The sequence below is a fragment of the Caretta caretta genome, chromosome 3, assembly GCF_965140235.1.
Source record: "Caretta caretta isolate rCarCar2 chromosome 3, rCarCar1.hap1, whole genome shotgun sequence".
Taxonomy (NCBI): domain Eukaryota; kingdom Metazoa; phylum Chordata; order Testudines; family Cheloniidae; genus Caretta; species Caretta caretta.
In genome coordinates, this window is record NC_134208.1 from 131731649 (window position 1) to 131800145 (window position 68497).

Sequence of the window (68497 nt, forward strand, 5' to 3'; positions counted from 1 at the left end):
TCCTTTTTGCTACCTAAATCTCCTTGGGAATCAAACCTGAAAAATCAAAATCTTTTGTTGCACGAATGATAAAATGAACCATTTTGACATTTCCAAAAAGTTTTCTTTTTGACAGAACTTTGCCAAAATCTACACAAATTCACCCAATGTTTCAGTCGATCCAAGTCCGCATTTTTCAGTGGAAAAAAGTTTAGTCTGAAAAATTTCACTCAGCTTTAGTTGTAACCCAGACCTTACCCTCCACATGCAAGTCAGACCCACTATCCTGCTGGGGGCCAAGGAGCTCACTGTACCTGGTTCAGCCCCACACCCCCTAAGTCAGAAACCTCACCCTTCTTCCCAGGGCCTCTGCCGCTGCTCACAGTCCTCCTAGCCACCCTCTAGTTCATACTGGATTACTGACTCCCAGGGAGCCCCTCTCTGTTTGCTACCCCACTTTACTGGGCCACAGGCTGTTCTTGTTTTCCCTCCAGCAGGCCTGCTTGTCCTTTGTCACTCATCTGCTCCAGCTGGGGAGGCAAGATAAGTCTGGCACAGATGCAGCTGAGCCCTAACACTCCCCACCCCTTAAAGGCCCAGCTCATACTGGGAAAGCCCCAAGCACTTGGCGCACGGCCCTAACAGTCCTTCACATTTCTGGAGTCTCAGGGAGAAGTGGTAGCCAGTACTATCTTTTCAACTATGGCTGTCCAAGATGCCATGTGACTTTTCTACTTCATTTAAAATATCATGGTAAGCCAAATTCTAGCCATTCCCCCCACCTCCTTAAGGATTAAAGATGTAGTATTTTTCTTCTTCCATTAGCAAATAAAAATAAATTGGAACACACTGGTATTTTAGGCAAAGGTGTCCTAGAACTGTTCAGATCAGAAGGTTTTAGCAATGGTCAGATTTTTTAAAAAATCATTAGCAACTAAAACTTGTGAATATCATTATTTTCAGCTTCGCTTAAAGGGATAACATCAGTGGTTCTCAAACTTCTGTAATAATGGCCCTTTTCACAGAGCAAGTCCCTGAGTGTAACCCCCCCCCCATCCCTGTATAAATTAAAAACACTTTTAAAATATTTAACACTATTATAAATACTGGAAGCAAAGTGGGGTGGGAGTGGAGGGGTGGCAGCTTGCAACCCCCCCATGTAATAACCTTGCAACCCCCTGAGTGGTCACAACCCCCAGTTTGAGAACCCCTGGTCTATATAATCAGGCAGAAGATACGAGTTAAAGGTTGTTTCAGGGACACTAGACTCTGAATTCCCCTGCCAATTTTGGGGGTTTTGTAAATTCAAGTTTCCTGTATGTCTACACTACGGAATAAGGTCGAATTTATAGAAGTCGGTTTTTTAGAAATCGGTTTTATAAATTCGAGTGTGTGTGTCCCCACAGAAAATGCTCTAAGTGCATTAAGTGCATTAACTCGGCGGAGCGCTTCCACAGTACCGAGGCAAGCGTCGACTTCCGGAGCGTTGCACTGTGGGTAGCTATCCCACAGTTCCCGCAGTCTCCGCTGCCCATTGGAATTCTGGGTTGAGATCCCAATGCCTGATGGGGCTAAAACATTGTCGCGGGTGGTTCTGGGTACATATCGTCAGCCCCCCGTTCCCTCCCTCCCCCCGTGAAAGCAAGGGCAGACAATCATTTCGCGCCTTTTTTCCTGAGTTACCTGTGCAGACGCCATACCATGGCAAGCATGGAGCCCGCTCAGGTAACCGTCACCCTATGTCTCCTGGGTGCTGGCAGACGCGGTACGGCATTGCTACACAGTAGCAGCAACCCCTTGCCTTGTGGCAGCAGACGGTACAGTACGACTGGTAGCCGTCATCGTCATGTCTGAGGTGCTCCTGGTCGCCTCTGTAAGGTCGATCAGGAGCGCCTGGGCAGACATGGGCACAGGGACTAAATTTGGAGTGACTTGACCAGGTCATTCTCTTTAGTCCTGCAGTCAGTCCTATTGAACCGTCTTATGGTGAGCGGGCAGGCGATACGGACTGCTAGCAGTCGTACTGTACCATCTTCTGCCGAGCAGCCATGAGATGTGGATGGCATGCAGTCCTTCTGCACCGTCTGCTGCCAGCCAAAGATGTAAAAGATAGATGGAGTGGGTCAAAACAAGAAATAGACCAGATTTGTTTTGTACTCATTTGCTTCCCCCCCTCCCCTGTCTAGGGGACTCATTCTTCTAGATCACACTGCAGTCACTTACAGAGAAGGTGCAGCGAGGTAAATCTAGCCATGTATCAATCAGAGGCCAGGCTAACCTTCTTGCTCCAATAAGGACAATAACTTAGGTGCACCATTTCTTATTGGAACCCTCCGTGAAGTCCTGCCTGAAATACTCCTTGATGTAAAGCCACCCCCTTTGTTGATTTTAGCTCCCTGAAGCCAACCCTGTAAGCGCCCCTCCCAGCGTCAGAGCAATGGCAAACAATCGGGCATCTGAGAGTGCTGTCCAGAGCAGTCACAATGGAGCACTCTGATGGGGCTAAAACATTGTCGCGGGTGGTTCTGGGTACGTGTCGTCAGGCCCCCGTTCCCTCCCTCCCTCCGTGAAAGCAAGGGCAGACAATCATTTCGTGCCTTTTTTCCTGAGTTACCTGTGCAGACGCCATACCACAGCAAGCATGGAGCCCGCTCAGGTAACCGTCACCCTATGTCTCCTGGGTGCTGGCAGACGCGGTACGGCTTTGCTGCACAGTAGCAGCAACCCCTTGCCTTCTGGCAGCAGACGGTGCAATACGATTGGTAGTCGTCCTCATCGTGTCCGAGGTGCTCCTGGCCGCGTCGGCTGGGAGCGCCTGGGCAGACATGGGCGCAGGGACTAAATTTGGAGTGACTTGACCAGGTCATTCTCTTTAGTCCTGCAGTCAGTCCTATTGAACCGTCTTATGGTGAGCGGGCAGGCGATACGGACTGCTAGCAGTCGTACTGTACCATCTTCTGCCAGGCAGGCAAGAGATGAGGATTGCTAGCAGTCATATTGCACCATCTTCTGCCAGGCAGGCAAGAGATGGGGATGGCTAGCAGTCGTACTGTACCATCTTCTGCCGAGCAGCCATGAGATGTGGATGGCATGCAGTCCTTCTGCACCATCTGCTGCCAGCCAAAGATGTAAAAGATAGATGGAGTGGGTCAAAACAAGAAATAGACCAGATTTGTTTTGTACTCATTTGCCTCCTCCCCTGTCTAGGGGACTCATTCCTCTAGGTCACACTGCAGTCACTCACAGAGAAGGTGCAGCGAGGTAAATCTAGCCATGTATCAATCAGAGGCCAGGCTAACCTCCTTGTTCCAATAACAACGATAACTTAGGTGCACCATTTCTTATTGGAACCCTCCGTGCAGTCCTGCCTGAAATACTCCTTGATGTACAGGCACCCCCTTTGTTGATTTTAGCTCCCTGAAGCCAACCCTGTAAGCCGTGTCGTCAGTCGCCCCTCCCTCCGTCAGAGCAACGGCAGACAATCGTTCCGCGCCTTTTTTCTGTGCGGACGCCATACCACGGCAAGCATGGAGCCCGCTCAGCTCACTTTGGCAATTAGGAGCACATTAACCACCACACGCATTATTCAGCAGTATATGCAGCACCAGAACATGGCAACGCGATACCGGGCGAGGAGGCGACGTCAGCGCGGTCCCGTGAGTGATCAGGACATGGACACAGATTTCTCTGAAAGCATGGGCCCTGACAATGCATGCATCATGGTGCTAATGGGGCAGGTTCATGCTGTGGAACGCCGATTCTGGGCTCGGGAAACAAGCACAGACTGGTGGGACCGCATAGTGTTGCAGGTCTGGGACGATTCCCAGTGGCTACGAAACTTTCGCATGCGTAAGGGCACTTTCATGGAACTTTGTGACTTGCTTTCCCCTGCCCTGAAGCGCATGAATACCAAGATGAGAGCAGCCCTCACAGTTGAGAAGCGAGTGGCGATAGCCCTGTGGAAGCTTGCAACGCCAGACAGCTACCGGTCAGTTGGGAATCAATTTGGAGTGGGCAAATCTACTGTGGGGGCTGCTGTGATGGAAGTAGCCCACGCAATCAAAGATCTGCTGATATCAAGGGTAGTGACCCTGGGAAATGTGCAGGTCATAGTGGATGGCTTTGCTGCAATGGGATTCCCTAACTGTGGTGGGGCTATAGATGGAACCCATATCCCTATCTTGGCACCGGAGCACCAAGCCGCCGAGTACATAAACCGCAAGGGGTACTTTTCGATAGTGCTGCAAGCTCTGGTGGATCACAAGGGACGTTTCACCAACATCAACGTGGGATGGCCGGGAAAGGTGCATGATGCTCGCATCTTCAGGAACTCTGGTCTGTTTCAAAAGCTGAAGGAAGGGACTTTATTCCCAGACCAGAAAATAACTGTTGGGGATGTTGAAATGCCTATATGTATCCTTGGGGACCCAGCCTACCCCTTAATGCCATGGCTCATGAAGCCGTACACAGGCAGCCTGGACAGTGGTCAGGAGCTGTTCAACTACAGGCTGAGCAAGTGCAGAATGGTGGTAGAATGTGCATTTGGACGTTTAAAGGCGCGCTGGCGCAGTTTACTGACTCGCTTAGACCTCAGCGAAACCAATATTCCCACTGTTATTACTGCTTGCTGTGTGCTCCACAATATCTGTGAGAGTAAGGGGGAGACGTTTATGGCGGGGTGGGAGGTTGAGGCAAATCGCCTGGCTGCTGGTTACGCGCAGCCAGACACCAGGGCGGTTAGAAGAGCACAGGAGGGCGCGGTACGCATCAGAGAAGCTTTGAAAAACAGTTTCATGACTGGCCAGGCTACGGTGTGAAAGTTCTGTTTGTTTCTCCTTGATGAACCCCCCTGCCCCTTGGTTCACTCTACTTCCCTGTAAGCTAACCACCCTCCCCTCCTCCCTTTAATCATTGCTTGCAGAGCCAATAAAGTCATTGTTGCTTCACATTCATGCATTCGTTATTCATTCATCACACAAATAGGGGGATGACTACCAAGGTATCCCAGGAGGGGTGGTGGAGGAGGGAAGGAAAATGCCACACAGCACTTTAAGCACAGCACTTTAAAAGTTTACAACTTTAAAATTTATTGAATGACAGCCTTCTTTTTTTTGGGCAATCCTCTGTGGTGGAGTGGCTGGTTGGCCGGAGGCCCCCCCACCGCGTTCTTGGGCGTCTGGGTGTGGAGGCTATGGAACTTGGGGAGGAGGGCGGTTGGTTACAGAGGGGCTGCAGTGGCAGTCTGTGCTCCAGCTGCCTTTGCTGCAGCTCAACCATACACTGGAGCATACTGGTTTGGTCCTCCAGCAGCCTCAGCATTGAATCCTGCCTCCTCTCATCACGCTGCCGCCACCTTTGAGCTTCAGCCCTGTCTTCAGCCCGCCACTTACTCTCTTCAGCCCGCCACCTCTCCTCCCGGTCATTTTGTGCTTTCCTGCACTCTGACATTATTTGCCTCCACGCATTCGTCTGTGCTCTGCCAGTGTGGGAGGACAGCATGAGCTCGGAGAACATTTCATCACGAGTGCGTTTTTTTTTCTTTCTAAGCTTCACTAGCCTCTGGGAAGGAGAAGATCCTGTGATCATTGAAACACATGCAGCTGGTGGAGAAAAAAAAAGGGACAGCGGTATTTAAAAAGACACATTTTATAAAACAGTCGCTACACTCTTTCAGGGTAAACCTTGCTGTTAACATTACATACATAGCACATGTGCTTTCGTTACAAGGTCGCATTTTGCCTCCTCCCACTGCGTGAACGGATTTTGGTTGAATGCCAGCAAACATACACTGCAATGCTTTGTTCTACAGTGATTCCCCAGTACGTGTTGCTGGCCTGGAGTGGTAAAGTGTCCTACCATGAAGGACGAAATAAGGCTGCCCTCCCCAGAAACCTTTTGCAAAGGCAGAACCGCAAATGCCAGGGCAAAGTAATCCTTTCACATGCTTGCTTTTAAACCATGTATAGCATTTTAAAAGGTACACTCACCAGAGGTCCCTTCTCCGCCTGCTGAGTCCAGGAGGCAGCCTTGGGTGGGTTCGGGGGGTACTGGCTCCGGGTCTAGGGTGAGAAACAGTTCCTGGCTGTCGGGAAAACCGGTTTCTCCGCTTGCTTGCTGTGAGCTATCTACAACCTCCTCATCATCATCTTCTTCGTCCCCAAAACCTACTTCTGTATTGCCTCCATCTCCATTGAAGGAGTCAAACAACACGGCTGGGGTAGTGGTGGCTGAACCCCCTAAAATGGCATGCAGCTCATCATAGAAGCGGCATGTTTGGGGCTCTGACCCAGAGCGGCTGTTCGCCTCTCTGGTTTTCTGGTAGGCTTGCCTCAGCTCCTTCAGTTTCACGCGGCACTGCTTCGGGTCCCTGTTATGGCCTCTGTCCTTCATGCCCTGGGAGATTTTCAGAAAGGTTTTGGCATTTCGAAAACTGGAACGGAGTTCTGATAGCACGGATTCCTCTCCCCAAACAGCGATCAGATCCCGTACCTCCCGTTCGGTCCATGCTGGAGCTCTTTTGCGATTCTGGGACTCCATCATGGTCACCTGTGCTGATGAGCTCTGCATGGTCACCTGCAGCTTGCCATGCTGGCCAACCAGGAAATGAGATTCAAAAGTTCGCGGTTCTTTTCCTGTCTACCTGGCCAGTGCATCTGAGTTGAGAGCGCTGTCCAGAGCGGTCAGAATGGAGCACTCTGGGATAGCTCCCGGAGGCCAATACCATCGAATTGTGTCCACAGTACCCCAAATTCGAGCCGGCAACGTCGATTTAAGCGCTAATCCACTTGTCAGGGGTGGAGTAAGGAAATCGATTTTAAGAGCCCTTTAAGTCGAAATAAAGGGCTTCATTGTGTGGACGGGTGCAGGTTTAAATCGATTTAACGCTGCTAAATTCGACCTAAAGTCCTAGTGTAGACCAGGGCTTAGATATCCTTTTCTCTTCCCTGTTGCTGGGTGAAAGCTCCACACAAACAAAAGGGAGGGGAATTACTATGCCTCCACTTTTGCAAACTGCTTCATGCAGGCACTAGAGTCAATGGGGTTCCATTGTCTTCCTGCCTGGAGCAGTTTCCAGGAGCCTAAGCTGGGGGGCAGCATTGCCCACTGGAGAGGGCACTGAACTCAAAGACAGGTGACTTGAATTCTGGCTCATCTCAGCACTGACTTGCTGTGTGACCTTTGGAAGGTCACTTCATCTGTCTGGGCCTGTTTCCCTTCCCCACCCTTAGGTAGGTAGGTAAGTATTTGGCAGCAGGGACAGACATATCTCACTGTGTTTGTACAGTGCCTAGCACAAGGGACCTCTGGTCATTACTGTAATACAAATAATAATTGGTTAATGATGTGGGGAAGACTGAAATTGACTATACATAAAGTCAACAAAATAAAAGCAAGAGCTTTTTCCCCCACTCTAATCTCTTTCACTTATGGAAAGCTTAGGTATTACTTGTAAAGATACCAAAAAGCACTCAGGCAGAATGATTCACTTTGGTTATATATTTGCGCAAATTAAGTGAGTATGTGTGATTTTATGAAACAGTCACAGGAGGGCAGCATCAGCTGTGTTTTGGGTTTGACAGAAAGGAGATATTTGATAAAGCTTTCTAGCAGGTCAGTGTTTATGATGATACTTCATAAGACACAGTAGAAAAACTTACTGGCTAGACAGATACAAACACCACTCCAGGTTTTCTAAAAATCTGTATTTACACAATTTTGTAACAGAAGCGGACTGAATATTTTACAGTTGCACACAAATAAATTTATTTAGCATGAATGTAAAACAAAGTATGGCGTGGGGCACTTTACCATTATTTAGCGCTGCTCCCCATTGTAAACAGGGCAGGGCAGTTGTATAATAACTGAAGGTTTTCACTCAGTACATTCTTTGCTTGCACAGGAAAATTACATAAGGCCCCAGATCCTGCAATAAGTAGCACATATACAGGCTGCAGAGAAAGATTTCAGTGGGGCTCTGCACAGCTGCAGCAGGGCCGAGGCCTAAGCATGTGTCCTTTTCCTACCATAGATGTCAAGGCCAGTTATACAGGGACATATAATTCAGTATTTTACTTTTAGCAAAACAACTGATGGCATGATCCTGCAACGTGCTGATCATCCTGAACTCAATCAGAGCTGAGGTTTCTCAGCTCCACACAAGATCAAGTTCTTATTGATTATGCAAATGTTAGGAATGATACGTCACGCAGTGTACTTTTTCTCCCCATGTTTTTTAGTTTTGTGGTAGTGGGTATAATCATTGTACAATTCCTTAAAGACTTCTCTTACGCCCATCTGTAGCGATGCGTTTAAGAACTTGATGTCGCGTTCAATGCAAAGGTCTAGGATGTGATACATTCCCTCAGTTAGATGTTTCTTTACAGCTGGAAGTAAGGTCACCTAGGAGATGAACAAAATCTCATGAAACTTTTTACTTTCCATAGTTAGTATACGTCAAGTGACTGGAAATAAAAGTACTGACAAGATACAATCCAAGGTATCAGCCCATCTAGAATGGTCTGTTAAAACACCGTGTAAAATATTAGATAATAAATTATCTCCCCGATTTTGCAAACCTGATTTAAAACACAGCAGTAATATATAATCCTGTATATTAAAATTTGCAGCGGTGCTGAGTGTTCAGGTAAACGCTCTGTTATATTTGGGAGAATTTGAAATCATCCCAACAAAAAAAACCCTACAGTAAAATATTCTAAGACACCCATCCTGGAATAGATTTTTCCAGCAGCTTTTTGTACACCTCCTTCATATTCAGGAGACGGAACAATAGCCAACATATCAGCTGCATGCTGCACACTGAAATCTCAGTTAGGAACAAGTCCTTCTGTGAGCCTACATCTAAAATGGTTAGTTTGTTTTGCCTCTTCCAGTTTAATAACTGCATTTATCTAGCAACTTTTACCCAAGAATTTCAATTTGCTTTATAAACATTAATTACAGAAGCCTTAAAGAACACCCTCTCAGGTGTGTGTCTACTTGACCCATTTTAACCCCGTGGAACCCCAGGCACACAGAAATTAAAAGACTTGCCTTAAGTCATACAGCAAGCTAATGGCAGAGCTGGGAATACAACCTAAAACTCCTAACTCAGTCCCTTGCTGATCACTAGACACGCTGTCTTCCCACAACTGCCATAATCCCCATAACAAAGCTCATCAAGGCTGACTCTGGAGTGTTTTGGGGCTCTAGGCAAACTGGAACACATCCTCGGATCATAACCCGCTCACTGAACATTTTACTGCTTTAGATTCAGGTGGCCTCTGGAGCGGATCATGCTGTTCTTGCCACAGAAATAGGTCTTATCTCTGCTGAATACTAAAATTAACTTGGTGCCTCCAGACCTGTGCTTCTGCACTCCGAGCATAATGAAAACTGCATGAAAGGCTCTCATTAAAACTCAGAATTTTCCTCTCTTCCTGAGGCAAGTAATACACTCTTCACTATGGAAGTGAACTCCTAATGACTGTGTCGGGTCCAGGCTCTCTTTCTGCTCTGAGGCCACAGAGCAGTGAAGGGGCAGGGGCTGCCTTCTAAGAGGATGAAGAGCCAGCTGATCGCTGCACAGAAGGAACAGCATGAAATGCCACTATAATTGAGAATTTGGATCAAGTTCATACCTGGTGTAAGCAGATGCATCTGCAGTGGAGTTACACCTGCTTACACCACATCTGAATTTGGCCAACTCCTCTTGACTGTCTTTATTCTACAATGCAATTCCCACAAACCACTGTCTAAAAACCTTATGAGATTTACACAACTGCCACTGTGAGCTGGCAGTTAATTCTACCTACACACGTGTTATGGTCTACATAGTTAGCAAGACCAATTTGCGTTACAGAACTCTTGATGGGGGATGGCTAAGTGTGTGAAGAATTATTTCATCATTACTGAATTATGCTGCAGCTCTGAGATAATGCATGAAAGGTGAGATCAAGCATGTGGAAGAGGCTGCAGGTGTACCCAGGGCCAATGATGGACTTTTCGAGGTTTATTTCAGAATAATTAATAAGGGTCTACATTTGTTGTGATAAATATTGATAAACTAGATTTTTCATCAGGGGAAAGTGCCCTTTATGATTGAGAGAGTACAAGTGTGTGTGCAGCCTTTGTAAAAATCTACTTTGAAAAGGGGTTTCTCCTCTGTTCTTTCAGAGCAACATGAGAGGTCACAAGTGCTTTCTAGCATGTACAGGTCCAGCCCCTTTCCCCTTTGAGATCGATCCTCTTTTTTTTTTTTTTAAAAAAGAAAACTCCACGTCACCAATTCAGTAAGTGTCCCACCAATTCATTAACTCTCCTCCTCATGCTCAATTATTCCATTAACATATGAATCCCCAAACAAAGATTCATTTGTGCAGTTATTTATCATCAACTAGTTAGGCATATGGTTACACCGCACCCTTTAGCTAAAGTCTCAAGAGGCCTTACGCTCTAACACAGAATCAAATAACTTGAAAATGTCCGTATGTGAAAATTAAAACAGACACCACTTGCGGAACAGTCAGCGGTTCTATAATTAGTGAGCATAGCTACTGAGCAGGTTTTAAAGAGTGAGGCTTAAAACCAGTGAAACAGCATGTTTAAACCAAAGAGATTCAAACATTAACTTTCATTGTTATTTGCAGAACAAACTTATGCTCTATATATGAAAGACTCTGTTCTGAAACACTGATGGCATGTCTAAATGAAGAGTTAGTTCCTCGCAATAGCCTGCCGTGCATTGAGTGTGGACCCTGCTGCCACACACAAACAGCTTCATAGTGTGCTTTGATTTACCCTGCTTTTGACATGGGCGTAGATCAAAGCTCACTCGGGACTCTTACTGCACAGCAGCAGGGTCCATGTGGACAGTTAGTGCATGGCAAGCTAGTGTGGGGTAGATTTACACCCCAGCAAACTTTAAGATCAAGTGATGCACCCACTTTTTAAAACTTTGGCCATACGTACTCTCGTATAGGGAGTAGCTGCTCTTATTCAGAAACCAGTGAATAGTGGTATCTCAGTTTGCTTTATGGATTGCCCATCCAAATGCTCTAGTAATATCTTTTGAGCAATGGCTGTTTATAGTTTTAATTCCTCTAATTTGGGGGGGGGGATAGGAGGACTTGGTAGAAGAGCACCCTGCATTTACACTGAATGAATATTTTCCCCCACTCCCTTTCTTCACTCCTTCCTCACCTGGAGCCCCCACAGCTGCAATTGATACCAAAGCGGGATTTGCCTGGTCTTGGTGTGGGAGGGTGCAGTTTGTGGAAAAGAAAAGGAAAGGTAAAAACATAAAAATGATTACAAAGAGCAAGGAAGTAGAAGCTGGCAGCTTCCGCTGAGGATGTGGAAACAGGTAAAGCAGATACCAGAGAGCATGCTGCTGTGGATCAGTTACTCAACACTGCTAGAAAAAACAGGTAGGGAAGGGAAACCACAAAAAAGTACAGACAGACAAGTCTGAACAGCATGTGAGTGAGTTGCAGAAGGACCTGGCAGCAAGAACTTAATTTACCCCAGTTAGTCCTACTGGGGAAAAGATAGGCAAGACAGGAGCAGCTGGATTTGTTAACACCAAAGTTATCCCTGTTGGGAGTTCCCTATGGCACTACTTCCAGTCACTCCTCTCCATCACCCATATCCAGCTTATTGCTGGGAATGGCTCTGACTGCAGAAGCTTGAGGAAACTGATCGTGCTGAACATTACTTGAAAGGGTGGCCGAATTATGTGGGAAGCTAAGGACAAAATCCTCTGTTCGGCCAACTGAAGGTTCGGGCAGCACAGGTGGCACTCTCAGTAGCGGACACTCAAAGATTATCACAGTGTTAAAATGCAGCAGTACTTTGCAAGTATGATGTCCGTCTAGAGACGGCCTGAAGTTCCGCTCATGTGAAATGCAGCCCAGTGAGGCACCCGGCAAGCTGTACAGAAGTGGATTAAGCCAGACAACAACTGTGGAGATTTTTGATCCTCCAGCAGTTGCTCCAGATGGCTGATGCAAAGATGAGGATTTGGACATTTGAACAGCAGCAGCCAAGGAGAGCAAGACAAACCCGCTTGGCTGGGCGACTGCAGAAAGGTACCTGAATATCAATGGATCAGGCCCAGAGAGGCTCGTACACAATGCAGTCCTTGGAAAGAGTTTGCTGTGAGACAGCCCTTAGCACGAGTACTCTCTAGAGCCTTAGCTGGGGCAAATTCAATAACCAGGACATCAATAATTAGGGTAAGTAGGCAGGATATGGAGCAGCTGTGTGTCCTGCACAGAAACGAAAAAGGCCCAGTTGAAGTTTTAAACCTAGGACAGGGAGACATGTAAAAAACCCTGATCACTAGCACAAATTAATTACAAGAGGATTTTGCAGGCTTTGATGGACACAGGCAGTGTTCAATGAAATCCAAATTGGCTAACCTGGAACAAATTAGTAATTCAGAAATTAAGTCTGGCTGTAAGGAGCTACTCCATTGTAGACTATGCAAGAGCAAGAATATTTGCTTTCAGTAGAAATGGTTGAGAAAGATGTAACCATCTTAACTGCTTACTAGACTCTTTCCTCTGTTTAATTAATGTCAAATTCTTGGCAGTACTTCTAAAATAAGATTAGAGCCTGGTTATAGATTTTAGAGCACTAAATTATTGCTCTCAAACCAGAAATTTTAGTCTGAGGGTAAAATGTCCAAGAGAAACCCCTACAGAATGCAGGCAGAGAGCAAGGCATAAGATGTCCAAGCGGTCTCTGATAACTGCCAAGGGTGGGCTCAAACTCAGTGCATGAGTGTCCTCAGATTTAATGACCACAGCACATCACCTTTCGCCACTCACCTTCCGAAAGAGCGGGCTGCCTACAAACTCTCCGATTTCAACAAAGCCCTAGTCTTGCTGCACATGCCCACGTGGCTATCACTCTCTCTTTGATTCATCAGAAAGCTCAACCTGACCTGGCGTAGTAAACTTTATCCTCTAACTTTTTCAAGACACCACTGCCCCTTTGGGGAAGTGATATCATGTACCAGCCGAGATAATTCCAAGCACCTGAGATCAATTTGGGGAGAATTAGAACCATAGTTCGAGCCCCAGGTGTATGCAAAAACAAAACAAAAAACCAACACACCAGAAGAACCAGGAGATTTTGTAAAAACAATTTTAAGGGGTAGATCATCTCAGGAACCTTTGCTCAAATGACCACAAATTTAGAACACTATCCCTACTCTGCATCCCTAGGAGGTACAGCAAATTTCAAGACATCCAAGTCAGCATGTGGATTTTTAAAAAATTTAAAATAGTTGTCTTTTAAACAATAAGTGACTCTCAACCTGAACCTTATAAATGACTTTAAGGTGGATGAGTGTATATTACCTTCTGCAGTTCAATCACGTATTGGGCCACTATAAAGACAGAAAACACTGTGAACTCCTCTGTTTTTGCAGCAATGTGACTATACATCCTTTCCACCAAGTGTGCACATTTCAATACAACTCCAAACTCATCTGTGCTCCCTAAAACAGAAATCAAATTGTGGTGCAAAATTAGGGGTTAAAAAAAATTGTTATACAAGGAAAAAAAACCCAAAAAACAAAACTTCAGCAACTACCTAGCCATGGTTTCATATTTTGGATTTGCCAAAATGCATTTTTTTAATTACAGGAGAGGTGAGAACAGAAGAGTGGTTTAAAAGCAACTGTGCCCTTATGAAAATGAACAATCCCTTACAACACTTTATAGACTCTCTTTCAAGGGCAATATTGTAAGAATAAAGGCAGAAGGCTGTTTCAACTCCACCATACACTAGGATGCAGCCAACTTTTGTTACATGAATTCAAGCAGAAAGAAGGGCGGGGAAGGTACCTCCCATGTTCCAGCCCTCTGCCCAGTTAACTGGAAAAAGAGCAAAAACATCAGATTTTTTTTTTTTTTTTTTTGAAGTGCCACTTGCAGAATACTAGATCAAGAAGCTGCTTCTTGATAATGAGACCTATTACATGGCACAGTCTCCAAAGAGAATCACCATCACTGGAGACATTAAAAACTAGATGGGACAGAGGACTTGAATTTTCTGTAGGGAACAATCCTTCACTGGCAGGCAATGAGATAACTTAATAGAAATTAGGAGGAAAGTGGGGGGGAAAATTCAGGCATGTGTCTTGTTTTTTATTATTAAAATACAATAATTCTGCAGGGGTAGACAAAGTGTATCTAAATCACAGCATTTCCTGAACCTGTAGCTTTCCGCTGATTTTTCTCTTTAGAAAATGTGGATACTACTGAAATGTATAAGCCCCAGTTTTTATGCCATAGGTGCATCAATATATCATTCCTCTCTCTCCCCTTTGGAATATCTTAGTGTACTTGCCTATTGCATATACATGGTTATAACACACACACACAAAGTGGGGTAAATTTCAAAGCAGTGAACTTGGTTTTAGCCACGTGAATTAATGGAGTCAAATAAGTAAATCCCAAGTAACACTTTGAACATGTACAAGATTCTGGTTTTGTATCTAACACACAATGATGAACATGTAGTCTGTAGCATATCTAACATCTGCAACACAGGGCTCTGTTTAGTAGCACATATATAAAGCCCTTTCCCAAGTGCGATGGTGTAAATCATCAGCATTTGGAGCCACCACACCAGAAAAAACATGCTTTTCCTAAAACCTTCACTGACCTTATACAATGGGGGCTACTGTGGCTGTTTCTGAGTGAGAATGCAAAGGTCGGGGAGAGGAACTGACATAAGGTACAAGGAGCCCTGCCCCTGTCTGCGTTGTGTCATTGTGCTGGGGCCAGCCAGGATTACAGTTCGAAATGGAAGCACTATGCTAGTCTCCCAGGATGAAGCCTGGAAAGAACCTTTCAAAGAGTGTCAGAGTGCAGATTGCTACGTGGCTCATCCTCACTTCTGCCTATGTGGCCAGTGGCCCAAAAGCCATGATCTGGCCCTGGGACTTTGTTTCAACTTCTAATGTTACACACAGCCTGCCCTGTCCTGCACATTCTTCTGTGCATTGCACCCACTCAGAGTCGGGTACGTTAATGAAAATGATGACACAGCACCTCTGTCTCCTTTCTGTCGCCCCTCGTGCATAACAGAAACAACCAGCCTATTGAAGCTGTTCAGGAAAGATGGCGCTGCTTTTAGCATCACCTGCAAGAACATCAAATGAAAGAGGATCAGATAAATACCTAATGCAGTACAGAAAAAAGGCTTTGAGGATGGTTCCTTTATTAAAGCAGCACATGCAGCATGACATTCAACATCCCAAAATAAGAGTGGATTTATGTGCTTTAAAGGAAGGTACATCGCCTGTACGCGCTACAGGGAAGGGACTGTCTTTTTGTTCTGTTTCTACGGCTGCTGGCACAATGGGGTCCTGGTACCTGACTAGGGCTGGTAGGTGCTATGGTTAATACAAATAATTACAATCATCTCAAAGTAATCCCACATCCACAAAGCAGAGGTTGAAAGTTATGCTGTTCTAATGCCTGGGGCATTTACCGCTGTCTGTCCTGAACCAGTGCTTGCCCAAGGGACCAGAGATTTAAGGACCAACACACTTATTCATCTGAAAACAGTTTGGAAAAATCAGCTTTCAGCTGACAGGCACTAGAGGCAAAAATTTTCAAAAGTGACTTACACAGCCAGGTGCTTAAGACCTTTTGATCTACAAAGAGACTTAGCCTAAGTGCCTGTCTCATTTTTTTTTTTTTTTTTTTTTAAATATGGAACTTAGGCCCTTTTGAAAACTTTGGCCAAATCTAACTTTAGAGGTTGTGATAATTTGCTTCCAAATATCTTATTTCAGAACCTCCACGTTTTCAACCTCCTGGTCATAGGTCAGGGATTGGCTTCTTAAAATTTCTGATCCCCCACCCTTCAAGCCCCTTCTCCCTTCACCTTAGGGTGACACTGCAGTATGGAAAACAGCACTTCATGAATTCCCAGGAAGATGCTCCCATACTCCTCCATCTTCAAATGATCCAGAGGGACAGTCAGCAGAATGCTGAATGCCAGGCTCACGTGATGGGGATTGGAGAGAATCTCTTCTCCTTGCCTCAGCAGGGCTGCTACTGTCTCCAGTATAGGAACAACAATGGTGGGAATCAGCGATTGATCCCGACAAGCCTCTTTGGTTTGAATCTACATGTGAAAGACAAGACAACAATAACAAAAAAGAATTCCGCTGTCTCTACCCACCCCCTTCTTCCACACCAGAGAATTGTACTGTTGCAACTTGAACCAGCAGGAGTACACTGGCGCAAACTGCAACAGCATAAAGCCTCATCCGTACTAATCAATCTGTTTTAGGCACATGCCATGCGCCATATCCCCATGCAGCATTCCCTGAAAGCACTGCAGGGTCTGTGCATTGTTGCATCTATCCCACAATCCCATAGAGAAGATGCATACAGAATGTGTTCTACAGGGTCTATTTGCATCTGTTCATGTTTTTACACTGTTCCAGTGGATAGTTCTGTCCTTCACAAACATTGACTCACCCCAAGCCCCTGCCAGACAATCTCTGGTCCCAGAGAGTCAGGCATTGTGATGGCAAGCACCAACACTACTACAGTTGCGTGCAGCCACAACACAGGTAACGAAACGGATTTAATTATTTTAATTCACTTATTCAGTCATTTTTATATGCTCTTTTTTATTAGTTTGGCCTTGTAGCAAAGCAAAAAGCCAACGAACAGTTTTCTCCTCCTTTGGATCGGAAGAAGAGTTGCCCAGGCCTGGGGAGAGGCAACTCTCTAAGCATCTCCATGTAGCCTAGTGAGATGCTCTCAACCTCTACACAATGCAGTGCAGCCCCAAAGATATAATTTTCCTCAAAGTAATGGTGATGTTAATGAATGAGTGTGTGTGCCATGCCAATATACAGGTATATACTTGAGGAAATTTGGGCCAAACAGCGTAAATGGATCCTAGCCAAACTGATGTCAAATGTAGAATTTTTTTTTTTTTAAATATCTTTTTATGTATGTTTCAGACACAATTGTTTCAGGCTCTGTCAAACAAAAGTGATAGGTAACTTATACCGTGGGAGGTACTTACAACTAAAGCTGTGATTATCTGTGGGCTGGTAAACCAGAAAGCTTTCTCTTTCTCTCCAGTTAACGGGCAGTTGACCAGCAATTTGGTTAGCGTAACAGCTGACAATACTTCCTGCAAAAAAATGGATAAACAATCACTGCAAAAAGATAAATACGCTCACTTGAAATATGGCACCTCTCAGTGGAGGCATCACATTATCAGCAGCTCAACAGAATTTGCACTGAGCAATAATCACCTTAGCATACTGTACTATATCTATTTTAAAAGCAAATCGTGACATTAAAACATTTAAAAATAAAGGCAGATCAACTCATGTAGTAGCCATTATAGATAATGGAGGGAAGTAGTGTGAACATACACATATGAAACTCACTTGTGGTTTGAGCCTGCCATATAACCAGCATAATCTCATCACATTTACCAGCTAACATGTCACCACATATTGGCTTATAAGAACTAAGATGAAAACATAGAACATCAGTGTATTTCAGCCTTACAGTCCAAAAAACATGTGGACTTCAATGCCTATATGCTATGGAGATTAGTGTTACACAAACCATGTAGAAAGATTAGGTTAGATTCTCTTTTAAATGGACATTATCTACAGAGATGACACACAGATGCCTTTTCCAAATGGGCAGGTCTGGGAGCCAGATACTCCTGAGCTTCAGCAAGGCTCTGAGTTCCAAGTCACTTAACCTTCCAATGGGGGGGGGGGGGGGAGGGGGGAAGGTTATGCCAGGCTTGTTTGCCAAATTTCTTCCCAATGTTACAACTACCAATTCAGTTCCATTGGCGACAGATGTTACATGTCACTTAATCAACTACTGGAAGATGCTCAGATGCTACAGTAATGAGCACGGTATAAGAACCTATACAGAATAGAATAGTGGGAGCACTAATATAATCAGTGCTTCACATAACTGCTGGTGTTTAAAAGCACCGTGCCACCTGACCCTGTTCAGAGTAGGTTTGGACAATAAAATGGTTAAAATGCCAGTGGCTGCAAGTCTCTTGTCTATGCTACAGCTTTGGTGGTAACAATAGTGGGAAATTTTTAAGTGATAAAACCTTTTGTCTGGTCTTGGTCTCAGTTTCTCCATCTGAAAAATGGGGATAATTGTACTAACTTACCCTCCTCAAAGCAGTCTTGTGACGATCAGTACATTTGTGTTTGTAAAGCACTTTGCCAATGAAAAGTGCTCAGTTAGTGCTAAGTAGTACTGTGATAAGAAAAGAACCACCCACACTACAAGAAATGTATACTAGCATGTGCCAGTTTACACCTACAACTGCAAAGAACAGACCACACTAGGTGTGACTTTTAAATGAACTAGGCAAATCTTTGTTTTGCGTGTCCATGGACTGAACCAGCTTCCTGGTAATCACCTACATAATTATGACAAATTTTTCCTGGATGCTGAGTCTGAGGACTCTACTGAATAACACAATAGGAAACAAAATTAAAGCTTTTATTTGGCTAGTTTGTAATATTAGAATTAACACATAGGCGTCGACTTTCTGCATTCTCTACAGGAAATCACTGATGGGAGACTCCTGTTAATGTTACTGGGAATTAGAGTGCTAAATGCCTGGGGATCCTCCTGAAAGCTTTCTTCATAGGTAAGAAGTTTCTCTCTTTTTCATAGTGGAGTCTATCGATCTCAGGTATTTCTAGGGCACTCTTCATCGCAGTACCTAAGCACCAGGTTTATTGCCATGTAAGTTACCATGAGTGTGCAGCATAACACACACACATTTAAAGCCAAACTCCTATGTGTTCCTCATGTTGTATTCACGGTCTTTCTTCCTGCCCATTTTATCAGATACCATCCATGTTCTATTGCAGTTCTTCAAGCCATGGAGAGAAAACTAAAGAAAATAAATTATAAGAAATAAGCCCAAAGTTCCCTACTTTAGGATTTTGTTTCCAAATATTGCTAACTTCAAGTCCTTGGAGCACCAGCCTCATCATGACACAGAACTCCTCAGTCGTGCAGCTCTCCACCAGCTGAGTCATCAACTCTGTCAGCTGCATTTCTAGATCTTGAATCACCTGGACTGTGGTGCCAGGACCTGCATATTCAAGAGACACAAACACGTCTGAATTGCTTATCCACCTGGGGAACTGCCAAAAAAACCCTTTCAAAATCAAGCCTTGAAAAAGAGCTCTCTCTGTGAGTGATTTTTTAATGTTCACCCGCACAGAACTGCTTTCTCCCACCAACCACAGCAGCAGTGTATCATTCAGAACATTCCCATCCTACTGTGTATCCCGCAGTCAGTATCTTGATTAAATGCTTTCACTCTGTGAAAACCCCATAATGAGGCTTGTTCACAAGCTAGGGGAACAAGTTGATCACAAGCTACAGAATATCAGGGTGTTGGGAGGAGAGCCACACATCACATGAATATTAATGGACAATGCTTAGATCTCGGTTTAGCAGTGACCAGGTCTCCTACATATGAAGTCAAAGATTATATTATCTATGACTAGTTTAAATTTTGGTTTACTTTGCAAGCATATTTATCTGCTCCACAAACACCCCGAATGTAGCAGTAACTCCTGGGATTTGTGGCAAGATTTTCTGTAGGAGAAAATAATTTAAATCTATTTAAAGCCTGGCACTTCTACAGCACATTTCATCAGAGAATCTCAAAGCATTTTATCACCATTAATTATGCCTCTGCACTAAATAAATATACCAGCTTTGTACATGAGTAGAGTGTGGTACAGAGATGTTAAGAGGGAGTCAGCAGAAAAGCCAGGGTCAGAATTTGGTAATCCTGACTCCCAATCCTGTTTTAACACTTATATCATACTGCCTCCTGTGGTGAATTCTGTAACTGGAAAGAATTGAGATACACAGCGTGCAAGAAATATTATACATAGACACAATATAAAAATCTATTTGCAACTCAACTAGCAAGAGCTTCAGCCAGGCTCCCAAACAGATTTACAAAAAGGCTTCTCCATACAGAATTGTACTACAATTAAGGGATTAAGTGCATTTGTGATTCCCTACCAACCAGGGGGTAATATACATTTGTAAGATCACTGTAGTAGTAAACTAGACTAAATCAAATCTTTCAGGCATCAAAGACAAAAATAATATTGCCAGGTTTTTTGGTACTACTACACTGCACATGTGGAATGTCAGTTTAGGTTATATTTTAAATGAGGCAACATAGATTAGTTGTTAGATCACACTGGCAGTCAGAAGACCAGGTTCCCCTAATTCCAATTCTGTCACTGGCTCACTGTGTGCAGGTGATAAAGGGTCTGGCTTTCTGAGAGGTGCCAAGTACCCACAGCTATCATGGACTTTGCCTGGAGTATACTGTGTTCAGCACCTCTGAAAACCAGGCCAGTAGTCTTTCTGTTCCTCAATTTCCTCACCTTTAAATGGAGATGATACTTATCTACCTTTGTAAGGCCCTCTGAGATCTTCAGTGAAAAGTGCTGAGTTATTTAACTAAGCCGATCCATTAACTCCTTCAGAGATAGTTACTATACCAGATACATAAGACCAAAAAAAATGCATTTTCAGAGCAGCCCCAAAAAGTTTGACCACATTTGGTGAAATGGTCCTAAACAGAATATTTCTACGGGGGTGTTTCTCAGTGCCTTGGGCCATCATTTAGAGAACAGCGTAGTATTTTAAAAAGGGCTAAGGGCTACATTTTCAAACCTTGATAGATTTGTGTCACAAAATATACACGTGCACATACAAAACATGTATTAGCATAGGCAAAATACATATTTTTGCACAAAAATGAGCACTGAGGCACATGAGTAACTATTTCTGTGAAAGCAAGGAGATCAAAATAACTACGTGGCTGACATCCTCAAAGACCTTCCAGATGAGACCCCTACCAAGACAGGTCAACACTGCGCCCCAGTCATGACAACAGTATCCCTCTAAAAGCTTCCCAGTTTGTTTCTTAAGAAGATAGGACCAATTTACTGATGGACTAGCATACGTGGATATCTTGTGACTTTCTTAAGAACCTCTTGGATGCTTTTACCCACCCCTGTATTCCAAAATTAAACGGAGGAGTTGAAGAAAAGAAAAAAAGAGCTCTGTACCAGCAAGGAGTTTTTTTACAGCATGGAACACAGTGAGAGCAGTCTCTTCTCCAGGATACAGATCTGTTACTGAGCAGAAAACAGTTAAAAACTGCAAGGCAGAGTGAAAGAACTGGAGATGGCCTTCCACAGAGGTCAGCTCTCTCAGTACTTGAGTGTAAAACTTTTGGTACAGTTCAGTGTGGGAATACTCCCGATATTTTCCTGGGTCTTTAGGATTCTCCTGCTTGCCTTCCATTTTCATAAAGCGACCAGTGCACATGTAGCTCAGATCTGCTTTCAGTAGAGTTGAGACAGCTGGGATGAATGCCAAAGGCAAAGGCTGGTCTTTGGTGAGGTTTCTAAGGCAGAGCTGGATGGCTGTTCCTGTCTGGAGGACTGTTGGCTCCAACAAAGCAGACAGCATTTCTGTCAGTTGTTGTTTCTTCTCTGGCTGCTGCTGGAGGTACAGAGTCAGAACATGGCAGAGTGTGGTTAGCGGCACTAAGAGCAGCTGATTGACTGCAGTGTTCCAGGGTTTGCCTCTGTCTGCATCAACATATGGTTTGCAGCTCGCTAGGAAAAAAGAGAACTTTTCCAAATTGAGTTTCAGGCTCTGCCTCTTTTCGACAATCATCTGAAAAAAGCATTCCAAAAAGGTTTGGATCACCTGGAGAAATTCTGCCCAGGCGGGAGTGGTCAAAACATCAGCAAAGCACTTGCTGGCTGCAAACAGGGCGGTCATGACAGCCTCAAGAGCATCACTGGCATGAAAAACTTTAAAGATAGAGTTGACACTTCTGCCAGTCTGTAGGCATGTTAGGAGGCGGAAGCAGGTAATTAGAAACTTCAATGATAGCAACTTACTGCAAGAGATGTTAGCTCTGGTATTGGCTACCAAGGATAGCAGCAAGAGAAAACAACGGGTATGGTCTGAAGGAAAAAGACTGTCAAGTTTCAATGCAGAAATCATCTCTAGTAAATGCAGAAAGCTTTCTATCTGGTCTTCTTCCAAAGTAATGGGGGAACCGGTCCTTGTTAACAACAATATATGTTGAGCAATTTTTTCCATTGTTGTCCAGCAAATGAAGGGTTCAGCCTTTGATTGATTGTTTTCTGACTGTGCCTCCCCCATGCCAACCATCTTGCAAGATGAGAGGACTTCCTCATGCCATGGTATATTAACTGCAGACAGCTGTTGAATAGGCTGATCCACGATGCCCTGAGTAGCAGAACAAAACACACTAGAGCACTGCTGAATAATGCGGCTTATAAAAGCACAGTGAAGCACCTTAATTTCTGGAAGAAAAGTACTATGCAGCAAGGCTTTAGAAACCTTTTCAGCTGTGATGAAGGAATCCTGATCTGCAGAAACTCCCGGAGCTTTAGTTGATGGTAAAGTCTTCAGAAGCACATCAGCAACATACTCTACATCTTTCAGAGAAAGATGAGGAATCAGGATTGTTAGATTTGAGACTACAAGGTACCAGTGTGCAGCGGGGTAGGTGAGAGCATTTATTGCACTGATGTTGCCATTCCAAGGTTCGGACTCTTCCATGCTCATGCTTGATCTTCCAGAATGAAGGATGAAAGCTGCGGCATGCTGCAAGGTGTGAAGATCAGCCTCAGTCTGAAAACTGGTTTGCATTAAGATCTTTTTTATTTTCTGAAGCATGAGCAGTTCTAAGCAATATTTACTAGGTGAGCAGAAATTACTTGAGAATCTCACTACCCTCTTCCAACACTGGCTATCCACGCCAGGGAGAAGGGCTGAGAAGTCCCAGCTCTCTGCAGCACAGTCAGTACCACCACCAGCTGCTTCAGCCAGTCGAGACACATATTTGCTGCAGTTTATACTAAGCAGAGTGTCAACCTCCACCCATGTGCAGACAAGGAGGAGCGCGGAATCACTGACCTTCTCTAGCCAAAGCCCTGGTTTATCTTCGTCTGCCCACTGATCCTTCAATAGGTCTAGCAATGGCTGGATTACCTCTTTCTGCATCTTGTCCAACAGACTCTGAGTGCGAAGGACAACAGGTAATGGGGTGACATTATCCAAACTCTTCATGTTGAACAGAAAAGTGTGAAGCACAGAGCTCACAGACAACAGCTTCAGTGCCATGTCAGAATCATCTTTAACGTCAGGAATTATTTGAGTCTGACACTTCTCCAGTATGAGGAACAAAATATCCAGAATCTGGTTGGGTGGCAGCTCGAGGAGGCACTCACGAAGCTTTGCCGTCAGCCCAGCAGACAAGACTGGCAGCCTTAACTCATCATCAGCTGGACGGCAGATCACAGACAGAACCTCTTCAAAGAATTTAGGGAACTGTCGCAGCTTCGTGTAAGTCTGAAACATGGCATTTATGAGAGTCTCTTGAGGCTTCTTTGTACGTGGCTCAGAGACCTCTGCATCGATCCAAGCTGAGGCCACAAGGTCATCCAGATCAGGCTCGACAATTAAATGATTTAACGAAATCAAGGTCTTGAGACACCTAAACCAAGCTGGGATGGAAGCCTGGGAGCGATTCACCAACATTTCTGCCAGTTTGCGGTAAAACTGGAACTGGGTCTCTTTGTGCCTGATCCGGTCAGCGGCAACGTTATAGATATCGTTGCTGAGCACCAAGTTCAGGAGCTGTTCCACAGCAAGCAGTTCTGTGCTCCAGTCTACTGGCGAGAGCATCTCCTGCCATAGATCCTCCTGCAGGTGAGAAATCCTTAGACAGCCAAAAAGCCTGGTGAACATGTGGAAACAGACCATGTGGTTTTCTGCCTTACAGTAAGAATCCAAAAAGAGCTTATAAAGCAGAGGTACTGAATTTGCTACTATGATCACCTGGAGCGTTGATTCACAAAAGCTAGCATCCTGGAACTTGGACAGCACTGTTTTGACTGGCATCAGAATAGTTTTAAGAGCCCTTTTCTTTTTCTCTTGCGGTTCCCTTTCTGGCAGGAGCTCCCCTCTGTAAGAGGACAAGAGCTCAGGCTGGAAAATCCCAGCCTGTAGCACAGCCTCTACTTGGTTTCGGATTTCCCTGCTCAGATGCTGACGTACGCGGCCATCATCAGCTGGTGTCCACGCTCTGGCCATAAGCAAATGCCTCAGGAGCAGACATGGTTGAAACAAGTGGCTGGTCACTTGCCCAAACACACGATTTGGGTTGATCTGTTGCCTCTGAATCAGGAGGTACTGAGCAAAGGTCAGCTGGAGGACATCAAACAACTGGGAGGTCACAGCATCTTCTGAGGTCAGCCATTGACAGGCCAGCCAGGAGAGCTTGCTTAGGAGATTTACCATCAGCTCATATTTTGTGGTATAGATGATGGAGAGAGGCGGAGTGGAAAGGATGCCCCTGCAACAACTTAGCACTGTACCAACATTTCCGCGGGATTTTTGAATGCAGGATTCGGATATCCTTTCATTTATGACCTGAAGATAAAACAACAAAAAAAGCATCACTATCAACCTTGCACACAGAAACAAAGGTCATTGGGGAACAGACAACAATCTTCTATTTGCTGGGCAGCTCCGGCTGGACACATCAACAGCACTTAAACAATCATTAGTAACAGAAGATGGGAAGGACATAGACCCACCAGTGGTTATTCCTGACCCCAGGCATAGACAATTGATCGTTTTCAGACTATAAATTTTTCAGGGTAGGAACCGTGTCTTTGCATGTGTCTGCACAGCATCTGACATGAGACCCCATTCCTGACTGACTACTGTAAGAAGAACAACAGCAGCAATAATGATGCATGATAGTCCACCTCATTCTAACCGTGAAGAAACTTACTTAGTGCTGTAGAGAAAAGAAAGGCAAGATGCCCTCCCCATCCCAACAAGGTCCCTACCAACAGGGGGGGAAATTCCCTCCTTATCCCCAGTTGGACAACCTATTTAGCAAGGATCTCAATTAGTAAGCAAATAATTCCAATTATACTCTAAAACAGCCATATGATCTTCCAGAGTTTCCTATACTAATATACATTTGCGAGCCTTTAACTCTTTCTCACATGAGTAGTCTGAAATGAAGTCATCTAGGCTACTTGTGAGAATAGGGGTTGCCTGACTGGGTCTTTACTTACTAACCAAAATATTTAATCTTGTTCCATCCCTGATAGTTTGGGGAGGGGAAAACCTGTGTGAAATCATCCGAGTATGAGGCTATTGGGAAGTGTTGTTGCTTTCAATCTTTGTTCTCCACAAATATCAGCTGTCTTGCAACAGAGGGGATAGAAGGGAAAATAAATACAATGGCCTAAAAATGTAAGCTAAATTATCCCTAACTATTTCATACAACACCTACCTCTAAAAGGAAGTGTCATATATTGTATCACATACTGCACTGACATTCATCACTTAACAAAGAGTTTGGTTTGAGTTACCTGTGCAATCAAAAAACTGAGGTTGATTGTCTTTCCATCCTTTAAGAGATTCTGTAGTTTTCTGCTATGGAGGATGTTATCCAGGTACGTCCAAAGTTTCTCAACAATTTCATCCTCCAGTTCAAGTTTCTTGTTGTAATATGAAACCAATGCATGGCTCACCCAATCAAGTAATACCTATGTAATTTAAACAAACAAAAATATACAGCTGTGGGTGATCATCTTTACCTCCATGGGAAAAGGTTACAGAACTGTAGTAGCCACTTCACACCTGAGAATGAGCTTGACATGGATACACAAGTTTGTCTATGCAGTTCTCCAAGCAGGATCAGGGCCTGAATTTGTAACAGTTTCTAAACTCAATTTTGGCTCCCTTCACGCTCTAACCTTCATAGTAAAGCTAATTTCAAGGGTGAAAATGCATTTCCTTTCAGCTTCTCTTAAACCAGCAGAGAAAATTTCTCACATGAAATTTTTATATCAGTGAGGACATTTTTGAGTGAGGGAACTTACGAAAAGAATTGTGGATTTTCACTTTATAAAAACTGTTCTCATTTCCAAAATGCAAAAACAGCTTGTCCTAAAGATTGCACGTTTATTTAAAATCTCGATCCCCGAATAGAATGATTGCACAGGCCTGATTTAACTTTTTTGGAGTTCCTATTTTTTTCAGTCTCTCTCTCTCTCTCTGTGATATTGATAGATAGATATATAGAGAGAGAGAAACAAAAACAACCCTCTGAAGCTTTGCAATCTGTAGAGCTTACAAAATCCTTGGGCAGTGTCTGCTTTGCTTACAAGGTGTACAGACATAGTCCATGTACTAGAGGGTCTGCAGACCAGATCTGAATATCTTATAAATTCCACTATCACCATTATACAGTTACAAGCTCCAAAGGCCCTGTCTGACCTGTAAAGGATTATAAATGTCATAAGTCAGCACTGAACTTTCAAGGTACATAGATTGCAAGCTCCATGCTAACCATTATGAAGTTTCCAGCTCTTACAAAGCCTTCAGATCTACAACTATGGTTAAGGAAGAAGCACATACTGTAACCCATTGAGCCAAATTCAAGGAAACAATCTCTGCTAGCAAAGACGATAGAGTTTTTAAATTTTGGGAGAGAAATAATAAGATAATTTTAAAATTATTAAAGCCACTGAAGCCAAGTCTCCCAGGGGAGTAAAGAGGAAGCCTTCAATTTCTGCTCCGTTTTTGTATATAGATGTGAAATAAATAAGATTTTTCTTAATTTTTTTCCAAGTTCTTTAAGAAGATGCTTTGAAATAACATTTTAAAAGTTTTACTTTTCTTTAAAAAGCTAAGGAAATGTAGGCAAAAACCATTAATACACAATTAAATTGTATAACGTTGCTCACTTAGCCATTCTATTAAAGGTTAATTTCATGTTTTAAAGCAATTCATAGAACAATTTAAAAAAACAACACTTTTACAGATCCTTCTTGTGCTAAGTTCTCAACTAAAATGCTAGGTGGTTTGATAGCTGGGTCAGCAGGCAAAGCCCACTAAACGATGTAAGGTCTGCCCCTCTCAGGTGAAAGGAGGAGCCACAAGTCCCAGAAATCAACTATTTACAGGGAACAAAAAAATAGGTCACAGGATCAAAACATGGTATCCAGAGAGGAACACCGCACAGAGAATGTGCTGGACAATACCCACTACTCCAAGGAAGAATCCAAGGAGTGAATGGTCATGATGCCCAGATTCATACAGATAATGTGCCAGGAAACAGGTCTCACAGCCACAGAGAACTCTCCCCCACCAGTCCAATTTCCCCGTCCTGGTCTGGTGGATGGTCATTTTAGCCATTATCAGGAGACGGTTGGCCAGACTTTGCGGGGGCCATGTAGGAAATGTGATGAAAGATGCTAGCCTTACAACTCTGGAGACAGAGGTCTTCAATTTATCCACAAAACAAGTATAGCATGGACACTGCATCTCTCTCCCCTCTACCCCATGAGCATGTCCCAATCCTGAATTGGAAAAACCATCTTTAGATGTGAGAAGGTAGTTCATTCTTTAGCCCATTCTATACTTGGACTTTCTACTGAAGCCACTAAACAAAACTTCCATATGACTGCCTCTTAGTGGTCATTGTTGTGATAGAGATGAAAGCCTATTAGGAAACAGACTGGTCTACTTCACAACCATCATCAGCAACAACTTTCAGTTACTCCCTATTGCAGCTGTATTTGCACCAGTGTCTACAGGTGAAAGGCTATGCAATGCATCTTGATTCATCCTCTGAATCAGCTTGGGCTCCACAGCAATTAATTGGTACATTTTTCTGCATTTGACAAAACAATTTAAAAAAAAAACCAACAGAAAACCATACTTGTTCTTTATTTGGAAGAAAGCACTGATGGGAAATCCATGCAAAGTGAGCTAATTTGATTTTGTCTTCCCAAGAGGTTTTTGCACTTTTCAGCTTCAGGTGAATTCCTGAGTAAATTGCAGCCATAGAGACTATTATTGTATCTGAAATGTCAAATATTCACAAAAATATTAGATGCACTTGAAATAAACGTTAACGAGAAGGATTTAAGAATACCAGAATTAATGGTTATTTGTCTCTAGTAAAGCAGACTCTTATTTGGGCTAGCCCTATGTTCATTCGGCTTTACAATGCAAGAGACCTGGGTTTGATAAGCAGGTCTGGTCACTGAGGATCCAATCCACTGAAATCAGTGGAAACAGCATTGGATACCAGGCAAACAAGAGCTGGGAAAACTGAGAAGACACCAACATAAACTGGGCCTTTTTATGAGAGGTGCTGAACTTCCCAACATTCCTCCGAAAAAAATCACAGGAAACTGCGCATGCCCACCACGTCTCAGGATCAGACCCTACATCCAGTGCTCCATTTGTCCCAAGGTTTGCCAGGTGTGAGCCCCCGGCACCTCTAGGCTTGGCAGTTCATAGCCCCGCCACCGCTAGGCTTGTTGTACCAGTTATGAATGGAAAGGAGTTGCTTAAGCCCTGGCACCTAATTGCCTTGGGCCCTGGCACCTCGCCCATTACACAGCAAGCACCGCCAGTGCCAACAGCTGAACCGAACCCACCCCTCCAAAGGCGAGCCACGGGGTCCGGTACAGACCGGAAAATAACGGGCCGGATTCAGTTATGTCCGGCCAACCACACGGAGCAAGTGCCCGCCGCTGCGGCTGCCGTACGCCAGACCCACCCAAGGGTCACCTGAGACCACGGACCCCACCGCACGCCCGCAACAAGCCTCGCTCGGCTCGGGCCAGCGTGATCTCGCCCTGCTCCGAGACACGCTGCCCAGACACCGCGAGGGAGGCAGGCAGCCACCCGCCGGGGCACCCTTCCCGGGCTGGGGCCCGGCCCGCGGCCCGCTCCCCGGCTGCCGGCGCTGCACAAGCCCGGGGGCAGCTCGCTCACACCGGCCGCACCCCGCGCGCAGGCCCCCGCCTCACCCGGCCGCGCCTCCCCGGGTCCCCGCACACACGTGCTGCCGCCCCGTGGCCTTTGCCCTTCGCCCGCTCAAGGCGCCAGGCAGCGCTAGCCGAGCGCCGCGGCGAGGGCCTCCCATTGGTGGGGGGGCGGCGGGTGCATCACGCATGCGCTGTGGCAGCCGCCCCAGCTCTCCTCGCTCGCTCGCTCTCTCTGTCTGTGTCAGTCAGTCATGGAGCGGCTGCCTCGAGCCGCGGCGGAGACTGAGGCAGCCGCAGCGGCAGCCAAGGGAGGCGGCGCTGGCTGCGCGCGCGCTGCGGAGAGCGGCGTCTCGCGCCGGCGGGCGCAGTGACAGCGCGAGCCCAGGATTCCGCCTTGTGCCCGCAGCAGTAGAAGCCGCCGCCGCCGCCTGCGATGCTCAGTGAGTGGCCCCGGGCGGAGCGCGCGAGCAGGCTGCCCCGTGCAACGCGCCCGGCAGCCGTCCCGGGCCCTGGGAGGGAGAAGGAGGCAGGCCTGGGCTGGGGGGGGGGCGGCGCACACCGCGCCGGGGATGCAGCTGCGCCCGCCTGCAAGGGGACGGGAACCAGCTGCCTTCCCTGCAGCGGTGCAGCCTCAGCAACAGAGAGCGGGATGAGGATCCTCCCTGACCCTGCCTCCCCATCCGCTTCTCCTCTGCTCCCTCTTGCTTTTTATCTTCTTCTTCCTCCCCAGCTTCCTGATTCCCCCTGGCGGCTGCTGCCTTCTCTGCCCGTGGCTTTCTTCCCCTCTGTGCTCTGCACTGATTTTATTGGCGGGTTGGGGGGATTATCAAACTGATTCTGCCCTGAAAAGTGACCCTGTAAAAATGGCCCTGCGGGACTCCTTGATTATTGTGTCTCGGTGTTTCTAGGTCACAGGAGCTCAGCTTACATGTAGCAAAACCGTAACTTTGGTAAATGCCAGCCCTACAACCAGAGTCTGGGATCTGAAGATCAAGCTGGGGCTTTCCCGTTTGCATCAGAGCCAGCACTAAAGGCCCTGCAGGCCCAGTTCTGCCCTCAGTGACACCTGTGCAGCCCTACTGACGGCTAATCAGGTTGCCCAAGTGACACTGAAGGAAAAGTTGGTCTGCAGAATCTCATGCTGCTGATGATGCACAAGCAGGAAACAAAAACCTGGCTTCATTCCCAGGTTGTAGGGCTGGGAGTTATGAATGACTTTCTACTGAGCACATTTGATTTGATTTGAGCTCAGTGAGACATAGGGAACCACAAATTCCCATTCTTACAAAGCTGCCTTCTAAAATACAACTGCAGTGTAAAAACCAAACTTTTCTTATGTGTTACAAATAAACTCTGAAAGAGTTAAAAAATCAGGATTTATTGACAATCTTTTATGTCACTATGGATTTTTCTTTTTATGCTTATGCAATGAAAAATTTATTTTCATTTTCTGGTCTTCATGCGCTTGCTCAGTGGTGTTTTGTTTGGGTTACAAACATTGTAAAGGAAAGTTATTATTTAAAAATACTGTTTCAGTTGGGAGGGGGGAAATTCATGGAAATGGGTCTGTTGCTCTAACTTTGTTTTTACAAAACCTAATTTTGGAGTAAGATTTGACCCCCCAGCTTCACTTTAAGGAAGGCAGGGTTGTATTAGAATATGAAAGGAGAGGGTGATCTATTGTGTGTGGAAATAAAATAGATCATGCTTGTGTGGGACACAGGAAATAAGGCAGACAAAGCTTGCCATTTAATCTCATTCTTGAAACTTCCTTCATGGGGTTGGTCAAGCTTATTCTATGGACTGTGCCCAAAATACAGGTCTGGTGTAAATGGACACAACTCCCACTAAAACCACTGTCTCCTCTATTTCTGAACCCAAACTCCACGCAGGTAGTCAAATTATTTTTTGTCAAGGTTCAAATTTCTTAGTCAAGGTCCAGACTACAGAGAAACATTTTTCACACCTCAATAACAATAATGATAACAAGTAAATAAAAAGACTCCATGGTCTGTTCAAAAGCATCTGGTGATCAGGATTTGGCCTAAACTCTGCCTGCTGACTACCCCTGCTTACTGTTTCTACCATCTGGAATGCTTTTCCTATTTTGCTGCACCTCCTTAAATCTCCCTTTCAGCTTACAATGTATCTTGTCTCACTTACCTGGACCTCTATTTCTCTTACTGTATATGGGGGCACTTAAGTAAAATTTGAGCAAACATTTAGAATTCGTAAAAACAAGTTTTTACAGAGCCCTAAGACTAGTAGAAGTAGTGCCATGAAATAATTTTTTTTAAAAAAATTTGACTGGAAGCAGTAGCTTTTAAGCAATTAAACATTTTCCTGTATTATTTCTGACCCAAACACTGAAGTACTGAGAAGTTGAGAGAGAACAAGAGTAAACAAAAGTGAAATTGCTAAGCACCATAAATAGTTAATTAGATTCTTTAAGTTCAGTTCTCAGTTGTCAGTGACACAGGCAAAAATATTGGAAATAATGATTTTTTTTTGGCAGAGTCCATGTACTTCTGTAAAGTGTTCTGGGATTATAGTTTATATGAAAGCCCCCATACAAAAATGGAGTTATGCTGTACTGTACGTGGACTCTAATTTTGGTGCCTCTCAGTAACAGAACATTGACCTGAAAGCGAGGACTCAATTTGGGGATAAAAGGCAGTAATACTCTGCCTGCAAGTCAATGCTTGACGCACCATTCACCATCAAATCTGCAGATGTTCAAAATATGATCACTGGTGCTCTGCTGAGCTGGTCAGGTTTGACTCTTCATATGGAGGCTTGTATACACAGTTCTCAACAAAGGCAGAGGCCCCAGTTCTTGCAGTCATGTGATGAGTTCAAAATCTAAGCTGGCTTCTGAAAAGTTGTTACTAGCTCTTTTGTATGCGAAGAAAAGCTTGAAAACATGGACAGAGCATAACTGCATTAGGGTCTGCCTGAGTCTGCAAGCAGCTTCCAGAAGGAGAAGCAACAACCACTGTAGCCAGGGAGGGTGCCCCTTGGCCTCACACTAACCACCAAATTGGACTAGGTTCTTGTTGCTCTGGGGAAGGGAAGCTTGGCTTGGGTTCTGTGGGATTGGCACCCCCTTTGGGGCGCTCTGTGGGCTTCTGGCTTCACAAAAAAAAAAAAAAAAAGTAGTTTTCCCACCTACCACCCCCTCATGACATCAAAGCAAGATATTTAATTCTGTGTAGACTGCAGCACTTCATAACGTGATCTTCCCCCTCCTTTCTTTCTTAGTTTGATAAGCAGTAGAGGAGTTAACAATATTGACCTATTATCATCCCTGGGCACTTATGTTGATGCCCCATTAAGAAGAATCATGTAGCTCAGACCTGTGAGTGATTTTCAGGTTTTGTGCAGACTCAGGCTGTTGCAGCCGTTAGTCATTTCACATTTTAAATGCTTTCTTCACAATCAGGAGACCAAAAGACTTTAAGTGAAAATTGAGATTTTGGAGAACAAGATGGCAGATTGCGGGGGGGTATCTAGGTCTCTGACCTGGTGTGATCTGGCCTAACTTGAACCTTGCTGACAGCATTCTAGATGGCTGATTTCTTACGTTTATTTAGATATGCTCTCTGCAATGGCCATCAAAATCAAAGTATCTTTAGGAATATTGTTTTGGGGGCTTTTCTTCCTGTATCTCTTACTGCAGATAATTTCCCTGCTTCCATTATAACTCTCACGAGGAGTCAGGTCTGGTAGCCAGTGGTAGAGCTGAGCTATAGACAGCTGGAGCAAAAATAACTTTCCAGGAGAGAGGCTTTAGTGGACCACCATAGCACCTGTAGCAGTAATGTCATGCATTTGCAATGTTTTAGGGGATTTGCTCAGTAGTAAATCATCTAAGCAGTTCCTGTTTGGTGACAAGAGTAAACAAAAGTGGAATTGCTAAGCAGCATAAGTAGTTAATTAGATTCTTTAAGTTCAGTTCTCAGTTGCCTGTGTTACCTATTTGGTAACTTTAAATCATCCCTTATCTACAGGGGAAAAAAAAAATCTTTTTAGGAGATGTCATTCCTAGTGTCAATCCCAGTCCTGTTGCAGGCAAGGGAGAGAGTGAAGGGGCGTAAGTGTTTTCCTGCAAACGTATAGAGCCCTGCAAATTCACAGATATCCACTTTATATTCATGGCTATTCGTGGACCATTTTTGCAGATCGGATGTGGATACAAATTTTGTATCCACACAGAGCTCTACAAATGTAAAAAGCTAGGATTTCCTGTTACCCCCAAAGCTCTGAAAAGTCCAAGCCTGAACGAGCTGCCAGTAACTGATCTGTATCGCAAGTCCTAATCTAATTGGTCTAACATCCCTAAAATGCCCAATCCCTGTATATGAGGATTTGAGAGCCCTATTTAAACTCTTGTCTTTCTCCCTTGCCTCAAACTTACCCTCTTCTCCATTAGTCATCTGTTTGATTCAGCAATTGCTGGTGAAGACTGACCTCTGTTCCCATCCAGCCCTTACGTCATTACTATTTTATAGGATCTGCTAGAGTTCTGCACCTCTGTGCCTCAATGTAATGAGTGATTCCCTTCACTCATTACAGGCTTATTATGAGTCAGCTGTATAAGGGAGCTGTGTTCTAATGTGTGAGCACCTCTCCTTGATGCAGCTTTATGTTAGTTTTGGTAATGAAATATAAGGCTGTGACTAAAGCAAAAAAACAAGACTGGTGGTTATGGGTTCTATTTTATATTGAACCACTGGTGTGGGGCTGGTCTACACACCGTTTATGCAATAATTTAACTAAATCGGTTTAGAAACGTATGTAGTTAAATCAGTGCAAAGCCCTTTTGTAGATGCACATATTTTGAACTAAGAGTGGCACTGTGATTTAGTTTAAGTTGGTTAAAAAAAGATGTAAAATAACTTAGTTTAAGGTACTCCATAATATGAAATAAGAGCCTTTACAAGAGGGGTTTCACAGATTTAATTAAATCTGTTTCTAAACTGATTTAGTTAAATGTGTGCACAGAGTAAGCATCGATAAGGCCTTAGTTTGAGCATGGGTGAGTCACTTATACATCAGTTATACTAGCTGTAGTATTGGGTAAAACACAGGACTTCAACAAAACAGATTCTGAATATGATTTAAGCTTCTCTGGGTGGGAAGGGTTTGGAGTTCTCTACATTCACTTTTTTGTTGACTTGAATAGAATCCTTTTATCTCTCCCTTCTGCAAAGAAATGTTAAAGATATCAGCAGAACTTATATTGATTTATATGATTTTATTAGCTCTTTTGAGTGGAGGAAGCTGTGGTTGAATCATACAATTTCTTCATTTAATAAGGCCGCTTAGAAATGCTTTGAAAAACCCACTTGTTTGTGGCCCCCCACAATTGACTCACTTAGGTGAACAGATGGAAAACTTGTCCCCAGAGCAAATATGGCTTTGTAATAGTACAGGTCTCTTAAAATTCCACTATTGCTAAAATTTCATATCCACACCCACTGGGTACTTTAAGAAGAGCTAATTGTTTTAACTGCTCTGTAAACTGTAAAATGTGTGTGAGTATTAACAAAAGCTAAGCAACTGTCATGCTCTTTAAAAAGCTGTTAAAATACTTTTGTTCTGTTTTGGGAAAGGACAGCCATAAAACTAATGTTGCCTGTCTGAGAACTGTTACACTTCATAAAACATAGCTGCTCAAACCAGAAAACATACGTATTTATGGTAAATAAATGCAGGTCTTTTTGTAGTGGGAATGGGGACAGGGACATAGGGTAGAGAGGTAGGAAGCTGACTTAATGTTGAAGTTCTTTAGCTCGTTTTTCCAGTAGAAGAAAATTGGCACTAATCCATATTTAATAAACCGTTTGTCCTTGTTTGATGTTTATTTCATTTAAAGCTCTTAAACATCCCTAAATTTCTGAATAGAATCTATGGCTTTTTGACTAAGTGTCATTAGTGGGCAAGGGGGATTCGAGTAACATCTGACCAATGTTCCGTTTGTCACAAACTATAGGCTGATGCAAGTAGCATCAGACTCATTCTTTTATGAAGCTATGACACTTTTAGAAAATGTTTGCAAAATTCACTGACATTACTGTAAATAATTTCTAATTAACTTGTATTGCTTCTTTTTGTATAAGGATGACCCAAAAAGATGTGTGGAAAAAGGGTGGCTGGATGGGGGGAAGATAAGGGAGAGAAGGGTGCAGAGAGTTCTGCTTCTTACCTTTGAAGTAATAGAAATGTTAATTGTGGTCTTCCCAAGTTTTGCTGGAGGACCTCCTGGAAGTCCCAGAAGTTGTATAATGTTAGCTCTTGCCTCTTAAACTTCCTTTAAAAAAAGTTTTAAGTTGTATGATTAAAAATGTATTGCCTTCTTTGCTGATCAGCTTTCATTCGTGTGATGTAATTTCACTGGTTTTCCAGTCATCAGAGTCTTAAGGCTAAACAGGACCTGAATTTGTAATGTGAAAAAGCAAGTAGGAAAAACATACCTTTCAAACCGTCCTTATACATCACAATGAAAAAGAGGGTGAGGGAAAGGCACAACCGAATTTAAAAAGCAAACTTTGCAAGTTACTTTTGCTACCTTATAATGGATGTTCTTTTAGCTAAATAAAATCTTTTGGCTAACCACTGCAGTTCTCTCTTACTCTTTCAGTGTCTAGTTATGCTGAGATATTGGGAGATGAGCACTTAAGGGTATCTCTCATACTTCAGTATCTAAAGATTTTGCCTTTGTGGTTGCTAGTATAATGGAAGTGTTGAGCCATTTGTTTTCAAGTTTAATGCAGATACTATGTTTGTGGAAAAAGCTACATAACCTACCTGTGAACCATGTTTTTATGCCCTATCATCTTTTTTAATTTTTTGGAGGTCATGAAACGCGTACGCACAGAACAGATTCAGATGGCAGTGTCCTGCTACCTCAAGCGCCGTCAGTACGTGGACTCGGAAGGTCCCCTAAAACAAGGGCTGAGGCTGTGTCAGACTGCTGAAGAGATGGCAGCTAATCTCACAGGTAAATTTTCCATGGATACTTATGGGAGGAGAAATGGAAAATACCAAGTTTCTACATAGTAACTTTTATTTTCAGAGGGAAATTTTCAAATACTAAACTGGGAGGAGTTACAAACAGTAGTGGGGAAAATAAAATGTAAAGGGGCGTAATCCAGAAACATGGTCAGAAGAAGAAAAAGATTAACGATAGAGAAGAAGTAAGCTAATTAATGTGGGCAAATATTCTGAAATACTCATTTACGCTCTGTGGGAAGGAGAAACCTGGTGAGTACTGATGGCGAAAAAAAAACAACCTAAGGGTAAAATTGGGTATGAATAGGAAAAGCCCGTACAACTTTGTGTTGCAGAAGTGTTATACCAATAAAATAAAAACCAGCAGGATCTTATTAAAGGGAAAAAGGCAAAATACCACATTTATTGTGAATACAGAAAGAATCATAGTAAGCAGTTAGTTATAGCTATAACATTCCATTCAATCTCATATTTATTCACACATTCATTCATACAAACACACACACACACACACATACACACCCACACACACAGGTTCTGCAAGGTTGTTATCATAGTTACCAGCCTTAGAGTTGCTCATGCCAAGCCACTGGCCAGGTGGCCTGGACATGAGGAGGGAGCAGGGCCTTGTCAGATGCTCATCTGATGCTCCTGGAAGTTGGTTTGCAGAATCAGACCCCAAAGTTCTCACTTTTTAGAGTCTATTTTTATAGGAATTTCTTCCTATGCCAGTCTATGGGAATTGCTTCATCATGCTGTTGCTGAATCAATCAGCAGATAGCACATTCCTGACGGCTCCAAGATGTTATCTTGTTCTTTGGTTCTCCCATTCTTGAGGCTGTTGGGTGGATTCCAGTCTGCCCTCCGGGGGGTCCTCTGGTTATTTCCACTTGACGCCTTCTTCAGCCGATGGACACTGGATTCTTAGGCTGGCACCTCCCTGATCGTTCAGTTATTATCCACACCAAGCATCCATCCACATACATCCTCTATCTCTATTTTAATCACAATTGTTAATACAACAAAAGGGTGGGGAGTCTCTGGGTGCTGTTTCTGTTGTTAGAGTATTGCTTTGAGTCTCTCTCTCTGTGAATTGCTTTGAGAATAGACTCTGTCTTAGAATGTACTAACACAATTAGCAGCTTGCAAGTTTCACACATAGGGGGAGAGAAACAGTACCAAAAACCAAGAGACCTCTTAATTAGTAATACCCTGGAATTTAAACTCTGGGGAATCAAACTCATTTGTGATTTTAATACAGAACTTCTTTAATATGATCCAACATAATCCCCCTTTTGACACTAAGATTTATAATCGTCAGTGTCACTTTCTATGTAGCCTATTCAAGAGAAAGTACTGTGAGGCAATTTGAGTTTGTGATTCCAATTCATGCCACATACATGATCCTAGTGATGTATCTTTACTACAAGGTTCTGGGGCAACAGGCAAGGTGAGGCACACCCACTTTTGAGGAGTCCATTCGGTACAACCTCTAGTGTCCAATAGCTTCCCTCCCTCCCCAGCCCACTGGCTCAAGGTCCAGGGTAGCCAAAAGGATCCCATGTGTAATATGGGGAGTGGGTTAACCTTCAATACCTTTGCCTCCAGGGACTGTTGGTGTGCAATTTTGACAACAATTTCTCCCATTAACAAGTCTGGTTTACAGTACTGGAAACATATTGCATCCATTCATATTGATAAGTGTCAAACAATGATCTCTTTCTTTTTTTAACAAATGAATCAAACCCTTAATATTTCCCAATATGACCCAGAACATTTTGTGTTCCAAAGTAGCTAGTGCAAGTATCTGCATTTCAGTGCATCCCATAGCTATGGCTGTGTAGTTTCCTATTTCTAATATTTTTTTTTTCTTATGGATAAGCCATGTGGTAGTATTAAGCCATTACTAAAGATTCCATCGGCCTTTTAGGTTACCCAGACCAATTTGGACCAAGTCTACATTGGCATGTACTTGTTTTTGTATCAGGCTGTCCTGTAGCTGGGACAGAAAGCTTAATTTATTTTTAAGTTCCTGCAGGTCTTCAGTATTTTTTTTTAAACACACAACAGTGCTAGCAACAAGACAAAACACAAGACAAAACATAGAACACAGAACACAATTTCTGTTGTGACAGTAGATTCATGGTATTGGGTTGCTTTTCAGCTGGCATCAGCTTTTCCTGATTTTCTGAAAGACAAAAAGAACATGTTTCTACCCCTTTTGGGGTGGCAGATTATTGCTTAAAATATTTCTTTTACAAATACCCTGGCTGATTGCAGGCAAAACAGAGAAATTGCCCCCATATTTTCCTGTTTTTGTTCTATAGGCAGGCCAGGTTTCAATGGCTTTTATCTTTTAAGGGTTATGGGGAAATTATCCCACTGTTTAGTCATTAAATCCCTGAGTTTTCCTTCTTATACAGCAGACCAAGTTTATAATGTTTTTCCTGCTGTGTTAAGCTTTAAGTTCTATTTACAGATAGTAACTGAGAAGCATCATTACCGTACGACCTTAAAGGATTTTTCCAAAAATCATACACACTATACGTTGTTACAGGGATACTTATTATCATTAAATTTATTAAAATTATCTTGTTATCCCATGCCTTTTATTTAGACAATTTGTTTGCTGACCAGGTATGTCCTTTATCTGCAGCTCCTTTGTGCTGCTAGTTCTTTCCTTCATCATTTAGGTAATTTGCATTTTCACAGAAACTTCCTGCTTTTGGATTTAAAGCCATCAGCAGCTCAGAGAGTCTATCTTAAAAGGGACACAATCAACTTTCACCAGAGTTTTGATTACTTTTAACTTCTGCTTCCAAAACACACAGCAATCTGAAAAAGAAAACCCAACCTATTGTGGCTCCCTTTGGAGCCCTAATAGCATTTTAATTAAGTAGCATGGTATGTTTGCATTTCTTTTGCCCCTTCTACAATATACCCTGCACATGTTCTGGGGCAAATGCACATTCCTTCCATAGTTTAACGTCTATAACATTATCCAGATCCATTTTTACATAAGGTGTCACTATTTCTTTTTTTGCTTACAGAGTTTTCATGTACCTTTATCAAAGTGACAGTCTGATTACGCAGAGCCATTTTAAGACTCAGTGTTTCTAACATTGCTCCTTTTTGTTTTGTGCACCTCACCCCTGCTGTTGCTTCAGAGAGGCACTGTCTTTTTTAATTTTTTTTTTTTTACTACAACTCTCATTTGCTATTTTGTTACAAAAACAAACAAACAAAAAACAAACAAAAAGAATCAAAAATTTTTTTTTTTATATTCTCCTGATTTTGACTGCCCTGCTGCAGCCACAACTTAAAAACATTTTAAATTTTGTAAAGCATTGAGTTACCTTTTAAGGGTTAAATGCCAAATCCCAAAGCCAAACAACACTAATTACCTGTGTCTAGCAAAAAGGTCTGTCAGTTTTGCAACTTTGAATTAAAGAGTTAAATGGATTTTTAGTGGCATTATTTAAAACAAAAACAAAACTAACTGGTCCTTAGAACTTTACATATTTACACACACACAGACAGATACATACACGTTTTCTTTTCCTTAACATCCCTTCCACACTGCTCTGTTTTTACATCTTACATTCCCTTTATACATTTGAGGCAGTTAAGTTCCAATAAAACCCTCTTATGTTCTTTTATCAAATTTGACTAAATTGTCCAGTCAAATGATTTTCATCAGATAGTTTATTTTTGCCTGGCTAATTTACAGACATTCCTTTGGAAAAGGGCCCATTTTTCTTTCAGAATGGCTGCAAAGAAACCAAGAATGCTCTTTCTCTAACATTTTTCCTTTTTAACATTTTCGGTTAAAAGTTGTTTGGGTGAAATACAAAGTTTAACTGCTTAATTCCCTCCTCTTTTTTTAATTAATTCCCTCCTCTTTAATTCCCTCTGCCTCTGCAGAGTTAACTTTTTTTTTTTTTTACTCTCTTTTCTCTTTGTAATTATGCCTGGGGGTGCCGTACATAGGGCCTTCTCCCCCTTTACCTGCGTCCCTCCAGCCTCTGCAGAGTTAACTTTTTCACTCTTTTTGTATTCCTGGAGTGCCTCTTTCACTATTTTCAGCTGGCTTTGGGTATTTGTAGCCAGCACCTTCCAATTGTCTGCTCCCTTTTCCGTTTGTGCCTTTTCCTCTTTACATGAAGACAAGCGGAGGGAAGAATCCTTACATGCCTCCCACAACAACCAAATTGCTGCTGCATCTCTTTTGGCAGCACTAGAAGGTTTGTATATGAGGATATACTGAGCCAATCTATCCTCTAGGTCCGAAATAGTGCAGACATCAGCTAGGGCTTGTTTAGTCCAAGGACTGTGCCCACATTTTTGAAGGATTTGTTTAAAAGGTGTAATTTCTTTAACAAAAGGTGAGGTTGGAGTTCCTTCTGACTCCATTCCTCCCTCTGGTACTGGCTTACCCTTAACATGGATATTTCAATCTCTTTGTCCCTGCTGGTATTACTTAGCAAGTGACACAGCCTAGATTCTGAAATCATAGCTTAATCTATGCGTTTTTCCCCTGCTACCTTCCCGGAGGCCAGCAGGTCCCCTGCTACCTTCCCAGAGGCCAGCAGGTCCAGTTAACCTATTTCTCCCTGCTACCTTCTCGGAGGCCAGCAGGTCCGGTTAACCTGTTCTTCCCTACTACCTTCTCGGAGGCCAGCAGGTCCCCTGCTACCTTCTCGGAGGCCAGCAGGCCCAGTTAACCTATTTCTCCCTGCTACCTTCTCGGAGGCCAGCAGGTCCGGTTAACCTGTTCTTCCCTGCTACCTTCTCGGAGGCCAGCAGGTCCCCTGCTACCTTCCCGGAGGCCAGCAGGTCTGGTTTAATCTGTTTTCCCTATTACCTTCTCGGAGGCCAGCAGGTCCCCTGCTACCTTCTCGGAGGCCAGCAGGTCTGGTTTAATCTGTTTTTCCTGCTACCTTCTCAGAGGCCAGCAGGTCCCCTGCTACCTTCTCGGAGGCCAGCAGGTCTGGTTAACCTAATAGAAATGCCTAGCTCACTAGAGCTGGCGGTGTGCACACCAATATTTACAATAACTGAGGTTTTTTACCAATATTCCCCCTTTCGCATTTCTCCACCAAAAAGTTATACCAATAAAATAAAAACCAGCAGGATCTTATTAAAGGGAAAAAGGCAAAATACCACATTTATTGTGAATACAGAAAGAATCATAGTAAGCAGTTAGTTATAGCTATAACATTCCATTCAATCTCATATTTATTCACACATTCATTCATACAAACACACACACACACACACATACACACCCACACACACAGGTTCTGCAAGGTTGTTATCATAGTTACCAGCCTTAGAGTTGCTCATGCCAAGCCACTGGCCAGGTGGCCTGGACATGAGGAGGGAGCAGGGCCTTGTCAGATGCTCATCTGATGCTCCTGGAAGTTGGTTTGCAGAATCAGACCCCAAAGTTCTCACTTTTTAGAGTCTATTTTTATAGGAATTTCTTCCTATGCCAGTCTATGGGAATTGCTTCATCATGCTGTTGCTGAATCAATCAGCAGATAGCACATTCCTGACGGCTCCAAGATGTTATCTTGTTCTTTGGTTCTCCCATTCTTGAGGCTGTTGGGTGGATTCCAGTCTGCCCTCCGGGGGGTCCTCTGGTTATTTCCACTTGACGCCTTCTTCAGCCGATGGACACTGGATTCTTAGGCTGGCACCTCCCTGATCGTTCAGTTATTATCCACACCAAGCATCCATCCACATACATCCTCTATCTCTATTTTAATCACAATTGTTAATACAACAAAAGGGTGGGGAGTCTCTGGGTGCTGTTTCTGTTGTTAGAGTATTGCTTTGAGTCTCTCTCTCTGTGAATTGCTTTGAGAATAGACTCTGTCTTAGAATGTACTAACACAATTAGCAGCTTGCAAGTTTCACACATAGGGGGAGAGAAACAGTACCAAAAACCAAGAGACCTCTTAATTAGTAATACCCTGGAATTTAAACTCTGGGGAATCAAACTCATTTGTGATTTTAATACAGAACTTCTTTAATATGATCCAACAGAAGCACAGAATCATATGAAATAAAAATAACAGGAACTGTTTCTTTCTCTGGCTAGTAGTTGTCATGTAGTTTTGAAAGACCCTTCCACATCCCTCAAAAGAACCCTGTAATGGCTGGAATGGAAAGTGTGTACATGCACTCTCTCTCCCTTTCCCTTCTAAGAGCTCCTGGATCTCTGCTACACTGTCTGCTCCACCCACAACATATTCCCCTCTGCCCCAGGAACATGTTTGTTTTTCAAACCATGTCTATGGCACTCTTCACTATAGAACCTTAAGGGGAGGGACACAACTGTCCACAAATATTGCAAGAATGTAAATACCAAAGGGTGGGGTGGGGGTTATAATGAGGGATGAAACTCGTTCAAAGGTAAAAGAAAATATAGGCTTAATGTTTGGTGGGAGGAGGAAGAGCTTCTGTCAGTGAGATCTCAGCCTGTGGCAGCCTCCTGAGGGGAGTGGTACATACTCTGTTTCTTGTGACACGTACATCTTGCCTGGACAAAATACTAGTTACTGTACAATTCTGCATTGGCAGGGAGATGGACTAGAAGATGATAAAATAGATCTTTTCCATTTCTAGAATAGACCCACCACAATACCGAAGCAGAGTGTAGCATGCTATGGGTAAATGGAAGGTTGAACTCTTTATAGATCTAAGATAAATGATAATTGGTGCTTGTTTACGGCTTTTCATCTTCAAACCATTTTCAGTCAATAGCTATAGCAGGGTTATAGTGGATCACAAATTGAATATGAGTCAGCAATGTGATGCAGTTGTAAAAATGGCTAATATGATTCTGGGTATATTAACAGGAGTGTTGTATGTAAGATACAGGGGGTTATTGTCCTGCTCTGCTCAGCACTGGTAAGGCCTCAGCTGGTGTACTGTGTCCAGTTCTGGGTGCCACATTTTAGGAAAGATGTGGAGAAAATGGAGAAAATCCAGAAGAGAGCAACAAAATGATAAAAGATTTTGAAATTCTGACCTGTGAGGAAAGATTAAAAAACGTGGTCATATTTAGTATTGAGAAAAGAAGACCGAGGATTTTGTTGCTGGTGATCCAGAACGCAGTCATCAGTTTTCATTAGATCCCAAACTCTGGGCTGTCAGCGGTCATCTGTTGAGGTGGTCACTATTAGTTCATTTCAGACATGTTCAGTGGGAGCACAATGTGCATAAGTTACAATTCTCCAGTGAGAGTGAACCTCTGGAAAGTTCTTTCTTCGTGACTTCAAACAAATATATAAATGGAAACTGGGCTGATCCAGACTATGGAGGTTGGATGGTCTTCCTGCAACATATCCTGACAATGGAGGTTGCCTTGATCTTGAAGACTGATAACTAGACTACAATAGAAAAGCCTCTTGGAATGACTATTTTCATCACTTTTCCTAAAAATCTCCTGCTGACTCCCTAACAAAACCCACCCTTGCTTTTCCTCTAGTTTTCGCCATATTGTTTTCTAAACAATAATCTTTTCATTTAATTCTCTGGGTCATTTACATACTATTCTTGCCTGTCTCCTGTACTGTAGTTTCTGCTCTTTTAGATGTATTTCATACTCTATATTTGATTTATACACTTTTCCTTTTCTTTCCTATACTGGCACTTACTTTTTCCTTCTTCCTTCAGAATTGCTTTACCTCAGCCCATCCCAAATGTTTGATATTGTCACTATATCTCTCTAGCTATTTGCCTGTTTTAGGGCATACACACTGGGGAGCAGAACTTCGTCCCAGCTCATCTTCTGCCCTTTATGGGACTAGAAGCATATTGCACCAAGTGAACCTGCAGTAGGGTTTTCTAATACAGGTATATACACATATACCTGTGGGTGAGGTAAATTGATAACTTTCTAACAGACAAAAAAGAAGTGAGAGTAGCCATACTGTGTGTATCAGCTGAAGAGAACACTTTCGTTAGCCAAAATAGAAAATTACAAGGGAGATCATCATTTCAGATAGGATAGTTCCTTTCAATCTATTAGCGGGTCACGTAACTGGCTCCATTTACAGGAACTGAAATCAGGAAACAGATGTTATCAATCGATGCGCTCATGGCCAATGGAGAGGGTGGGGGGGAAAACTGTCCATGGTAGAACTGAAATAAATGTGTATATGTAGGCCCAAAATCTTTCTATTTCTTTCAGAAGGAAAATACACCTGAAAACAGCTCTCCCTGCTCCAGAGAAATTTTTAGGGAGTGATTGCGTTCTTGATTCCTGTGTAGAATGTCAGGAAGGGGAAGAACTAGAATTCTAACTGCTTATAATTGGCTCATATGTAGTATCTGTTTACTGTTTGCATGATGGCAATGAGCATCAGAGGCATTGTTGAGAGAGCAAATCGCAACAACGTAACTGCCCGATTAGCCGAGTTAACTACTCAAAGGTAACACCCTTCTGTCTTACATGTAAGGTTATTTTCTTGGTTTGAAAAGTAAGTCAGTTACACAGGGCTAAGGGGAGATTTAGTGATACTCAGTAGAATGCACCTGTGTGGTATGGGCAGAGTGACAGATCACTCCCATTGCCTATGGGAATGTCAAAATCAGGACTTATTGCCAAGGGTAGTGCTGGGGAAACTGGAACATTCTAAAGAGCTGACGCTAACTCTTTTCTTTAACCCTGTAAAGAGATTTTATTACAGAATGGCCATATTTGCGTACATGGGTGAGTCGCATAAAAGGCAAGCTCTTGTAATTGGGTCTGCTACTGTTTGGGCTGTTCAGATGACTGATGCAGCTGACTTTGTAAACTGTTGTGCAATGCTTTTTTAGGTTAACGTGAGCAAAGTTTGTATATTATAGTTCTAATAGAGAATGTTGACTTTTTTGAGCCATAAGTCCAAGCACTAACAGAGAATCTGAACTGTAGGCATTAAGTGATCCTAATAACTTTGTCTTTTAGAAATAGAAAAACATATTTGAAGTCATTCAATAAATATATACTTTTTTTTTCCTTTTTACATCGCCTCTAAGATTTTATGCACCACAGTATGCCTTTCAGTCCCTTACTGTTTGCTTCTGCATGGAATTCCTACCAATTCTGAATTTCCAAAGTAGCTGGGTTATGGGAAAACAATCTTCCAACGGGGTTTAGACGTGCATATTTAGGAAATAGGGGATTTGGGAGGGGTGGGATATTGTTATTCATGTAACTTCACTAGTACTGGGTTTGTTCGCAGTGGGGGCTGCAGTTTTGCACCTACCTTTATGCTCCTGCAGCTGAATTGAGCTCAGCCCTGGGAACTTGTAAACATGACCACTGCATTTCCCTAACTCGATGGAAGATATGCCTACTTGTTATAAAGGAGGGGTGAGGGTAATGCTAGGGTATATGTGAATCTTGGCTCAACGCTATCTCCATTTCTTTCCAGTGCAACACAACAGGGGTAAGCTGGAGACTGGCCTTTCTCTCTTCAGCATGTGGAAACTGGCAACTTTGTTTATAGGCTTCCAGGCCTGTAATAGCTGAGTCTTATGAACGCGAGAGAGCAAGAGGGGAACCAGGATGATGAAGATTAGGAATAAAGAGACCGAAGAAGAAATTGTGGGGGTTGGATTGAAGACAGATGGGAAGAAGGAGAGGATGTAGGAGAGTATAAACATGGATAAAAGAAGGGGAGTAAAGGAAAGAGGGAATGATAACATTAATAAGAACAGAGAAAAAGTATAGTAAAAAGAAAAAAACAGGTGAGAAGGAAGAGCAAAAGAATCAAGACGTTATTAAAAATTTTTAAATTTACATTTTGACATTCAAAATTTAATAGTGTACAGATGTAGTCTGCTTAGAGTAGGGGTGGGCAAACTTTTTGGGCAGAGGGCCACATCTGGGTGGGGAAAGTGTATGCAGGGCAGGGGGTTGGGGTGTGGGAGGGAGTGCAGGGTGCGGGAGGGGGTGCGGTGTGCAGGAATGGGCTCAGGGCAAGGGACTGAGGTAGAGGAGGGGTGCGGGGTGTATGGGGGGCTCAGGGAAGGGGGTTGGAGTGCAGGAGGGGTGCAGAGTGCAGGAGATGGCTCAGGGCAGGGGTACAGGAGGGGTGTGGGGTGCGGCAAGGGGGTCAGGGCAGGAGGTTGGGGTGCAGGATGGGGGTGAGGTGCAGGCAGGGAGTTGAGAGGTGGGGTGCAGGAGGGATAAGGGGTGTGGCAGGGGGCTCAGGGCAGGGAGTTGGGGTGCAGGAGGGGTGCGAGTTGCAGGCAAGGGTTTTAGGGCAGGGAGTTGGGGGACAGGGTGCAGGAGGGCTTTGGGCTGGCGCCGCTTACCTAAAGCGGCTCGGGGTGGCAGTGCTGCGCACCGGGGCCAGGGCAAGCTCCCTGCCTGCCTGCCCTGGCCCCACGCCACGCCGCTCCAGGAAGTGGCCGGAACCACATCCCTGCGCGGCCCCTGGGGGGGCATAGGGCTCCGCGCACTGCCCTTGCCACGCCTCCAGGTACCTCCCCTAAAACTCCCATTGGCCACGGCTCCCCGTTCCTGATCAATGGGAGCTGCGGGGGGCGGGGCCTGGAGGCAAGGGCAACACATGGAGCCCTCTGTCCCCCCAGGGATGTGGTGCCAGCCGCTTCTGAGAGTGGCGTGGGGCCTGCGGCACCACAGGGGACAATCCCGTGAGCCGGATCCAAAGCCCTGAGGGGCCGGATCCGGCCTGCGGGCCGTAGTTTGCCCACCCCTGGCTTAGAATCTCAGAGACCTGGGTATAGGTGTAGGAAGTGGAAGATTTTGGTTTTCCTTCCTCTGATGGGGATCCCTTCTTTGAATACGTCAGAGCTATCTTTACCAGAGTTAATATTGATCTTTCTGAAAAACAATGTAATACCTATTTTTCTGGCCATGGCGTGTGTTTGTCAAAACAAAACTCCATTGGAAAGGTAGTCACAAGCACCACTACAAGGTCTTTTTCTTCCCTACTGCAAATTACTCCATATTTTGTATCATGTAGGCTGGTAAAAAGATACTGCCCAGATCAGTTGGTGGATACAGCTCTGCTATAGCATGTGTGTGTGGGGCCAGGGCAGGGGGTTGGGGTGTGGGAGGGAGTGCGGAGTGTGGGTTGGGGTGTGGTGTGCAGGAACGGGCTCAGGGCAAGGGATTGGGGCAGAGGAGGGTGTGGGGTGTATGAAGGGGGTTGGAGTGCAGGAGGGGTGCAGAGTGCAGGAGGTGGCTCAGGGCAGGGGTGCAGGAGGAGTGCGGACTGTGGGAGGGAGCTCAGGGCAGGGGGTTAGGGTGCAGGAGGGGTGTGGGGTGCAGCAGGGGGCTCAGGGCAGGAGGTTGGGGTGCAGGTTGCTGCAGGGGGCTCTGGGCAGGGAGTCAGGGAAACATGAGAGCATAAGGATACGTTTTGATAAAAACTAGATGTTTGACGAAGTAAAGGTATGAGTTTGTGAGCATTGATTCTTTGGTGGGATTTCTAGACACTGCTGTAATACAGATAAATTGTGATTGGTAAGCAGTCCCCTATACTCAAGAAATTTGATAATCTGATTTAATATCCTCAATTGTAGAACTCAGATTCTCTGGAAATTCCTCACTTCGTGTGATAGATTCATTTGAGAGAGAAACACAAGTTTGCTTCAATAAGAATGATTTATTTTAGCACACACAGAGTTGTAGGACTGTGCTGAATTATCTAGTAGCAATCTAAAGGGATCTGTAACAATGTTTTGAGACAGAGAACTTTGTGCTTTATTTGAAAATTAAACAGTGGGTAAGTAACTATTGTTTCTTGTCAAGCTTTCAGTACAGTACTTAATGTGTGCAACCTTTGTCCTTTTCCATTTTCCCTAGTTTATGTAATTTTGGATTAATAGTTTGTCAAATGCCCCATGAGACCGTATCTAATGCTTTGGATTACATGGCCCACATTCATCCTGAAATGTTGTCTCTTTGGTTGCATTTTGTTTAGTTTTGTGCTATGAATTTTGACACTTTGAGATACAAACACCCTTGGATTCTAATTTTTTTTTTTATTCCCCCAGTCCAATCTGAATCTGGTTGTGCCAACGTAGTGTCTGCAGCTCCCTGCATGGCAGAGCCACAGCAATATGAAGTACAGTTTGGACGATTACGCAGTTTTCTCACAGGTAAGCAGCTGCAGGAGGAGGATAGCAGATTCTGGACAGGCAGTATACATTTTTAATTTTGTATAGCGTACAGTGTTCGCTCAAAGTCTTTAAAATTCTTTTTTGAATGGGTGACTTTGTGTCAAGAGACCTAAATCTGAAGTCCTGTAGCTTTAGTGAGTAAAGGAACTCGACCACTTACCTTTAAAAACAAGTAAAACAAATTAACATTTAAGATTACTGCAACTGAAAGATTAGAGAGAGAAATATTTATCTTTTTCAGTATGTTTACTCTGTGCATTTGACAGCACTTTGAGCATAGTCAGTTTTGCTGTTTCCCTTCTCAGTCGGTCAGTTTACCCTCATGTTTGTGTGGATCTTCCATGCAGCAACAGGAGAGCGGGAGAGGTGTATTATTTTTTTAAGAAATTAAAAAAGGAAAGTGTGATTGTAAAATCACTAAAATTGACAGATCATTTTAGAGGGAGATGTAGTACTATTCTATTTCTGTTCTCTTTAGCTTTTCAGACATTGTGGTATCTGACTGCCTGAAGCTATTTTTAACTCACGTTTTGATTGCCTAGATCTTAAGGGGAACTGTGTTCCTTTAAATTTACCTGAGCATTGCTCCAAAGTTTTTAGGATGAGAGGATGTGGGGAGGAAACCAACAACATTATCACTGTGTGCCCCCAAAAAGAAGGAAAAATTGATCTTTCTAGAAACGAAAAGACCGTTGGGGGGTAGGTAGCAGTAAAAAATGGGAGGAGCTTCCAGGGAAAGGAGTACAGAAGAGGCCAATCAAAGTGTTGTGTGTGACTGCCACCCTTCATGGCTGTAGGGAGAGCTCTATTGATTCCAGTTATATTTAAGTTAGGATTAATATTCCTGCTGGAGTTGAGGAGGGTTAGTTGGGAAGATTTCCCATCATGATATATAATGTAGCTGGTCTGTAGACTTATCGTGACCATCAATAATGCAATGGTACCAAACTACTGTATGCTTTTATGATTTGGCGGGTGGAGATAGTATTGAAAAGTGTGGACATTCTTTTCAGGATTGCAGGTAAACCTCATGTATTAGACACGGGGAGCAGTTTTCTTAGCATCTTCTCTTTGAGGCTCACAGGTGCCCTTTAAGACCGCCTTCAAGGCTCCAACTGTCAGCTCCTTTCCCCTTTTCTAACCCCTTCTGTTTTGGTTTTGATCTTACCTGCTTGATCCACTTCTGACTTGAACTTTAACCTACTTTCGTATCTGCATCCGTGATGTGTAACCTGCAGCCAGGCAGCCAAATGGAGCCCACCAAGGGCTTGCTTCCTGCCATCTTTGTCTCCACTGGCACTGAAAAGCTGCTGTTGCACATTTCTCAGCAGTGCATTCCTGTAGGGCTCCTGCAGTTCCCATTCTCTCCCACCCTCATTCCTGCCAAATGGTAGCCTCTTCTTCAGTGAGGTCCTGCTCCTCTCAGCACTTCTGAGGCATGGGAATGGAACAGAGCACCATCTGGCAGCTTGGGAGTTCAGCATGTGCAAAGCACTAATTGGTTGTCCATGACCTGGGAGAGAAGGGAGAAAGAATGCAGAGGGGGGAGAGGCTTACAAAAGGAGACAGAGAGAGAGGTAAAATGGCAGGATGGAAAGGAAAACGTGTTGGAAGAATACTTAGGTTCTTTTCCATTGTCTTTTCTCATTGATTTGAAAGGAAAAAGAGAAAATGATGTATGGAAAGATAAGAGGCAGAGAGAAATGGGAATAAAGAAATAAAAAGGGATGAAAAAGACCCGCCTTTAAGGCTTTTAAAATATATTTTGTTCCATTCATCTGAATGCATCATACTCAAATGTTGAGGCTTGAGCTGGTGGTAAATTGCTGTTGTGGCCCTGTATGCTGCCAAGGCTTTTGTGGCACTGCTTGGCATGCTACAGCTCCCTGCAGCCAGTTTAACCCGGGAGAAAAACAGCCCCAAGCAGCTGGCTTAAAAGGGGTGGAGTTGTTACACAGATATAGTCTTGTCAAAGTACAGTGCATCCCCATCAGGTGTACATGACACTGTGTTCTAGAAATTACTATTGGGATTTGTTTTGGCTAACGAGAGAGAGAACAGGGACAGAAATAAAACTGTGGAGCACAGCGTGTTGCAGTACGTTTTCAAAATAAACTGTGAGGATGTTCCTCTTCCTTCATTTGCGAATCAATTCCATGCATTTAAAAAAAACCAAACTCAAGTTATACTGAAGTTGGGAAAACCACTCAGTACAGGCCCCAATAAAGGAGGTAAATAATTCTGTGTTAAACATCACAGAGGTCTGGTGTACAAATATGTTTTTTAACGTATCCTAATCTTAAAGTGCAATTATTTCAGTACATAGAGCATTTAAAATAGGAAAATTTTCTTCTAAATTCATAAAAGAAATTCCAGCTGTCATGTTGCTTATGGTGTGTATTTTAATAAATTGGCCTTAATTGAAAGGGCTCTTAGTAACAGAAGTAAGCTATTTCAAAATGAATTCTATGTTGACAGTCTCCCTCTAGCTGAGCTGAAAATGTATTTTAAATCAGAGATGGAATAGATTCCCTATACCCCCTTTAGGGACACCAAGTATTTATTTAGAAACACCAACAGAAGGCTAGACATTTGTCTTCTTACGCCATTGAAGGCAGCTTGAATAAATTGTCTTGATTTATATTCCTAGCAGAAAATAGATTGAGAGAAACCATAATGCTTGTTGTTGTGTTTTGATTTAGATTCAGATTCCCAGCACAGCCATGAAGTGATGCCTCTTCTGTATCCCCTTTTCGTCTACCTCCATCTTAACATGGTCCAAAATGGCCTAAAGAGCACAGTGGACAGTTTCTATAGTCGCTTCCATGGGATGTTCTTGCAGAATGCCAGCCAGAAGGATATCATTGAGCAGTTGCAGACTACTCTGACAATTCAAGACATCCTGTCCAACTTCAAGCTCCGGGCATTTCTGGACAACAAGTATGTTATCCGCCTTCAAGAAGACAGCTACAACTACCTTCTCCGCTACCTCCAAAGTGACAACAACAATGCTCTTTGCAAGGTTCTCACCTTGCACATTCACCTGGATGTGCAGCCTGCCAAGAGGACGGACTACCAGCTATATGCCAGTGGCAGCTCCTCACGCAACGAGAGCAATGGCCTGGAAACGACAGACATGCCTGCTTCCATACTGCAGAATGAAGCAGCGCTGGATTTACTTCAGGACAGCATTAAACGAGTCAAGGACGGGCCTCCTTCACTAACCACCATATGTTTCTATGCCTTCTATAACACAGAGCAGTTGCTGAACACAGCAGAGATCTCGCCGGATAGCAAGCTGCTTGCTGCTGGGTTTGATAATTCTTGTGTAAAGCTGTGGAGCTTGCGATCCAGGAAGTTAAAATCTGAGCCTCATCTTGTAGACGTGTCCAGAATCCGTCTGGCTTGTGACATCGTGGATGAGGAGGTCTGAATATCCTTATTTTTCACCCTATACATTTTGGAATGTGTGAAGACTATTTATATTAGAAAGGCTAAAAGAAATGTTTTCTAATTTGAGTGTGGGAATAGGGCTTCATGGAACAGGGGAGAGGAACTGTGAGGGCACTGAAAAGCTGAATGACCTTGAATCTGCTCCACCCCAATATGAAAGTCTTTTATGAGCTACTGCCATCCCTCTCTTCTCCTGCAGCAGCCCTTAATGCAGAGAGCTGTGGGAGGATTTTATGTGGACAAGCTCAGGCAGCAGCCTGCCAGTCCTAGCTGCTTTTTTCCTGCTCCCTCTGTACTTGGCTCAGCCACTAGAACACATGCAACCTGGCACCATTGAACCGCTAGTGGAGGCCCAACCCCCAGAAACATGTAGCCTGCGAGTGAGGCTGGAGGGATACCAGGAGCGAATAACAGTGAATAAGACAATACAAAGCAAAATTAACAGGGAAAACAAGACAAGAAAGGGGAAAAGGAGCAGGCAGAAGAGGGTAGGAGATAGAAAATGGACAGAAAAAGAAGAGAGCAGAAGGGGTCTGGGCCTGGTGTGAGGAGTCATGGAAGTGGGAGCCATGCCCGTTTCTCAAACTGTCTCAAGGGAGGCTCCAAAAAGGTTGAGAACCTGTGATTTAACAGATGAGCGGGTAAATGGTTAGTCTAGAGAAAGTATGCAGAACTGTCTATATTAAGGAAACTGCATTGTAGAAATGTAAGAGACTTGCTAGTCTATCTTTGTAATGTTTGAGAGGAGAATGATGTGTATCTCTTTGCATACTTGGCCTTCACCCCAAGGCGTTGCTAGATGGCATCATCTAGTTTATTCCACATCTCTTTTAGTGAGTGCCAATTGCCCCATTTCTGCCCTCCCATTGCAGCCACCCATGTGGCACCTTGCATCTGATTAGGAGATCAGGACTTGTGACTCTGACTTTCTTTAATCATCCTTCAAAGCAAGGCGTCCTTCATTCTTGTGCTCAGCAGCTTCCTGTGAGAACATCCTCTCGCTACTGCTTTGCTATTTTGTGTTGCTCTTTAAAGAAAACCCAGTAGCATCTAGATAGTGAGGGACTGTTTACTTTGACATAGTAAAGAGAACTCAGAGCCCTAATTATGAGGAGGGATTGTTTTGTTTGTCATCTTGGGGCAGACTTCCAGGCTTAGTAGCAATGTGGCTCAGTACTCAGTATGACTTGAGTTAACCCGTTCAGGTGGGTGTACAAATTGGTAGCTTAGGCTATCCCAAGATCAGGCTGTGAACTACCTTCATCATAAGGTTCTGGGAGTCCATAGGACTTGTCACTTTGAATCAGTGCTCTGACAAATATGCAGATCACCTCAGATTGCCTTTTGGCTTCAGGCTGCCCTATGGTATATAAATTCCCTTGTTTACATATCTAACTTCTGAATAGCAAAACACTGCCAATGTATTTGGAGTGTATATTGCTTCTTGCTAGCAAGTGTTTACATACCATTACATGTATTCTGAAATGGCTTTGGAAGTCTGCGTGCAAATGGCTCTTGCTGATTATTTAACATTTGTGTCTATTGTAATATTTTTATGCAAATTTAAAACAATATCTTGTCAAAAATTAGCACACGTCCAAGCAATTTCTGCCCCACCACCTTCACCCACTGACCAAAAAACCCCCAGCCATCCTGACAGCAGGACCAAATTTTAGGAAAAACCTGGACGAACACGCTTCTTGCAACATGTCCTAAGATTGCCAAATTCTGGGCTAGAAAGAGAAAAAATTCCAGAATGGAGAGCCCACTAATGAGAATATGCTGCCACAGGAATCCAGGAGTTCAAACTTGAGAACAGGCATTCAGATACAACTGGGATGGAGGCCCTAAATACCTATATAGGCAGAGCAAGAGCATTCTGGCTGGTCGGAGCTGCCATGATGTGTGATAGTGAAAGGAAAGGCTGTATCTGGGAGAGCTGTTCATGTATAAATGATCAGTGACTGTGGAAAATATACAATACACAGGATAACATAGATTAAAAAGTACCTGGATGCTACAGCAATGAGTGCTTTAGAACAGCCTTTGGTGATGCCTCACTTTGGAGGTACAGGGTTTCTTTATTGTCTTGTTTTTCTTCCCTCACTCAAGATACTTTGGTTTTGGGGAGATTATTGCATTTCCTTAGTGCCTAAAGTAATTTGCCTTCAACTTTGTTTCTAATTTGCAGTAAACTAAATGGCTAAATTCAGTTTCTCATGATGTAAAATTGTAAGATTGCACCAGTGTTCAATAGATCGTTTGCTGTAACTGCACTGGTGGTACACTATCAGGTTTTTTATACATCTCTATGTATGAACAAAAAGAGACGTTCGGATATTAAAATAATTCCCATAGCATGAGTGTTACAGAAGTGCAATTGCTTCTATTTGGCACAATGCCCTAAAATTATTAGGGTCAAAAGGCTTTTCGCAGGTCTAATTTACATGGCTGAAAAGCAAGTTCCTTATTCAGTGTAATGCCCCAACATGCTGGTGATGTCTCATCTCTGAAGAGTACTGGAGGCTTCAGCCTGCCCTTTGGGGTAAGGCAAGTCCATTGTCTTTATAATCACATGTGTGATAGGCTTTATATTAATATTCTCTCATTTAGCTGTATACTCTCAGTCCAGTGTAATATGTGATTTTGCACCTGTGCAAATAGCCTCCTAATTGCCCTCTTTGTGATGTTGTCATGTAAGTGTCTAGGACTATATACATGAACAGCAAAAAATACTGCTTTTTGTTCCAGGCTGTAGGAGTGGTTGCTCCTAAACTCTGATGTGAAGTCAGACTCAGCTCTGCTTAAATTCTGCTCTGAAGATACTGAGTGGTAGGGGGCCTAGGAGTGGAGGAGAGGGGTTAACAGCCACTAGGTACCAGGCAGGAGGAATACTGGAGGAAGCAGCCTGAAGACTGTCCTGCAGAGTCTCTTTTCTAGCAGAGGGTAGGGGCTCTTCAAAGCAAGCGTCTTCCCCTGCTGTGCAGCTGTATGCAGGAATGGGGCTTCCCTCTTGAACACCTTAGGAGCTCTGCAGGACAAGAGAGATATTGTAGGTTTCCAAGATTATCTGCTGGTGGAGGGATGGGGGTGGAAGAATGAAATGCTGCCTGGCCCCAACATTGTTCCCATTAAAGATCTTGAGGCCTGGCTCACTTTCTAAGTGCTGCTGGGCAGAAGGGTATAGGGCTGGGTTTGGCCCTTTTTCCCAACATGTGACTGTGATGGAAGGGTTTGAGGATGAAATGTTTGTCATTTAAAAAAGAATAACTTCAGGGATTTTATATAAATGTTCCCAAAATTAATAAAAACAGACTGGCTCTAGGGACAATACTAAAAATAAAAAATTGCCCTGTGGGAGAAAATAGTTCTTTACTATTTGTGTGTGCACACGTGTGTATGCATGCTCATATTTACACACACACAAAATCACCTCCTATTAGTTTCAGGCAATATACCACAGCCTTAATTGTTTTCTCCACAAGTGTTGGTTGCTGCTCGGTGTGCATGTATGTCTGCAGGGAAACGGAGTCTCTCTGCTATTCTACCTGTCCTTCGGCCTGCTTTATGGGTCCTTCTCAAGTACCTGCATCTGCTGCTCATAGTTTTTTCCAAGTAGTGGCAGAGTAAAATTAAATCACCATGATTCTTGTTAGTTTAACTACTGCCCACAGAGATACAAACAGCAGCAGTGAAACTTACCAGAGTTAAATTAATGTCACACAGCAGCTGATGTAAGAGAAAGATTTGAGCATCAGCAAGGGCACATTGAGCTTGCTGTCTGTAGACTCGGGAAGATGACACTGCACTGGTTCACATTTGGAAGGTAACCTTTGCATCCAAAAGGGCTTTAAAAATAAAAACACTTCAGTTCTGTAGAAATCAAGTCCTTTACTTCCCTGGCGAAATTTCCTACTCACCAGTGGGGAGTAGATTTAAAAAAAAAAAAATCTCATACCAGAGATTGACATTTGGAAAGTTCTTTTAATACTTTCTTTTAAAAATTCTTTTTTTCTTTTTCAGACCGTATTATACAAATAATAAAATACAATTTTTAATGCATGTAGTTGGCTTGGAAAAGGGTAGTGTTTTGCATATTGAAATGTAGAGGAAACAAATTGTTCACACTGCTCTAACCTGCAGTAGTAACTTCTTTGGAAGGGATGATTGATATTCTCAGTTATGCTCAGTGCTATAATATATCAAAGAAAAGTATGTATTATCACATTTCATGTCTGGAGCAGTAATTCTGAAAAATTACTAAAGGAGAATGAAAAGGAGGACTTGTGGCACCTTAGAGACTAACAAATTTGTTTGAGCATAAGCTTTCGTGAGCTACAGCTCACTTCATCAGATGCATTCAGTGGAAAATACAGTGGGGAGATTTATATATACAGAGAACGTGAAACAATGGGTGTTACCATACACACTGTAACGAGAGTGATCAGGTAAGGTGAGCTATTACCAGCGGGGTGGGGGGGACACCTTTTGTAGTGATAATCAAAGTGGGCCATTTCCAGCAGTTAACAAGAAAGTCTGAGGAACAGCGGGAGCAGGGGGGAATAAACATGGGGAAATAGCTTTACTTTGTGTAATGATCCATCCACTCCCAGTCTTTATTCAAGCCTAAGTTAATTTTATCCAGTTTGCAAATTAATTCCAATTCAGCAGTCTCTCATTGGAGTCTGATTTTGAAGTTTTTTTGTTGAAGAATTTCCACTTTTAGGTCTGTAATCGAGTGACCAAAGAGATTGAAGTGAGGAGACTGGATTCCCCCACTCCCACAATTGATGACAGCGCAGGCCTAATTCTGTTACAGTTCTAACTGCTCCAAAGAGTCAAGAGAAGAGCAACAAAAATGATAAAGGGTTTAGAAAACAAGGAAAGGTTGAAAAAACGAGGCATGTTTAGTCTTGAGAAAAGAAGACTGAGGGGTGACCCAATAACAGTCTTCTAATATGTTAAGGACTGTTATACAGAGGACAGTGATCAATTGATCTCCGTGTCCGCTGAAGGTAGGACGAGAAGTAATGGGCTTAATCTGCAGCAAGGAGATTTAAGTTCGATACTAGGAAAAACTTCTAACTATAAGGGAAGTTAAGCTCTGGAATAGGCTTCCAGGGGAAAGTTGGAAGCATTAAAAACAAGTTGGACAAACACCTGTCAGAGATGGTTTAGGTTTACTTGGTCCTGCCACAGTGTAGGGGCCGGGACTGAGGACTTCTTGAGGTCCATTCCAGACATAAATTTCTATGATTCTGTGAAATACTCAACTAAAATACAATATGGAGTGTAGAATGTTCTTTGTGTGACACTGGAAACAAAGGAATGGAACTCAGTCCTCAACTAGTGAAAGATTTGTGGTCTGTAAATAACTGGGTGAATTTTTTGAGTACAGAAGAAGGTTACTGGAATGCGAGGTTACTTCTGAGCAGAAGAGAAGTGACACGTGCTTGCTGATAGTCTAGAAATCATAATTGATTGGGAAGGCATATAACTAAAATTCTGGATTTATGCATTTTACTAAAATTGCACTGTAAAATAGGAAACCTCAGTGGGCTCTTATTGGCAACTTTGTCAGGAATCGTAGGTTTGCAACTGATTAACATAATATGCTGCAGATTGCAAGCCCTGACCTTTAATATGGAGATGTGGCTCACTGACAGTGCAGGCTCCAGCAAGCAATGCTCCATCCAGGGCAGAGAAGGCCACTTGGCTAAAAATGGAGCTTTGCATGTAGGAACCAGTAGTCTCTGTGCCACACACCCATAATAGAGATTCAGTTGGCTGTAAACCAGATCATAAAATTCCCGTGGGTGCTGCTTTAATGAAGGAAAGATTTGTGACTTTATTATATTTCTTTTCAGAGTAGCAGCTGTGTTAAGTCTGTATCCTCAAAAAGAAAAGGAGTACTTGTGGCACCTTAGAGACTAACCAATTTATTTGAGCATAAGCTTTTGTGAGCTATCGCTCACTTCATCGGATGCATTGGGGAGGAGGAAATGCACAGTAGTATTGCTTATTGCTTGCCCTTCATTTCTTTTAGTCTGCTGCATCTTTTTTCTGCTAGGAGTCTGGGTTTCTTTTATCCAGAGTGACATACATTTCCAATAATAACTACACCAAAGCATCAGGTGCCAAAATCTGTTTCCACACTACTGCCAAGAGCTTAGTAGAGAGTGAGTAGGAAGTTACCAAATGAGTTTAGCAAGTGTGCCAAAGGAGGAGAAATTTGGAAAAGAATACATCTTAAAATAGCCTGTCTTGTCTATTTTAATATAATCTCAGGTCTTATCTACACAGGGCACTCAGGAAAATTAAACCAAATTAAATAAAGATGTGACTTTAGAGTGGATTAACTAAACCACATTAAACGCTTGTGTGGAATTCTTATTCAGAATTGAAGTGGCCTTAACTTGGTTTATGCAGTGTTGTTGTAGCCATGTTGGTCCCCAATAAAGACATTACCTCACGCACCTTGTCTCTTTAATTCGCTTTAGTTTAATTCACTTTGGAAGTGGACTAAGGTAAACCAAATTAAAGCCACTTTGATTCTGAATAAGAGCATCCCCCCAGGGTTTTTAGTGTAGTTTAATCCGCTTTATAAATTAAATTGGATTAACTTTCCTGAGCGTCTCCATGTAGACAAACCCTGAATTTAAGGTTCCTTCAGAGATGGGAATGGGGGTACGGAAAGTGAAGATAAAACCTTGATAAAACCAAAACCCTTTCAGCATGTCCGCAGAAGATCTAGCATGGAGCAAACATGCTCGAGAAGTGGACATTGCTACGTTACACAGAATGGATATCTGTAACTCTGCCACTAGTTCTCCATTTTTTGGTGGTGGCAAGGGAGAGGATCTTCTGAGATCACTTCAGACCACTCTTCACTTGTTGCTTCTCGTTCAACAAATAAATATCCTCTCTTGTTTTCTCCACTGTCCAGGAGGAAGATGATGACAATGTAGGCACAGAAATGAAGATACTGAGAGGACATTGTGGACCGGTGTATAGCACAAGGTTCCTATCAGACAGTTCGGGACTCTTATCTTGTTCTGAGGACATGTCCATCAGATACTGGGACCTTGGAAGTTTTACAAACACTGTGTTGTACCAAGGGCATGCCTACCCTGTCTGGGATTTGGACATAAGTCCTTGGAGCCTGTACTTTGCCAGTGGTTCCCACGACCGCACAGCAAGACTCTGGTCATTTGATCGGACATACCCACTGCGAATATATGCAGGCCACTTAGCAGATGTGGACTGTGTCAAGTTTCACCCCAATTCCAACTACTTGGCTACGGGATCCACAGACAAAACTGTGCGCTTATGGAGTACTCAACAGGGGAACTCTGTGCGCCTCTTCACAGGTCACCGTGGCCCTGTGCTAGCACTTGCATTTTCTCCCAATGGTAAGTATCTGGCTTCAGCAGGAGAAGACCAGCGGTTAAAGCTGTGGGACTTGGCATCTGGCACTCTTTACAAAGAACTGAGGGGGCACACGGACAATATAACCAGCCTTACTTTTAGTCCCGACAGCAGTTTGATTGCCTCTGCATCAATGGACAATTCTATTCGGGTTTGGGACATTCGGAACACATACTGCAATGCCCCTGCAGATGGTTCTTCCAGTGAACTGGTTGGTGTATATACTGGACAGATGAATAGTGTACTGAGCGTACAGTTTATGGCCTGTAATCTTCTTCTGGTGACTGGAATTGCACAAGAAAATCAGGAACATTAATTTTTTTAGGGAGGTGGGTGGGTGGGTGTATTGAATGCCAGAATCCATTACCAGCTAAGATTAAATTACTGACTGTGAAACACTTTCTTCCTCTCTCCCATTAGCAGACATGTTCAGAATGATGCAAATATTTTCAAATGGCTTTCCCATAAAATGACCTATACCGTTGAACAGAGAGAGAGGAAGAGGGAATGCAGAAAACTTTAACCTAGTCAGATACTGGTAGGGCAGGGGAAGAGGGGAAGAGAAAGCCTGTTGTCCAGTAGCTTGGGACAACCAAAAGCCTAGTCCAGACAAGTGAAATTATCAACTGGACAAGCTGCTGACCTGCACTTAAATATTCTGCATTGACTGAGGGCGTATCCTACCTACTATTAGCGGAGGCGTGAGTGTGCTCACATATGTGTAACTACTGGCCCAGTTGGCTTTTATTTTTTTCTGGTATTGCAGAGGACCAGAATTTAAGACCCTTATATTAAAAGAAAATGACTATTTACAGTAATGGTCCCAATCACTACAGCTCACAATAGCACTACTGAAGTGTTTTGGACTAATAATGTAAAAAAATTCACCTTTTTTAGTAAGGGGAGGGAAATCTGACATCATAACCCATCTCTGCATTATCATTTGGGTTCCATTCCTGGCACTGCCTGTGATATTTTGTAACTGTTCCTGATCCAGGAATTTGGGATTTTGCAAATCTGGTTGCACTGTGTTTTAGAGGTGGAGTGAGTAGGCGAGAGTAGTGATTTGGGGGTGATTAATAACTCACCCCGGCCGTAGAAGAGTGTGAGAGCCTGATGGAACTTAACAGCAGAAATTTGAACTCCTCATAGGAAAGGGCCATGTCTGCGCCTCACCAAAAATATTTCAGCAAATGGAAGTTGGCAATCTTCGGGGGATGGGAAGGGAACACAACGTGAAATGGAAAATAGTATTACTAAATTATTGTGCATACACAGAGGTAGCTTTGCCAGTGTTGGATTTTTCTCAAAATGTTGCAATATCAGTTATATGAACACTTTGTGAAACAAATCGTCAGCATTTAAAATCAGGATCCGAGGAGAAAGCAAGTCCTAATTTGTCATTTGGAGTGAAGATTAAATACTTCTGCTTTCTGGAAAGAGTTATTTTGTATTTTGTTTTCTATTAAAAGCATTTAGTTTAAAAAAAAGCATAAGTCTCTTTGTGGGAAATTTAGGGTTGCGCTGATTTGTGTGGAAGGTGAAGGCAGGTTCATTGGTTGGGTTACATCTCAATACGCTTTGCAGCAAGGAGTGTTGATGCTTGTTGTTGGTTATGCTGTACTAGTGCCCCATAACAGAACTAACGTTGATGGCAAGTAATGGAGTAGAACTGCCGCTAAAGGAACTCAAGTGTGGGATACCATACTTTTTGTCCTGAGATGTCCTGTCGTACACATCCCCCACAGTTTAAATGACCTGAAACTTAAATGTTTATAATTATTTTACATATTTTTGAGCAGCAAAATAAAGGCATGACCAAAATGTCTTTGGAGAAAATACTGTTACTATTAAAATGCTGATTGTCTCTGATATACACCTATATGTTATGGATCTGTATGAGTGGGATTCCCCCTTTCAGACCAAAAACAATCTGAGGATTGAATGAATGGCTTGTGGAACATGTAATGGAACATACAGCCCTTCGCTTTTGTCACCATTTCAAATCCAGCTCAGGTTGGTAGTGACCAAAAGTTGTTACAATCTGAAAGTTGTTTGGTGGTCTATGTGAAATTGGTAGGTTGTTTCAGTCCCAGAGTCACAGAAACTATCACTGCACCACAGTTGATTGGAATTGCTAACCTTGTGCCAGAGAGACCAGATACTGAGTTAATGTGGAGACTGACTGATCTGTTACCCCAGAGTTGTTATTTCCAGATCATGGTGAAGGCTCACTACAAGAGCAGTATGCACCGTTACTATCTGTGCTGTACTTGATCTCTGGAGATAGTACTTCACCTCCAGGGCTGTCTATCTGACATTGCCCACCAGCACTCAATGCACTTTTATTCTTGACCTAAGAACAACATCCTGCTAGATGTAGAAAGAACATTTAAAGAAAATAATCAGTGGTCCAAAGATCTTGTCAAAACAATTCTTGTTACAGAATAACTCCAGACAAGGCACACACGAGCTGGGTCAGGGACTGTTTACTTACCTAGGTAGAATCTGCTTATCTGGCTTTCTGCAGAAGCTGGAACTTGCTACTCACAGGAAAACTTACATGTTACTCACCTGTTAAAACACCAATGAAGTAATTCCTTCAGGGATCATTCTAGGCTGCGAGGTAGCTCAAGCAGAACAGAAGTGGGAGGTGAAAGTCAAACCCTGCAATATGATGCACAAGTGAATCCTCTTCACAAGTTCCAGGTTTCTCTAATGGGTAGAATTTGGTTTTAATAAGGTATTCCAAAGAATTTTGCAATAGGGAGCTACATAGTAATAATGAAGGGACTATGGAAGTGGAGTGTTTATGTATGGCATACGTACATAATTAGATCTCTGAGGAAAATACTGATACCACCAATGAGCTACTTACAACTTATCTTATGTATCTGCAGTGTAGACATTTTTATTGCAGTACTTATGGTATGTAAATGTTTATCTCCTGGTGTCCTGCCTTCAATTTGAACTGTTAGAAATGCTAAGACTTAAAGAACAGCCTGGATTCCAAAGGAGCAGTAGTAGTCAATGAGAGGGGGAGGAATAAATATTAGAAAAAGCCTGACAAAACTCAGACAAGTTTCTCCAAATTATTGTGTATTTCAGGAAACAATCTGCACTTGTACATCTCTTCCCTTTAGCACTCTAAATATTTCATATCACAAAAAGTTAAGAATATTAAGGTTGCATAGTAGAGCGCTCAGATGTCAGGAAATGCCAAAGCTAAGGTTGGCTGAGCAACTCTTCCTGCCTCTTCTGAGTATGTATTCTCACAGTTCTTAATTATATATATATATACTCACATACTGTTTTTTTTACACAGGATCTAGTCTCATTGCGCATGCAGGCTGGATGGTGCACAGTGGATGAGGCAGCTGTTCAGTACTTATTTTTATCTTCACAATTCAAAGAGGGTACCCTGGCCGTACATTCACCATCCCTTCCATCCTCTCCAAATCAGTTTGACCGGTGTCAATTCAGATTTCCGCCATGGTAATTGCAATAGAATATGACCAAAATTAAGGCACAAATCCAGGGGATTAGTGAATAGGCCACAGAGAAGTGATGTGTGTACTAAATGAGCCAGAGCTCCTGCAAAAAAAACTAGCATGTGATCTAGTGATTATTGTAATGCACACTCACAAGAAAAGAGTTAAGGTTGCCCTGCACAACTTTAGCATTTCATGACTCATGTGCTGCCCTTTACAGTCAGTGTTTTAATGTTCCTAATGCCTTTGCTAAAAAAGTAAAACGATAAAACAAATTCCATCCTATGTTACAATTTGCTAAACCGGAGTAAAATGCAGCGTCCTGCACAAGCCGTAAGAGACCAGATGCCCCTGCTTCAAGGAAAGGTTGAGAGCTCCCAGTGCATAGCTGTGGCATCTACATCCTCAGGCAAAACCAATGAACAACACGCTTGTCATTCCTGATCTTTTTAAGGGGAAAAACAAACTGAATTTTTGTAAGTCAAGTTTTTAATTGTTCTCTCCATTCAAAACCATCTTTAAATAGCTTTTCCTATCAATGTCTTCAAGTCTGAGATAAAATTCTGCAGAACTGAGCTTTCCATTACATTCTTTACTATTCTCCAGGAAAAATAAAAGGACTTCAAGACAATTTTTCTAACCCCTTTCCAACTGTTACTGTCTGATAGCTTTGTGGACTCAGTAGGTTCTTCAAAAGAAAGTCCTGAAATGGCCTTCATTGTGAAGGTGTCTTATTGCTTGTGATGAGCCAGGATCTAAAATTGTACCATTACAAGACACCTATGTGACAGTTTAGTTAACGACATGAATATGCCCTGCCAAAGTCTAACCCATCATGCTACACGTTAGCTTTGATTTTTTTTTTTAACGTATTGGACAGGAGCCAAGATTGACTGAAATAACTCATCTTGCTCATCAAGTTCAGTTTGCTGCAGTTAAAGAACCTAAGCACTCAGAGGACTAGTGTTTTTACTACTACAAGAAATTAGAAAAATGCACAACTTTGTTCCATTTCCTGATCACAAGTATGCAACAATCTTTCATAGGAGTTGTAAAGATAAGATGGTGGATTCCTGCTGTCTAGGCATCTCCTTTACAAAATAACACATTGCGTACTGGGGCCCCATCCAGTAGAAACATTCTCTCTCAAGCCTGTGACATTCTTGGACAATTCAGCTGTTGAAGATATTTCTATAACTTTGTTTCATAAGTGTTGTTTTGTGACTGGAAGATATGACTTCTATTTTCAAACAGGGAAAGGAATAATGTATTATATTCAGGCCTACAGCAAGTATAATTCAGCCACATTTCCTTGGCCAATAACTTTGCATTACCTTTGTTAGTTTCAAATATCTTTGGGATGTTTTTTTTAAATGTTGCCTCCTCTCTGTCTAGCTTCTCCTTGTTCTGCGGTCTGCAGTGAATTTATGATCCTCTGCTTATGCCATCAAACTTGTTGTCATAGCAATGTCACACATTCAACAACAAGACTTCACCATTGGCTCAAATACAAGGAAAAGAGGGGCTTGAAGGAGCTTCAGCTAAAGCCTCATCTGCAATCAAATAGCTGTGATAATTAGCAGAGCTGGTTGACTTATTTGGTGAAACAATGTCTGTTGGATTTCCTGTTCACAAATTGCCTGTAAACATCATGGGTTTATGTTTTTTGCAGATGTCTGGTTTTCAAAATGGTTCAACAAATATTTTTGTACACAGATTCATAGATTGAGGAAGGAATGCCTGGAAGAAATCATTCCTGACCTCTCTCCCCCCACCCAGTTTTCTGAAGACACCAAGCTGCCTGATGAATGTCTGACTAGATTCCACTTAAATTGTAAAGGTGTAATAAGCAGGTAATCCAAAAAAGATAAAGGGTGTGATATTGCTCCCATTGAATTTGATGTCTAAACATGCCATAGGGGCATGCCCTATATAATAAATACTTCCAAAGTACAGCTTGTAACAGTGCTATAGAAGCTCAAAAATGTCTTTTGTGTGAGCATGAGGAGTAGAAGGAAAGGAAGGTGGGCATTTAGGACAATTCATCACCTGGATAACAGAAATTACACTTATCAGAGCTAGCCTTTGCTCCCACCCCCACTTGGAGGACCAAAAAATGTAAAGGAGAAGAATGTCACTTTAAAAGTCTACCCCTTGTTTTTAAGGTTCTTCACAATATAAACTGATATAAAATTATGTAAAGCAGTCGCTGAGGTTGAAGGAACAAGAAGCTGGGCTCAACTTCTGAGGAACTGGTGTGTGGGAGGGGAGGGGAGAATAGAGATTTTTCCATCCCTCCCCTCCCCCTGCTCACACACCTTATTTAAAATGAGTTAGCTCTGTTTCAGAATCCTCTCCCTGACCTTCCTCGAATTCCTTACACCAGCCCTGGATACAATGAAGGCATAATTGACTGGAACGAGCTCTTTGTGGGAAGAGGGAAAGTGGCAAATTTTTTCACATGCCTGTCCCAATTACTAAGGTCACCTTTGTCTCCATCTTTGGGGATGTCTACACTGTCAGAGTTACATCGCTGGCAGTTACATCACTGCTCAGAGAGCGCTGAAGGGAAACGGCTGTTGTGTGTTCACACTCTCAGTTGCATGCACAAGAGCGTGTTCACACTTACGGCACTTAGGGCTGCCCCTAACTATTCTGGGGCCCTACGCAGCCCCCCCGCGTGGGAGGGCCCCAGGCCTCTGCGGGGGTGGGGGGAGTGGAAGGGGGCAGGCTCCAGGCCTCCGCGGGGGGGTGGGGCTGGCTTGTGGGGCAGGGGGCAACCACCCCCCAGCATTCACCAGTGGCACAGCTGGGGCTGGATCGCTGCACTCCTGCTGCTGGTGAGTGCAGGCCTGGCCCTACTGCACTCCTCAGTGGAGTGGGGGCAGGGGTGGGGCGGAGCAGGGGCGGAGGCCCTGGGAAAGAGCAGGAGCTGGAGCAGCACGCAGCTGCGCCGGGCACCAGGAAATTTGCTGCCCCACGCAGCTGCATACTTTGCGTATGGGTAAGGACGGCCCTGGCGGCACTTGCAGCAGAATTCGGAGCTGTGCACTCTGGGCAGCTATCCCACAGAGCATCTCTTCCTCTTTTGCCACTAAGAGTTGTGGGAAGGTGAAGGGGGTTGCGGGGCATCCTGGGTCCTGTCCCAATGCCCCGTGATGCATTGCTTCGCATCCCAGCAATCCCTGAGCTTCCGTCCACATTTGGTGCCAGCTTTCAACAGTTTGTGGACTGTGTGCCCTGCTCTGCCTCTTCAGTTTGCAGGAATGGATCCCGCACTGTTGACCAATACGCTGCTCGCTCTCACTAACACGTCACGAGTGGCAGTGGAATTATTCCTTAAACTACAAAGGCAAGAGGAGTTCGACATTGATCTTGCCACATGTAATAGGTATGACACGAGATTGCTAGAGGCATTCACAGAGGTGCTGACCACAGTGGAACATCGCTTTTGGGCTTGGCAAACAAGCATTGAGTGGTGGGAAGACATTGTCATGCAGGTCTGGGATGACTAGCAGTGGCTGCAGAACTTTCCGATGTGGAAAGCCACGTTCATGGGACTGGGATGAGCTCGCCCCAGCCCTGCAGTGCAAGGACATGAGAATGAGAGCTGCCCTGTTGGAGAAGCAAGTGGTGATTGCACTATGGAAGCCGGCTACTCCAGACTGCTACCGATCGGTGACTAACCAGTTGGGAGTGGGAAAGTCAACCTGTTGGACTCATGTTGATGGAAGTGAGCAGGGCCATTAATCTCATCCTGCGCCAAAAGACCATGACTCTGGGCAATGTGCGTGACATTGTGGATGGCTTTGCACAAATGGGCTTCCCTAACTGTGGAGGGGTGATAGATGGCACGCATAGTCCAATTCTGGCACCAGACCACCTAGCCACCGAGTACATTAATCGGAAGTGGTATTTCTCAATGGTTCTCCAGGCGCTTGTGGATCACCGTGCTCATTTCACAGACATTAACACAGGCTGGTCCAGAAAGGTGCATGACGCACCCATCTTTCGGAACACTGGCCTGTTCAGGAAGCTGCAAGCAGGGACTTTCTTCCCGGACAAGAAGATCACTGTAGGGGAAGTTGAAATGCCCATTGTGATCCTGGAAGACCCTGCCTACCCCTTAATGCTGTGGCTTATGAAGCCATACACAGGGCACCTTGACAGCAGCAAGGAGCGGTTCAACAACAGGCTGAGCAAGTGCAGAATGACTGTTAAATGTGCTTTTGGCCATTTAAAGGCCTGCTGGCGCTGCCTACATGGGAGGCTGGACCTGGACGATGACAATATTCCTATGCTTATAGTCACGTGCTGTACGTTCCACAATATTTGTGAAGGGAAGGGTGAAAGCTTCACTCAGGGCTGGACCGCTGAGGCTCAGCGTCTGGAGGCTGAATTTGAACAGCCAGAGACCAGGGCTATTAGAGGGGCGCAGTGTGGGGCCATAAGGATCAGGGATGCCTTGAGGCAGCAATTTGAAGCTGAAAGCCACTAATGTTTGTTGCTGTGCTCGGGAGTGCAGTGCTTGTAGTGCTAGGAGGCGATTGTGATTGGTGCAGATGATGCACTTTGAAGGTATAAGAAAATTGCCTGTTGCTTTGCAGGGCTCTGTTTGCTTTCAGTGAATGGAATAAAGATCGCTTTCAAACCAAAACCATTCTTTCATTAAAAAACAACAACCGGAGGAGAGACAAATAAAAAAAACCACATCAGCACTAAGGGGGAAGGGAGGGTCCCAGGAGGAGGTGGCGTCCCGGGCGGTTAAAGATTTGTGTATGTGCAGGTATCATATGCGACCTTGTCCTTCTGGAGTACAGCATAGCAGGTGCTGTACTTCAGCAGGGCTAAACTGCAGAGGGACGGGTGTTGAGTGCAGTGGATACTGGGAGTCCGCAAGGCTGGACTGTGATGGGACAGGAGTGAATGTAGTAGGTACAGACTGGAGCCAGGGGGTTGATAAGAATGTGTTGGTGGTGTCTGGGGGGCGCATGGGAATGAGTTTTGTGACAGCAGCTTCCGGGGAGGGTGGGCGCGGAGCTGCTCATTTTGCAGTGCTAGTAGCATCTTGAATGTTTCTGCTTGGTGCTCCATAATGTTTAAGAGCCGCTCCATGGCTTCATTCTGGTACACCACGTTCTCCTTTTGGTCCCTCTTCTCGTTGTCCCGCCACTCCTTGTTTTTTGGCCGCGGAGTGCATCATGACATCACGCAGAAAGTCCTCTTTAGTTTTTTGCAGCCGCTTTCTAATTCTGCACAGCCATTCAGCTGGAGATAATAAAGAGGGAGGCTGGGCTCCCAATGTCATATCTGTGAAGCCAAAATGCAACATTTTACAGAAGCAGTATTGTTTGCAACACACAGACCACTGATTCAGTGATTTAAAAGACAGCCACTATGCACATACCTGTCACTAACTGGCTGACCCCAGGCAAGCACACATGAGCCACAAGATCCCCAAAATGGTGAGTAACCGCAGGGGCAGGGGAAAATCTGTGTTCTAGGACCCTACTGTACACTGGGCATGTGGCTCTTGGGGAAAGCCAGCACTGTAGAGGGAGCCTTATAATCATTACTGTCCCCACATTTTCCACAGGCTGTGATCATTATGGAAGATATCTCACTGCTGAGGGTGAGCAGAGAATCAAGGGAGGGTCTTCTCCAAGACTGCGGCTTCCACCCTGGCCCTTATACGGCTCGCCTGTGTGCAGCAATGGTCCCCCCCACCCCAGTGATGGCACAGTGACGCGGGCAGGTTATGCTTAATGGGGCAAGAAACAAAGCAGCTCTGCCGAAGAACCTGCGGCAGTGGATTGCCCAGTATCTCCATGAGAGTTTCATGGAGACGTCTGAGGCAGATTTCCATGAAGTCAGGGAGTCAATCAACACCTTCGCAAAAAGAAAAGGAGTACTTGTGGCACCTTAGAGACTAACCAATTTATTTGAGCATGAGCTGAGCTGTAGCTCACGAAAGCTCATGCTCAAATAAATTGGTTAGTCTCTAAGGTGCCACAAGTACTCCTTTTCTTTTTGC

At 43.6% G+C, this 68497-nt stretch overlaps 3 protein-coding genes across 6 annotated transcripts; 1 reads left to right on the forward strand and 2 right to left on the reverse strand.

The window, feature by feature from the left end:
• Window positions 1-5058: 5058 nt before the first annotated feature.
• LOC125633917 (uncharacterized) lies at window positions 5059-7535 on the reverse strand. Its single transcript, XM_075126223.1, has 2 exons — window positions 5967-7535; window positions 5059-5579 (listed from the first exon to the last, which is right to left on the reverse strand). Exons 1-2 carry the CDS (start codon window positions 6544-6546, stop codon window positions 5059-5061), a joined length of 1101 nt encoding a protein of 366 aa, XP_074982324.1. The 5' UTR covers window positions 6547-7535.
• A 128-nt stretch (window positions 7536-7663) lies between these two features.
• Window positions 7664-29129, reverse strand: URB2 (URB2 ribosome biogenesis homolog). Of its 4 annotated transcripts, none has more exons than XM_048843898.2 (10): window positions 28967-29129; window positions 27865-28007; window positions 25508-25684; window positions 21137-24548; window positions 18962-19122; window positions 17047-17157; window positions 15886-16128; window positions 15045-15135; window positions 13344-13483; window positions 7664-8379 (listed from the first exon to the last, which is right to left on the reverse strand). In XM_048843898.2, exons 2-10 carry the CDS (start codon window positions 27988-27990, stop codon window positions 8182-8184), a joined length of 4659 nt encoding a protein of 1552 aa, XP_048699855.2. In that variant the 5' UTR covers window positions 27991-28007; window positions 28967-29129; the 3' UTR covers window positions 7664-8181. The 4 variants fall into 4 exon arrangements, with proteins under 4 accessions (XP_048699855.2, XP_048699856.2, XP_048699857.2 ...); XM_048843899.2 differs by lacking the exon at window positions 28967-29129 and adding an exon at window positions 28725-28935; XM_048843900.2 differs by lacking the exon at window positions 28967-29129 and adding an exon at window positions 28714-28935.
• A 47-nt stretch (window positions 29130-29176) lies between these two features.
• TAF5L (TATA-box binding protein associated factor 5 like) lies at window positions 29177-60462 on the forward strand. Its single transcript, XM_048843902.2, has 5 exons — window positions 29177-29364; window positions 35783-35927; window positions 47966-48070; window positions 50794-51518; window positions 58491-60462. The coding sequence occupies exons 2-5, from the start codon at window positions 35786-35788 to the stop codon at window positions 59286-59288; spliced, it is 1770 nt and encodes a 589-aa protein (XP_048699859.2). The 5' UTR covers window positions 29177-29364; window positions 35783-35785; the 3' UTR covers window positions 59289-60462.
• The last annotated feature ends 8035 nt before the right edge of the window (window positions 60463-68497 follow it).

Excerpts from the sequence above, each read along its gene's own strand:
- LOC125633917 (XM_075126223.1), bottom strand. The coding sequence starts at position 6,546 with ATGCAGAGCTCATCAGCACAGGTGACCATGATGGAGTCCCAGAATCGC. Across the intron at positions 5,580-5,966 it reads AGGCGGAGAAGGGACCTCTG|CTGCATGTGTTTCAATGATC; the intron begins GTGAGTGTACCT and ends TTTCTCCACCAG.
- URB2 (XM_048843898.2), bottom strand. The coding sequence starts at position 27,990 with ATGGCTGCAATTTACTCAGGAATTCACCTGAAGCTGAAAAGTGCAAAA. Across the intron at positions 17,158-18,961 it reads TTTGGAAACAAAATCCTAAA|GAAGTATTGTCAGCTGTTAC; the intron begins GTAGGGAACTTT and ends ATTTTTTTGCAG. Across the intron at positions 8,380-13,343 it reads ACGTGATTGAACTGCAGAAG|GTGACCTTACTTCCAGCTGT; the intron begins GTAATATACACT and ends TTCATCTCCTAG.
- TAF5L (XM_048843902.2), top strand. The coding sequence starts at position 35,786 with ATGAAACGCGTACGCACAGAACAGATTCAGATGGCAGTGTCCTGCTAC. Across the intron at positions 35,928-47,965 it reads GATGGCAGCTAATCTCACAG|TCCAATCTGAATCTGGTTGT; the intron begins GTAAATTTTCCA and ends TTATTCCCCCAG. Across the intron at positions 48,071-50,793 it reads ATTACGCAGTTTTCTCACAG|ATTCAGATTCCCAGCACAGC; the intron begins GTAAGCAGCTGC and ends GTTTTGATTTAG.